Source organism: Lolium rigidum, chromosome 7 (genome assembly GCF_022539505.1).
Source record: "Lolium rigidum isolate FL_2022 chromosome 7, APGP_CSIRO_Lrig_0.1, whole genome shotgun sequence".
Lineage (NCBI taxonomy): Eukaryota > Viridiplantae > Streptophyta > Magnoliopsida > Poales > Poaceae > Lolium > Lolium rigidum.
Window position 1 is genome coordinate 147,185,093 of NC_061514.1, and position 72,089 is coordinate 147,257,181.

The 72,089-nt window shown below is 44.3% G+C and overlaps 2 protein-coding genes and 1 long non-coding RNA gene across 4 annotated transcripts; 1 reads left to right on the forward strand and 2 right to left on the reverse strand.

Annotated features, from left to right (window-relative positions):
- Nucleotides 1-22,440: 22,440 nt before the first annotated feature.
- On the reverse strand, nt 22,441-23,415 carry LOC124677873. Its single transcript, XR_006994261.1, has 4 exons — nt 23,223-23,415; nt 22,985-23,120; nt 22,814-22,881; nt 22,441-22,474 (listed from the first exon to the last, which is right to left on the reverse strand). It is a non-coding gene; the product is annotated as an uncharacterized LOC124677873 (long non-coding RNA).
- A 2,790-nt stretch (nt 23,416-26,205) lies between these two features.
- On the forward strand, nt 26,206-28,072 carry LOC124674829. Its single transcript, XM_047210886.1, has 2 exons — nt 26,206-26,643; nt 27,164-28,072. Exons 1-2 carry the CDS (start codon nt 26,206-26,208, stop codon nt 28,055-28,057), a joined length of 1,332 nt encoding a protein of 443 aa, XP_047066842.1. The 3' UTR covers nt 28,058-28,072.
- Nucleotides 28,073-28,420: 348 nt separating this feature from the next.
- LOC124676232 (trihelix transcription factor ASR3-like) lies at nt 28,421-31,221 on the reverse strand. 2 transcript variants are annotated; one of them, XM_047212308.1, is made up of 3 exons: nt 30,226-31,221; nt 29,921-29,962; nt 28,421-28,968 (listed from the first exon to the last, which is right to left on the reverse strand). In XM_047212308.1, exons 1-3 carry the CDS (start codon nt 30,905-30,907, stop codon nt 28,676-28,678), a joined length of 1,017 nt encoding a protein of 338 aa, XP_047068264.1. In that variant the 5' UTR covers nt 30,908-31,221; the 3' UTR covers nt 28,421-28,675. The 2 variants fall into 2 exon arrangements, with proteins under 2 accessions (XP_047068264.1, XP_047068263.1); XM_047212307.1 differs by having other exon boundaries at nt 28,421-28,971.
- Between the last annotated feature and the right edge of the window lie 40,868 nt (nt 31,222-72,089).

Below are 72,089 nucleotides of genomic sequence, written 5' to 3' on the forward strand. Positions count from 1 at the left end.
ACTAATTTTTTTGTGTTTTGATATAATGCAGCAAACAAAGTAGTAAATAAAATAAAGCAAGACAAAAACAAAGTAAGGAGGTTGGGAAGTGGAGACTCCCCTTGCAGCGTGTCTTGATCTCCCCGGCAACGGCGCCGAAATTTGCTTGATGCGTGTAATTGACACGTCCGTTGGGAACCCCAAGAGGAAGGTGTGATGCGCACAGCGGCAAGTTTCCCTCGGTTAGAAACCAAGGTTTAATCGAACCAGTAGGAGTCAAGAAGCACGTTGAAGGTTGATGGCGGCGGGATGTAGTGCGGCGCAACACCGGAGATTCCGGCGCCAACGTGGAACCTGCACAACACAACCAAAGTACTTTGCCCCAACGAAACAGTGAGGTTGTCAATCTCACCGGCTTGCTGTAACAAAGGATTAGCCGTATTGTGTGGAAGATGATTGTTTGCAAGAAAACAGTAAAACAAGTATTGCAGCAGATTTGTATTTCAGTATAAAAGAATGGACCGGGGTCCACAGTTCACTAGAGGTGTCTCTCCCATAAGATAAAAGCATGTTGGGTGAACAAATTACAGTCGGGCAATTGACAAATAGAGAGGGCATAACAATGCACATACATGTCATGATAAGTATAGTGAGATTTAATTGGGCATTACGACAAAGTACATAGACCGCCATCCAACCGCATCTATGCCTAAAAAGTCCACCTTCGGGTTATCATCCGAACCCCTTCCAGTATTAAGTTGCAAAGCAACGGACAATTGCATTAAGTATGGTGCGTAATGTAATCGACAACTACATCCTTAGACATAGCATCAATGTTTTATCCCTAGTGGCAACAGACACAGCACAATCTTAGAACTTTACGTCATCGTCCCGGTATCAATGCGGGCATGAATCCACTATCGAGCATAAATACTCCCTCTTGGAGTTAAGAGCAAAAACTTGGCCAGAGCCTCTACTAATAACGGAGAGCATGCAAGATCATAAACAACACATAGGTAATATCTTGATAATTAACATAACATGGTATTCTCTATCCATCGGATCCCGACAAACACAACATATAGCATTACAGATAGATGATCTTGATCATGTTAGGCAGCTCACAAGATCCAACAATGAAGCACAATGAGGAGAAGACAACCATCTAGCTACTGCTATGGACCCATAGTCCAGGGGTGAACTACTCACTCATCACTCCGGAGGCGACCATGGCGGTGTAGAGTCCTCCGGGAGATGAATCCCCTCTCCGGCAGGGTGCCGGAGGAGATCTCCAGAATCCCCGAGATGGGATTGGCGGCGGCGGCGTCTGCGGAAGGTTTTCCGTATCGTGGTTTTTCGCCTCGGGGGTTTCGCGACGGAGGATTTAAGTAGGCGGAAGGGCAACGTGGGGGCCACACGAGGGCCCCACACCACAGGTCGGCGCGGCCAAGGCCCGGGCCGCGCCGCCCTATGGTGGCGGCCCCTCGTGGCCCCACTTCGACTCCTCTTCGGTCTTCGGAAGCTTCGTGGCAAAATAGGACCCTGGGTTTTGATTTCGTCCAATTCCGAGAATATTTCGTTACTAGGATTTCGAAACCAAAAACAGCAGAAAACGAAGCAAGCGGCTCTTCGGCATCTTGTTAATAGGTTAGTTCCAGAAAATGCACGAATATGACATAAAGTGTGCATAAAACATGTAGATATCATCAATAATGTGGCATGGAACATAAGAAATTATCGATACGTCGGAGACGTATCATCCACCTTCAGGTTATCATCCGAACCCCTTCCAGTATTAAGTTGCAAACAACAGACAATTGCATTAAGTATGGTGCGTAATGTAATCAATAACTACATCCTCGGACATAGCATCAATGTTTTATCCCTAGTGGCAACGAGCACATCCACAACCTTAGAACTTTTTGTCATCGTCCCGCATTTAATGGAGGCATGAACCCACTATCGAGCATAAATACTCCCTCTTGGAGTTAAGATTAAAAACTTGGCCGAGAGCCTCTACTAATAACGGAGAGCATGCAAGATCATAAACAACACATAGGTAATAGATTGATAATCAACATAACATAGTATTCTCTATCCATCGGATCCCGACAAACACAACATATAGCATTACGGATAGATGATCTTGATCATGTTAGGCAGCTCACAAGATCCGACAATGAAGCACATAAGGAGAAGACAACCATCTAGCTACTGCTATGGACCCATAGTCCAGGGGTGAACTACTCACTCATCACTCCGGAGGCGACCATGGCGGTGAAGAGTCCTCCGGGAGATGATTCCCCTCTCCGGCGGGGTGCCGGAGGCGATCTCTCGAATCCCCCGAGATGGGATTGGCGGCGGCGGCGTCTCTGGAAGGTTTTCCGTATCGTGGCTCTCGGTACTGGGGGTTTCGCGACGGAGGCTTTAAGTAGGCGGAAGGGCAAGTCAGGGGACCACACGAGGGCCCCACACGCCAGGGCCGTGCGGCCAAGGCCCAGGCCGCGCCGCCCTATTGTGGCGGCGCCTCGTGGCCCCACTTCGTCTATCCCTCGGTCTTCTGGAAGCTTCGTGCAAAAATAGGACCCTGGGCGTTGATTTCGTCCAATTCCGAGAATATTTCCTTACTAGAATTTCGAAACCAAAAACAGCGTAAAACGACAACTGGCTCTTCGGCGTCTCGTTAATAGGTTAGTGCCGGAAAATGCATAAATACGACATATAATGTGTATAAAACATGTAGATATCATCAATAATGTGGCATGGAACATAAGAAATTATCGATACATCGGAGACGTATCATTTATCCATATTAATTCTTAGTGGCAATCAAAGAGTAACATTGAGCACCTACTAAGAACTATTCTTTTAAAGCAAGTCTATCAAAAGCATCCCGGTAGTGAGAGCAACCATAAAACATTCGTATATACTGATGTGGTCACATCAAACACTAAAAAATCCAACCACAACAAAGGGTAATAATGCATCATCACTCAATTGAGTTCAGATTATTGATGGGGTTCCCAACAGGAGTGGGCATCCATCCATCATCAATATAAATCAAATGAATCATCATTGCATAAGCAGTTCATCCATTTACAAGTGCAGGAAATCTTCTAGGGTAACCAGATAAGCATCATCTGAGCAGCACCAATCATACAATGATACCACAAGGGTATATGAGGAACCACAATTCAGATATATCATGCTTTTACAAGCATGAGCAGCACACCAGTACATGGTGTGCAGCTACATAGATAGAAATAGCTATGAGAAGTAGCATAGGACAATTAATTGAGTGCATAAGAAACAAGCCAACAAACAAGGCAGTAGCAATTGATGCCCAGTTAGATCACTGGTAGCATGTGCATCACACACTAGCAGTACACAACAACAACAACTAGTCTACCCAACATAGCAAACAACCACCAGTAGCAGTTACAGTAAGCAATAACCCACAGGTAGGTTGTATCCAGCAAGCTCACAAGCACCAAATAATATTCACACTAGCACAAGATAATTAAAATGGATCACTAGAATGTGCTGAGAGGATGACATGCTAGCCACAACAGCACCAACAACCACCAACACTTGCACTAGCAAGCTAATGCTAGCAGTGGTGTCCAGATGAACACTTATTGAGGGGTTGGGGGGATAATCGAGCTAGCTATAGCAAGTAAGTAGGCCAACAGAGCATTAGGAGCAGCAGTAAGCCAAGACCATAGGAACAGCGCAGCAGGGCTAGTGGCCAGTAGAGGAACCAGGCCAGTAGCCTGAGCCACTAGAGGAAGAAGGAGAGAGGAGAGCAGAGAGGAGGAGCAGAAGAATACCTCGAAGGGACACCTGGAGACATCCATGGCGGCACGGTGGCACGGGCCAGCCACGGCGGCGCTGAACCGCGACCAGGCCGGTGCCATACCAAGCGCCACCGCCACGAGCGAGTCGTCTGGTCGGTGCGAGTAGAGGAAGCCCAGTCTTCTAGATCGACGCAGACAGAAGGTCGCGGCGTCGTGCAGCGCTTCGAACGTGACCCACGGTGAGGTCTAGGACCGCCGGAGTCAGGTGGAGCAGGCCAGCGACGGTGGAGGCGATTGGGCAATCGCAGGAGTGGGCACGTGATTAGGGTTAGGGTTACTCGGGGAGAGAGAGAGGAATGGGGCCGATGGGCTGAGCCAGGCTGACCTGGTCCGGTCTAACCCGCGGATTGGACTAACCAGTCGTCCTGGAAGGGTATTTTGGTCTTTTGACCAAGGAGCTTTTGAAGGAATTTAGAAATAATTTAAAAGCCATAAAAAACTGTAAAAAAATAAATAAAAATAAGAATAACACTTAAAAAATTATTCTCTATTCAAAACAAATGCTTCAATGAAATTTTAAACAAAATTTAAAAATAATAATTTAGGAAAAACATAAAGGAATTTGTATAAGGAAAAATCAACTCTTTAAAACCAGAAAAAGGATTATTAAACCATACCTTATTTTCTTAACAATTAATCATAGAAAAATAAATGTTTTCTTTGAACATAACTCTTGATAAAAAAAACATCATAAGATATTTTTATAACTCTTAAGGAGGATCAATAAAATTTAAACTTACATCCTTCTAACTTTGAAATTCAAAAGCAAAACCATAAACATCAACATGGGGAGATAATCGCAACTAAAACCCTAAAGCATGCATCATTTGGATCTCTAACCATTGCCCTTATCGGACAATGATGCTAATTTTGAGAAACCGAGGAAGTGGAAATGCCACTCGTATGTTAAAAGAAAACTCGCAGGTGGATAATACCAAGTTTCAGCCGAGCTGATCCACACATGGATCAAGTTCCAACTGAAGCACACACACATCTCACAAGGCTGAGGTGCATGCCCTCCAACACACAACCAACGGGTGAATCACAAGCCTTGTTGTTGACCATAGGCAACTCAGGCCAGTGGTATAAATAGCAACCTCCTAGCAAACCAGAGATTCATCCATCGACACACAACTTAGCAGTAGCGCAAAAATCATCAAGAACATCAAGAACAACAGAGCTGATCAAGCTTTTCTTCACCAAGAACAAAAGCTGTAGAACAAAGATGCGGGAATAGAGGAAGGACCAGCTATCCAGGAGGAGAAGGGCAGGAGCAACACCAACAACAAAAACTGAAGCAAATCCTCTACACCAACAAATCATAACCTAGGAGCTGGAATGAGGTATACCCATAACAGAAGATGATCATATGAATCATTTCATCATAGCATATCTCCACAGGGATCAGAGCATTAACATGGGTGTATCATCATCTTGTTAATCCCCTAATGCAACTGGCAAGGTAGCAGTAGTGGTAGATAAACACAAGTCAACAAATAGTCACTTGCACATCGAGCAACAATAAGCATGGCCAAATAGTTGCTAGACTAGCACCACCTTACAAGGCTACTGACTAGATCACCTAGTCACACTAGGTGATTAAAAACCATCAGACTAAAGAGTTTATCCATATTAATTATAAGTGGCAATCAAAGAGTAACATTGACCACCTACTGAGAACTATTCTTTTAAAGCAAGTCTATCAAAAGCATCCTGGCAGTGAGAGCAACCATAAAACAGCCATATATACTGATGTGGTCACATCAACCACTAACAAATCCAACCACAACAAAAGGGTATAATGAATCATCACTCAATTGAGTTCATAATATTGATGGGGTTCCCAATAGGAGTGGGCGTCCATCCACCATCAATATAAATCAAATGAATCATCATTGCATAAGCAGTTCATCCATTTACAAGTGCAGGACACCTTCTAGGGTAACCATATAAGCATCATCTGAGCAGCACCAGTCATACAATGATACCACAAGGGTATATGAGGAACTACAATTCACATCTATCATGCTTTTACAAGCATGAGCAGTACACCACCAGTACATGGTGTGCAGCTACAGAGATAGAAATAGCTATGAAAAGTGGCATAGGACAATTAATTAAGTGCATAAGAAACAAGCCAACAAGCAAGCCAGTAGCAATTGTTGCCCAGTTAGATCACTGGTAGCATGTGCATCACACACTAGCAGTACACAACAATAGCTAGTCTACTCAGCATAGCAAACAACCACCAGTAGCAGTTCTAAGTAAGCTAGAACCCATAGGTACGTTGTATCCAGCAAGCTCACAAGCACCAGATAATATTCATACTAGCATAAGATAATTAAAATGGATCACTAGAATGTGCTGAGAGCATGACATGCTACCCACAACAGCACCAGCAACCACCAACACTTGCACTAGCAAGCTAATGCTAGCACTAGTGTCCAGATGAACACTTATTGAGGGGTAAGGGGGATAATCGAGCTAGCTATAGCAAGTAAGTAGGCCAGTAGAGCATTAGGAGCAGCACTAAGCCAAGACCATAGGAACATCGCAACAGGGCCAGTGGCCAGTAGAGGAACCAGGACAGTAGCCTAAGCCACTAGAGGAAGAAGGAGAGAGGCGAGCAGAGAGGAGGGGTAGAAGAATACCTCGAATGAGCACCTAGAGACATCCATGGCGGCACGGTGGCACGGGCCAGCCACGGTGGCGCCGAACCGCGACCAGGCCGGTGCCATACCAAGCGCCACCGCCACGAGCGATCCGTCGAGCGGCACCAGTGCGTCCAGAGACTCCAGCTCTAAGAGAATCGCCATGACCATCGCAAACCCTAAGCGTAATAGGGGTCGGGTGCGAGTAGAGGAAGCCCAGTCTTCCAGATGAATGCGGGCAGAAGGCTGCATCGTCTTGCAGCGCTTCGAACGCGACCCACGATGAGGTATAGGACCGCCGGAGTCGGACGGAGTAGGCCGGCGATAGTCGAGGCGATTGGGGAATCGCAGGAGCAAGGACGGGATTAGGGTTATGGTTACCCGGGGGAGATAGAGAGGAATGGGGCCGATGGGCCGAGCAAGGCCGACCTGGTCTGGTCTAACCCGCGAATTAGACTGGCCAGTGGGCCTGGAAGGGTATTTTGGTCTTTTGACCAAGGAATTTTTGAAGGAATTTAGAAATAATTTGAAAGACATAGAAAAACTCTAATAAATAAATAAATATAGGAATAACACTTAAAAAATTATTCTCTATTCAAAACAAATGCTTCTATGAAATTTTAATCAAAATTTAAAAATAATTGTTAAGGAAAACATAAAGTTATTTGTATAAGGAAAAAATCAACTCTTTAAAACCAGAAAAAGGATTATTAAACCATACCTTATTTTCTTAACAATTAATCAAAGAAAAATATTTTCTTTCTTTGAACATAACTCTTTCTAAAAAAACATCATAAGATATCATTATAACTCTTAAGGAGGATCAATAAAATTTAAACTTATATCCTTCTAACTTTGAAATTCAAAAGCAAAACCCTAAACATTAACATGGGGGGGGGGGATAATCGCAACTAAAACCCTAAAGCATGCATCATTTGGATCTTTAACCATTGCCCCTATCGGACAATGATGCTAATTTCCAGAAACCGAGGACCTAGGTCAGTCCACACCATCCAACTACAATACCTTGCAGTCTTCAAGCAAGTTCATCGCTTGCTCATGTCACCTTGAGTATTTTTATCAAATTACTTGCAAATTATTATACTTACCACTCCCGCGTTTAAAAGCAAAGTATCACTTTTACAATTATGAATATGACTACGTGGTGGGCAATGGAACCATGGTATGAGTTTGGTGGAGGTTCCATTGCATTGGGTTACTCATCTAGGACTTAACAATAAATGTCGTCCAGTGATTCTTGAGCCCTAATACTCGTGTTTACCATAAGATCTGGAGTGGGACGGAGTAGTCAGTTGTTCTTTTCCCTCTCGCATATCAACGGGTACACCTACCGTAGTCCGACTGTGACTGGCAGGGGAGCCCGTATTGTTCCCACGATTTTGGTGCATCTATGAGGGGTTGTAGGGTGTGTCTGAGAGTCATGCGCCGAGGGGTAAGCGACCAAGGTGAAGTCGGTACCTAAACTCAGCATGGCTACAACATTTGGGTGGGTATGCGAGGTCGCGGGAAGGCATAGTGATTGGCTAGGACCTTATACCTGGCCTCACAACAAGGAAGTGTGGACGGAATCTCGGGCTCGGCTGGAACAAAGATAAGATCCCTTATGGGTAAAGTAACACACCTGTGTAGAGTGTATCAAACTGTGGCTTTTCACTCCTTGTTCCGGGTTTGGAACTGCGAACGCAGCCGGAAAGGAACTCCATGAAGTTTTAGACACCCGGTGAAGGCTGACGGACATAGTTCTTCAGAATAAAAGCAATATTTTGAAGAAATGTTTACAATAACATGCATCGCCTATGACTTTCTGATCCATGGTTGTAGTTAGTGCATTAAACACCTCTTTCCTATAATGAACTTGTTGAGTATGGTTGTACTCATCCCTCTTTGAATCCCATTCTTAGATTACCAGAACAACATAGAGGAGACCAACAAAGGAGCTGAGACCATGGAGGACGTCTACTACAAAGAGCTAAATCTGTCGGGAGGCGTCGAAGGGGTGGAATACCCGATCGAGTACGGAACATAGGAGGCCAGCGAGGAGGCATAAAGAGTAGAGTCATCATCTTAGTAGTAATCGAGCAACACCGAACCTTATAGAATAAAGCTGCTCGAGTAGTCATGGTACTTAGTCTACTTCTACCACTAGCTTATAGATTTAGTAGAGTTCAACTAGAACTACCGAGTTACCCTCTATGGATCCAGGAGGATCTCCGCTGTGATGTATATTTATGGCTTGTAATATTAAGTGAGTAATAAAGGACCAGTTATGTTTTTGTTGTACCACTCTGAGGGATGTAATATTTGCGAATTGGTACTTCGCAGCTGTTATATCAATGACTAGCATACTACAACATGCATTAATTAGTATGCAGGGTCACCACATCTCAGTACTTAATTCCTATTGCCCCATCATATATTTGAGTTTGGTATTTATCTACAAAGTGTATTACCTATTATTATGTTGAACATGCTAACCCTAAAGTGACGGTTAGGAAAAACATGGGGGTATGTGGTAGTTTTGAGGATATTATGTGCTCATGGAGTTTTATTGCATTGCTCCAGTCTATTTGAAAATTAGACCTTAGTTACCTGCAGTTCCAAGTTGGCCCCGGCGAAATGGACATGTATGAATAGATGTTGTGCAAATTATCGTAGTTAGTATGTGCAACTATATATATTTGGGACACATACCTACACACAACAGAGTTAGAGATGAACCCAAGTTAGTAGTATAACATTATATGATCAATATTATGCATTCAACACCGCTCTGTCACCTCATGCGTACGCTTTAGTCTATGAATTCACAAGTTACTACTTCCGATGAAAATTGGAAATCTGTAGGTGTTACTTTTACTATTTTGTTTTACTGATTTAATTCACCTGTTGCAATCACCATTTGCTCCTTGAGAATATTGATATACATGTGTGATGTCTACGCACGCTTTTATCCCTGTAGACAGTGTTGGGCCTCCAAGAGCAGAGGTTTGTAGAACAGCAGCAAGTTTCCCTTAAGTGAATCACCCAAGGTTTATCGAACTCAGGGAGGTAGAGGTCAAAGATATCCCTCTCAAACAACCCTGCAATTACGATACAAGAAGTCTCTTGTGTCCCCAACACACCTAATACACTTGTCAGATGTATAGGTGCACTAGTTCAGCGAAGAGATAGTAAGATGCAAGTGATATGGATGAATATGAGTGGTAATAACAATCTGAAATAAATATGGCAGCAAGTAAACATGTAACAGAACTTGTTGGAAACGGAGTTTCAATGCTTAGAAACAAGGCCTAGGGATCATACTTTCACTAGTGGACACTCTCAACATTGATCACATAAATAAATAAGTTCTCTTCTCTTATGCTACTTCAACACTCTCTTGTTGGATAACAAACTCCATTCATTGTGTAGGGCTACAAGAGCTCCCTCAAGCCGAAGTAAACAAGCTCCACAACATTCGGAATTCATATTTAAGGAACCTCTAGAGTGCATAATAGACCGTTGCAATTTAGACCGAGTACTAACATAGCATACACACTTGTCACCTTTAAGCTATGAAAGGGGGAATAGATCACATCAATACTATCATAGTAATAGTTAACTCCATAATCTACAAGAGATTACAATCATAACCTACGCCAAGTACTACATGATGCACACACTCGTCAACATTACATCATGGAGGAGGAATAGACTACTTTAATAACATCACTAGAGTAGCACATAGATTAATAGTGATACAAAGCTCATGATCACATAAAGATCACATGGGAGAGAGAGATGAACCACATAGCTACCAGTACAGCCCTTAGCCTCGGGGGAGAACTACTCCCTCCTCATCATAGGAGACAGCAGCGTCGATGAAGATGGCGGTGGTGCCGATAGAGATGCTTTTCGGGGGCAATTCCCCGTCCCGGCGGCGTGCCGGAACAGAGACTTCTGTCCCCCGAATCTTTGCTTCGCGATAGCGGCGGCTCTGGAACTTTTCTCGTATCGTGGCTTATCTTTTTAGGGTTTTCAAGTCGGAGAGAATATATAGGCGGAAGGGTAGCCTCGGAGGGGTCCTGGGGGAGCCACACCATAGGGGGGCGCGCCTCCCCCCTTGGCCGCGCCACCATGTGGGGTGGGGCCCCCTTGGCTCCCCTCTGGCCCCTCTTCGGTGCTCTGGAACCTTCCGTGGAAAATAGGACCCTGGGCGTCCAATTCCGAGAATATTTCCTTTGTAGGATTTCTGAAACGAAAAACAGCACAAAACAGGAACTGGCACTTCGGCATCTCGTTAATAGGTTAGTTCCGGAAAATGCATCAAAACGATATAAAGTGTGAACAAAACATGTAGGTATTGTCATAAAACTAGCATGGAACATCAGAAATTATAGATGCGTTGGAGACGTATCAAGCATCCCCAAGCTTAGTTCCTACTCGCCCTCGAGTTGGTAAACGATAACAACAATAATTTCTGAAGTGACATGCTACTTACATAATCTTGATCATACTATTGTAAAGCAAATGAGATGAATGAAGTAATTCAAAGCAATGGTAAAGATAATGACTAAACAACTGAATCATATAGCAAAGACTTTGAATAGTACTTTCAAGACAAGCATCAATAAGTCTTGCATAAGAGTTAACTCATAAAGCAATAGATTCTTAGTAGAAGGTTTTGAAGCAACACAAAGGATGATTAAGTTTCAGCAATTGCTTTCAACTTGTAACATGTATATCTCATGGATAGTTGTCATCATAAAGAAATATAACAAGTGCAATAGGTAAACATGTAAGAATCAATGCACACAGTTGACACAAGTGTTTGCTTCTAAGATAGAAAGAAGCGAGTAAACCGACTCAACATAAAGTAGAAGAAAGGCCCTTCGCAGAGGGAAGCATGGATTACTATTTTTGTGCTATAGCTTTTATTTTGAAAACATAGAAACAATTTTGTCAACGGTAGTAATAATTCATATGTGTTATGCATAAGACATCCTATAAGTTGCAAGCCTCATGCATAGATTACCAATAGTGCTCGCACCTTGTTCTAATTAGCTTGGATTTACATGGATTATCATTGCATAGCATATGTTTCAACCAAGTGTCACAAAGGGGTACCTCTATGCCGCTCTGTACAAAGGTCTAAGGAGAAAGTTCGCATTGGATTTCTCGCTTTTGATTATTCTCAACTTAGACATCCATACCGGGACAACATAGAAAACGGATAATGGACTCCTCTTTAATGCATAAGCATTCAACAACGAGATAATATTCTCATAAGAGATTGAGGATTTATGTCCAAACTGAAACTTCCACCATGGTTCATGGCTTTAGTTAGCGGCCCAATGTTCTTCTCTAACAATATGCATACTCAAACCGTTTGATCATGATAAATCACCCTTACTTCAGACAAGACGAACATGCATAGCAACTCACATGATATTCAACAAGGTGTAATAGTTGATGGCGTCCCCAGAAACATGGTTACCGCTCAACAAGCAACTTATAAGAAATAAGATACATAAGTTACATATTCTTTACCACAATAGTTTTTAAGGCTATTTTCCCATGAGCTATATATTGCAAAGACAAAGAATGAAATTTTAAAGGTAGCACTCAAGTAATTTACTTTGGAATGGCAGAGAAATACCATGTAGTAGGTAGGTATGGTGGACACAAATGGCATAGTTTTTGGCTCAAGGATTTGGATGCACAAGAAGTAATCCCTCTCAATACAAGGCTTTGGCTAGCAAGGTTGTTTGAAGCAGACACAAGTATGAACCGGTACAGCAAAACTTACATAAGAACATATTGCAAGCATTATAAGACTCTACACTGTCTTCATTGTTGTTCAAACACTTTTACCAGAAAATATCTAGACTTTAGAGAGACCAATCATGCAAACCAAATTTCGACAAGCTCTATGGTACTTCTTCATTAATAGGTACAATGTACATGATGCAAGAGCTTAAACATGATCTATTTGAGCACAACAATTGCCAAGTATCAAATTATTCAAGACATTATACCAATTACCACATGAAGCATTTTCTGTTTCCAACCAAATAGCAATGAACGAAGCGGTTTTCAACCTTCGCCATGAACATTAAAAGTAAAGCTAAGAACACCAGTGTTCATATGAACAAGCGGAGCGTGTCTCTCTCCCACATAAGCATGAATTTATTCAGAGAATGAAAATAACAAAACGAAAATAAAAGCACGCAGACGCTCCAAGTAAAGTACATAAGATGTGACGAAATAAAAATATAGTTTCACTAGAGGTGACCTGATAAGTTGTCGATGAAGAAGGGGATGCCTTGGGCATCCCCAAGCTTAGATGCTTGAGTCTTCTTGAAATATGCAGGGATGAACCACGGGGCATCCCCAAGCTTAGACTTTTCACTCTTCTTGATCATATTGTATCATCCTCCTCTCTTGATCCTTGAAAACTTCCTCCACACCAAACTCAAAACAAACTCATTAGAGGGTTAGTGCATAATCAAAAATTCACATATTCAGAGGTGACATAATCATTCTTAACACTTATGGACATTGCACAAAGCTACTGAAAGATAATGGAACAAAGAAATCCATTCAACATAGCAAAAGAGGCAATGCGAAATAAAAGGCAGAATCTGTCAAAATAGAACAGTCCGTAAAGACGAATTTTTCAGGGGCACTTAACTTGCTCAGATGAAAAAGCTCAAATTGAATGAAAGTTGCGTACATATCTGAGGATCACGCACGTATATTGGTAGATTTTTATGAGTTACCTACAGATGGGGCTACTCAATTTCGTGACAGCAAGAAATCTGTTTCTGCGCGTAATCCAATTCTAGTATCAACCTTACTATCAAAGACTTCACTTGGCACAACAATGCAATAAAATAAAGATAAGGAGAGGTTTCTACAGTAGTAACAACTTCCAAGACACAACAAAACAGTAGTAAAATAAAAATATGGGTTATCTCCCAAGAAGTGCTTTCTTTATAGCCATTAAGATGGGCTCAGTAATTTTAATGATGCAATCGCAAGAAATAAGAGTTGAAGCAAAAGAGAGCATCAAAAAGCAAGTATGAAACAAATTTAGTCCTAACCCACTTCCTATGAAAAGGCCGGAATCTTGTAAATAAACAAGTCATGTAAGCATAATGCAACAGGCATAGAAAGGCAACACAAGCGCAACTTCAAGATTCTCAACATAAAGAGGGGATAATTAATATTATTAAGATGCATATAACCATGTTTCCCTCTCTCATAATAACTTTCAGTAGCATCATGAACAAACTCAACAATATAACTATCACATAAAGCATTCTTATCATGAGTCTCATGCATAAAATAATTACTACTCCCAACATAAGCATAGTCATTCTTATTAATTGTAGTGGGAGCAAATTCAATAAAGTAGCTATCATTATTATTCTCATCACCATAATCATCAAATATAGGAGGCATAGTATAATCATAATAAACTTTATCCTCCATAGTAGGTGGCACGAAAATACCACTATCATTATAATCATCATAAATGGGAGGCAAAGTATCATCAAAGTAAATTTTCTCCTCAAAACTTGGGGGACTAAAAATATCATGCTCATCAAAACCAGCTTCCCCAAGCTTAGAATTTTCCATAGCATTAGCAATAATGGTGTTCAAAGCATTCATACTAATAACATTGCCATTAGCATGCATATAAAGTTCCATAGGTTTTTTAATTTTCTCTTCAAACACATCATGTCCTAATTCAATATAAAGTTCATAAATATCTCTAATTTTGTTGTTGTTTTCCATTAAGCCTAACTAGTGAAAATAAAAACAAGAAACAAAAAGATGCAATTGCAGGAACTAAAGGGAATAGCTTCGAGCACTCACACACCGGCAACAGTGCTAGGAAATAGCTTAGTTCGGAGGATGTGAATACCTTTTACCTTACCTCCCCGGCAACGGCGCCAGAAAATAGTTTGATGTCTACGCACGCTTCTATCCCTGTAGACAGTGTTGGGCCTCCAAGAACAGAGGTTTGTAGAACAGCAGCAAGTTTCCCTTAAGTGAATCACCCAAGGTTTATCGGACTCAGGGAGGTAGAGGTCAAAGATATCCATCTCAAGCAACCCTGCAATTACGATACAAGAAGTCTCCTATGTCCCCAACACACCTAATACACTTGTCAGATGTATAGGTGCACTAGTTCGGCGAAGAGATAGTAAGATGCAAGTGATATGGATGAATATGAGTGGTAATAACAATCTGAAATAAATATGGAAGCAAGTAAACATGTAACAGAACTTGTTGGAAATGGAGTTTCAATGCTTAGAAACAAGGCCTAGGGATCATACTTTCACTAGTGGACACTCTCAACATTGATCACATAAATAAATAAGTTCTCTTCTCTTATGCTACTTCAACACTCTCTTGTTGGATAACAAACTCCATTCATTGTGTAGGGCTACAAGAGCTCCCTCAAGCCGAAGTAAACAAGCTCCACAACATTCGGAATTCATATTTAAGGAACCTCTAGAGTGCATAATAGACCGTTGCAATTTAGACCGAGTACTAACATAGCATACACACTCGTCACCTTTAAGCTATGAAAGGGGGAATAGATCACATCAATACTATCATAGTAATAGTTAACTCCATAATCTACAAGAGATTACAATCATAACCTACGCCAAGTACTACATGATGCACACACTCGTCAACATTACATCATGGAGGAGGAATAGACTACTTTAATAACATCACTAGAGTAGCACATAGATTAATAGTGATACAAAGCTCATGATCACATAAAGATCACATGGGAGAGAGAGATGAACCACATAGCTACCAGTACAGCCCTTAGCCTCGGGGGAGAACTACTCCCTCCTCATCATAGGAGACAGCAGCGTCGATGAAGATGGCGGTGGTGTCGATGGAGATGCTTTTCGGGGGCAATTCCCCGTCCCGGCGGCGTGCCGGAACAGAGACTTCTGTCCCCCGAATCTTGGCTTCGCGATAGCGGCGGCTCTGGAACTTTTCTCGTATCGTGGCTTATCTTTTTAGGGTTTTCAAGTCGGAGAGAATATATAGGCGGAAGGGTAGCCTCGGAGGGGTCGGGGGAGCCACACCATAGGGGGGCGCGCCTCCCCCCTTGGCCGCGCCACCATGTGGGGTGGGGCCCCCTTGGCTCCCCTCTGGCCCCTCTTCGGTGCTCTGGAACCTTCCGTGGAAAATAGGACCCTGGGCGTTGATTTTGTCCAATTCCGAGAATATTTCCTTTGTAGGATTTCTGAAACGAAAAACAGCACAAAACAGGAACTGGCACTTCAGCATCTCGTTAATAGGTTAGTTCCGGAAAATGCATCAAAACGATATAAAGTGTGAACAAAACATGTAGGTATTGTCATAAAACTAGCATGGAACATCAGAAATTATAGATGCGTTGGAGACGTATCAAGCATCCCCAAGCTTAGTTCCTACTCGCCCTCGAGTTGGTAAACGATAACAACAATAATTTCTGAAGTGACATGCTACTTACATAATCTTGATCATACTATTGTAAAGCAAATGAGATGAATGAAGTAATTCAAAGCAATGGTAAAGATAATGACTAAACAACTGAATCATATAGCAAAGACTTTGAATAGTACTTTCAAGACAAGCATCAATAAGTCTTGCATAAGAGTTAACTCATAAAGCAATAGATTCTTAGTAGAAGGTTTTGAAGCAACACAAAGGATGATTAAGTTTCAGCAATTGCTTTCAACTTGTAACATGTATATCTCATGGATAGTTGTCATCATAAAGCAATATAACAAGTGCAATAGGTAAACATGTAAGAATCAATGCACACAGTTGACACAAGTGTTTGCTTCTAAGATAGAAAGAAGCAGGTAAACTGACTCAACATAAAGTAGAAGAAAGGCCCTTCGCAGAGGGAAGCATGGATTACTATTTTTGTGCTAGAGCTTTTATTTTGAAAACATAGAAACAATTTTGTCAACGGTAGTAATAATTCATATGTGTTATGCATAAGACATCCTATAAGTTGCAAGCCTCATGCATAGATTACCAATAGTGCTCGCACCTTGTTCTAATTAGCTTGGATTTACATGGATTATCATTGCATAGCATATGTTTCAACCAAGTGTCACAAAGGGGTACCTCTATGCCGCCTGTACAAAGGTCTAAGGAGAAAGTTCGCATTGGATTTCTCGCTTTTGATGTGAATAGGAAATAGCTTAGTTCGGAGGATGTGAATACCTTTTACCTTACCTCCCCGGCAACGGCGCCAGAAAATAGTTTGATGTCTACGCACGCTTCTATCCCTGTAGACAGTGTTGGGCCTCCAAGAACAGAGGTTTGTAGAACAGCAGCAAGTTTCCCTTAAGTGAATCACCCAAGGTTTATCGGACTCAGGGAGGTAGAGGTCAAAGATATTCATCTCAAGCAACCCTGCAATTACGATACAAGAAGTCTCCTGTGTCCCCAACACACCTAATACACTTGTCAGATGTATAGGTGCACTAGTTCGGCGAAGAGATAGTAAGATGCAAGTGATATGGATGAATATGAGTGGTAATAACAATCTGAAATAAATATGGCAGCAAGTAAACATGTAACAGAACTTGTTGGAAACGGAGTTTCAATGCTTAGAAACAAGGCCTAGGGATCATACTTTCACTAGTGGACACTCTCAACATTGATCACATAAATAAATAAGTTCTCTTCTCTTATGCTACTTCAACACTCTCTTGTTGGATAACAAACTCCATTCATTGTGTAGGGCTACAAGAGCTCCCTCAAGCCGGAGTAAACAAGCTCCACAACATTCGATTTTTCATATTTAAGGAACCTCTAGAGTGCATAATAGACCGTTGCAATTTAGACCGAGTACTAACATAGCATACACACTGTCACCTTTAAGCTATGAAAGGGGGAATAGATCACATCAATACTATCATAGTAATAGTTAACTCCATAATCTACAAGAGATTACAATCATAACCTATACTACATGATGCACACACTGTCAACATTACATCATGGAGGAGGAATAGACTACTTTAATAACATCACTAGAGTAGCACATAGATTAATAGTGATACAAAGCTCATGATCACATAAAGATCACATGGGAGAGAGAGATGAACCACATAGCTACCGGTACAGCCCTTAGCCTCGGGGGAGAACTACTCCCTCCTCATCATAGGAGACAACAGCGTCGATGAAGATGGCGGTGGTGTCGATGGAGATGCCTTCCGGGGGCAATTCCCCGTCCCGACGGCGTGCCGGAACAGAGATTTATGTCCCCCGAATCTTGGCTTTGCGATGGCGGTGGCTCTGGAACTTTTCTCGTATCGTGGCTTATCTTTTTAGGGTTTTCGAGTCGGAGAGAATATATAGGCGGAAGGGCAGCCTCGGAGGGGTCCTGGGGGAGCCACACCATAGGGGGGCGCCCCCCCCCTTGGCCGCGCCGCCATGTGGGGTGGGGCCCCCTTGGCTCCCCTCTGGCCCCTCTTCGGTGCTCTGGAACCTTCCGTGGAAAATAGGACCCTGGCGTCGATTTCGTCCAATTCCGAGAATATTTCCTTTGTAGGATTTCTGAAACCAAAAACAGCACAAAACAGGAACTGGCACTTCGGCATCTTGTTAATAGGTTAGTTCCGGAAAATGCATCAAAACGATATAAAGTGTGAACAAAACATGTAGGTATTGTCATAAAACTAGCATGGAACATCAGAAATTATAGATACGTTGGAGACGTATCAATGTGTGGTTGAGAGTGACGCCTCAATTGCTAAAGTCTTACTGGTATTCTTGTGTTCCCCTTGAGTCGAACAATAAATTTGGGTAATACTTCCCATCGAAGATTTCAGTGATCCCATATACTTGTGGGCATCAAGATATTTTCTAGCGCCGTTGCTGGGGAGTCTAGCTTTATTGGTAAGACTACTTGCTACTCCCTTCGTTCCTGAATATAAGCCATATAGTTTTTGAGAAAAATTCCAGGATATATGATTTAGTGTGACACACCACTTGTATGGAATTTTTTTAGGGATTTGATTATATTTTTTATCTTTTGAAAATTCCTCTATTTTCTCATGTCAAATGTTTAGCGGTAATCCCGCCCAAACCTGGTGTAATTTTCCCTCAATATGTGTTATTTAATTTCCGTGCCAAAAACTACATGGCTTATATTTAGGAATGGAGGGAGTATCATTTACTTGCTGCACTCATTTGTTTATCATCATGGAAAATTATAAGGATATTTCTAAGAAGATCGTTATGCCTTCCACTATTCGGAGAGGTACGGAGTTGCCTTCTAGGCCACACTTTTCACCCAATGCTGCTATTACTACTCCGGATACCAGAAAGAATAACAATGCTGCTATTACTACTCCGAATACCAGAAAGAATAATACTGCTCTATTAATGCTGAAACCGAGTTGTTAGATGATGGCAGAGATAGAGAGGGGGCGCCAAATTTATCTAGGTCTTTGTCCAACAATGGTATAGAATCTGAATATGATAAAGATGAATTATATGACTTGAATGATCCTTCATTCAGCTCTAAAATTACCGAGGAGGACATTGCTTTCTTCAAAGATTTCATGAGTATGGATTTAAATGACTTGAATAAATTTGAAGCTAGCATGAACACTACACTTGGAGAACTATTCCTTGTTGCTAGTGAATCTTTTGAAACTGCAATTTACATTAAAGATAAAGAGTATGAATTTAATGTAGACACTGGGATAATTGAAAATGTTGAGGCTCGTAAATTTTATTGGAAAGATGAAGAGCTCCCTTATGAACACTTTGAAAAAAGGGGATATGTAGCGTTTTACACGTTTCCGGGAGTAGGACCGGAACTTGGGCAATACTACCGGCCAACTTCCGCCCTTCGCCTTTCTGAGCGCTGTGTTGATGCTGCTGTGGGCAGAATCCTGCCGGAAGTACCGGTGCCACCGGCCGGAACTTCCGCTCATTGAAAAAAAAACATTTCTTCTTCTTGATTGATATGTCCAACACCACTATATGTAACATCTTTCTACAGACCTTTGTACATCAACACACATAAACTGGTACTTGTGTTGACATCAAACACACAAAACCCATTAGGGCGGGAAATGTTCTTTCAATCTCGCCCTTTTTGATGTTTGATGAAAACACAAGTATTTGCAAGGAATAGACAATTGAGCAACCGACATATGTAAGATATAGACAAGATCCCCCTAGATGTGTGCATATATGGAGTTTTCCCTTGAATGCAAAAGCACACACACTAGAATCAACACTCCCCCTTTATCTTGCAAACCATCATACATAAGTAATAGCAACAATATGTATCACAAGCCTAGATAGAACATGTATCATAAATGAAATAAGGACTAGGCTTGAGATAGAGATCATACCACACACTGACACACATAGATAATCCATGATAATTGACGTCACACATAAGGTGTTTACCACATACATAAATAATGTCCACAAACCAAATAGCATCTAAGAACGGAGTTCAACAACACATAGCAAATAACATAAGTTCACAAGCCAGAAGAATCAAAGAAATCACGAGCCTGTAACTCCCCCATGCAAATACCCAACGGTGATCACCCTAATAGATCTCATTAGGGACAAATCATTAGAGGTGTGTTTGCTGATGCTTGTGGTTGCACATGTTTTAGGCTCCACTAGACCATAAAGCGCGCGTTGCTGCGCCCGTCCATTTTAATAAATAATGATGAAAATATGTAAGAATACCAACGCTGCTTAGATTTCAACAAAGTTCACAAAAAAGGATAGCAACATAAGGAAATTTCTGACACTGCCTAGATGGGTGATACTGATCCAGCAAACAATTACTACTTTGATATTTTACAACCACCAGTTCAAACGGACGACACTACTGCTACATCGACCTTGTACATGTCCAACTGGAACTTCAGCTCGTCTCGGAAGGTTTTTCTTGTTCGATGAAAGAGCAGCACGCCTGGAATGCTCTACACGCAGATTTGAGATCCTTCCACTGCTCATATGTACACTCTATCCCTTGACCTGACAGGAGCTCCATAGCCTTCTCAATTTTTTGATTGAGTCAGTTGCTTACACCGCTCAGCTGACCTACACAATAATTTTGATGTGGAAAAGGAGAGTAGTTCCCAGAACATGGCAGTATTTACTTCCAATGGCGTAACCACAACTAAATAAATAGATAGTTTGAAGAGATATATAAATGATAAATAGCAGATGTTTTCACAAGAAAGTATCAACTCTAGCAACAGTATAAATACACGTGGAAGTATCTATTATATTTCTCTACCGGCAAGCCACCACTTTGGTCAAAGAAAGAGTACATGACCATGATACCAATTTTCCAACCACGGTTTACAAAACAGCACACACATACACACACACAGTCTAGTAGCAATAGTATCCATACTGTATATTATTGCATAGGTAAAATATGAGTTTTTTTTATGCAGGCTAGGTTTCAGAACAAATAAAGACAATTGAAAAGTAACATTCATAATTGGATATGCTTTAACAGACAACTCTTTGTTGATTCCTTGACATCTTGTATTTTCTCTCGCGCCACAGTAGAAGTTTCCAGGAAAACAAGCCAGGTATCCTTATGCATACAAAACTAATTTTTAAACATTTGTCAGGACACAAATCGTATTCCCACTTGAATGAAAGGATTTTCCTCATGTGAAAGGTCGAAACGTTTTTTTCTTAGTTAATGGCTCAGATCATTTTCCAATGGAAGAGAACAGATTTATACATATAGAGGGGAGAGAGTGTGAGACGCACACTGAGAGAAAGGAGTTGGGGATAGAGAGACTGCGACGATCGATTTGCAGCTCCTCAAACTGCTATACTGCAATGATTGTTGGAATCCATGAAAGTAATGTATTTTAGATTTTGATAGAGATTCTAATGTTTATGGTTGACTGACAAAAGGAAAATTGGTAATTTATGGGATGCTGAAAATAATTATCTCGCAAGAAGAAGAGCTAATGATAAACGAACAACTTCATACACAGCTCAGTAAATAGATATAAACAATATTAAAATTGGGATCATGAGAGATATTGGCTTGCCTGTAATATTAGTGTGCTACCATATAACACTATGGAAGGATACTTCGCTTCCACAACTTCAGCAATTTCTCCATCACTCTTAACCGCAGATTAGATCCTCTTTGCCAACTCCATCGTAGTAAATTCTCCTCCTATAAACAGTTGGTTTAACAGAAGTATTTTTGTTTCTAAGATGCTCAAGATATAAATAGTTGAAAGGAATCAGCTGATGCATATAAGGCTCATGTCATAGGTGCTGATGCATCTAGAAGGCTCTCTTGGAGGCTCGTGTCATCAGAACTCTCATACAGTTTCATCAGATGAAATTAAAAGCACTCCTGTATCACAATGTTTCCCCATACTAAAATTATGATACGATACATGGTATGGAGTATATAGAGCAAGACAGAGAGCTTCAGATTGCCTCCAAAGGCTGAGATAAAATAATTCGTAGAGAGATGACTTACAGCAGCCCAGTCATCTTGTTGTCATGAACTCACAATGCTTAACATCAAATTGGGAATCCTCTTGCGTCATTCCTTCCATGGTTATTAAATAAAAACATGAGTCCGCCAACAAGAAAATAAGCTTTTATTTAAGAATACATAAAGCTATACAAGGCTACAGAAAATGAGAGTGGAAGAATATTGGCTTGGATAATCCCGCTGACAAAGGTTATGCCTCAATTGATGCAACCCTTCAGCCTTGATAACACCCACCTTTAGTATCTCCTTGAATTGGACAAAAGTCATAATAAACTACCAAAAAAAGAAAAATCACTTATCAATATGATTATTTACTCTTTTAACGCACATGGATTGTTTGCTAGTGAGACAATATGCAATGGGTCGGAAATGAAGTTTCCCTTGCCCTAGATCATGCCTTGATAGCTTCTCTACAGTACCTGATATGGAGGGAAGCAAAAAAATTTAGAGAAATTTGATGTATTAAAAAGAGTAACAGAAGGTCAGTCTCAGTCATATAACAATCAATAATCAACATAGTGTTTGAGTAGATGCCAAATTTGAACTCATGCTCATAATATCAGGCTGCAAGCATTAGAAAAAATTATAACTCTTGCGGAAGAAAGATGGAGCCTTGGGAGTTGGGACACACATGTTCTCATAAGATCTACTGCACGAATTCAGATTATGAACAATTCCCATAGCAACCTTGAGCAAATGTTTATATTCTGAATATAATAATGTACCCTTGGGTGTTATGGAGCGATAAATGGACTTACCCTTACAATGGGTGGCTTTGAGCTTGCCGTATCTGCTTCAAAGTATTGTGATGATTCCGACCAAATACCTACAGACAATAGGACAAGGAAAATAGATAGTTGTGAGAAATTTCAAATTATGATTCCAAAAGTTTTGGCAGCAGGATTCAGTAAAGTGAGCAGGCAGCATACAATTTCTGTCAGCAGATGGACTATTTTGCTTGACCATTTGATATAAATGAACATAATCAACTCTAGAACCGAAAAAAATCTTAGCCTCAGGTTCCGCCAGCTCTTCCAACCTCAAATCTGGCTGTCCAAGTTCGATCTAGAAGATGAAATTTTGGATCAAAAAATAGAATTGGTAATAATTAAACTAAATAAAATTCACTTGTATATCAGTATCAACTAACCTATTTATGTTACCAACCTGAGATGAAGTATGGTGCGGACAGGGAGAAGCACAACTCTGTTTGATCTAAGGCATCCACCTACGATCTGGCGGTCGCCCCCATCACCTCCACTTGCACTGGGTTGTTGCCGACTCACCTGACGCTGTTTCCTGTCTTTGGCCACGGTTAGCTCCATCCTATCTCCTTCATCGTCGGCACTGCGCCGCCGCCGCCGCCATTGAGATCGTGAGTGGTGCTGTGACGGATGGGGATCAGAGGTAGAAATCGTCCACGGTTGCCGCCAGGCCGCCATCGTGATATGCTACGGGAGATGAAACACTTTTTTTTTGAGATTGGGAGATGAAACACATAGGCCCGTTTAAGTGTTTCAGGCCCAAGAAACGTGGTGCGGTCTAAGTCCATGCCGGGAGTAGAAGCCCAGCAACGAAAAAGGCCTTTTTAACGCGGTGTGTACTGGTAACGCTCTGTAATGTAAGTTCGGGAATGGTAACTAAGTTTAGGCCGTTAGATCATTCGATCGGACGGCTGAGGACGTTAAATCGCTGTGAGATGGCCCTGTTGGTTCCACTTTACTGTTACTTAATGAGAATAAAACCTGACAAATATTTACCATGCCCCACTAGAAATATGTATGCCATGAAGTCTATGCCGTCCTCGGGAATGCTTGTTTCATATAAGAATACAACCAAGATTGTCCTTTTTCCGATGAGAGAGGATTGATCTTTCTCTAAAAATATCATTCACGTTACTTGCAATTTACTTCACTAGCATTTTCCTTTACTTATCATTTACTTTCCCGCATATTATAACCAGCAAATACAAATCCTTTCATCTTTTACTGTTTACTTTTTTTGATTTTTCTAAACAATACCTTCAGTTGAATTGGATTGTGTTCGACAACCTTTTCTATTCAAAATGTACTACAACTGGCTCCTTGTGGGTTATCACCTGCCACACCTTCCATGAGACATTTTTGTGCTGATCTGTGATCTACCACTGTACAAATATATGTGCCTACTTTGTTTGGCGACATGACAACTGATCCACTAGGAAAAAAGAGCTTTTAAAGACACTTTTGGGTTGCTTGTCTTACATATCCATTGTGATATGCCATACGATGTTGCAGTGTTGGACTAAATAAAAAGCTTTCATTAGAATACCATGCCAACTAGACAGTAGGAAACAAAAAAATCTCGAATAAATATACAATAAAAGGTTATATGGTTTCAAGTCATAAAGACCAAGGAGGTTTCATGGGAAATATTCTTTAAATTGTTGGATACTGCATACGATTAAAGCAAATATGCACTTAAGAACCCGTAGGAGTTTTTTCCTTTTCTTGTGTGGGTTGTTCGATATGTAGGATTGAATCAAATATTTAGGGTTGATTCTCTCAACCTTATTTTTGTAAATATGGTGATGCAAGACTTTGTTGGACTTTCACGACGACACAATCAAATAAATTTGATGCAAACTCAATCATGTAAAATGCCAGTGGGATGACATTATAATACAACTTGTTTTTGTTTTCATGTGTTTTTTTTGAATTTCGCAAAGAATAAGTCCACTAAGAACTATAAATACGATCTTACAACCTAGACATGAAATTTCTCGACGACAAATTCTTTCAAAATTATATGTTTTGATCAAGTGATTACTTAATTACTCCATGGCTCTAGGTAAACAAGGATGAAAGGACACATGTATCACCTAGATGAGTGAATAAGCGATTTAAAACTTTTAAAAAATAAAGTTAATAAATGTAGAATAAAATTAGCATTTAGTTTTTCGAGCACAAAATCTTTATAAACTAGGGCTCATCTATGTGCACCAAAAGCTTATGTTTAGCAATACAATCAACTATATAATATGAAGATATGTAACTTTAAGCACGAAGACTATCACAAAGTAAATTGCAGAACTAATGGGCTTGGGTATATAAATAACTGAAGGGATGCATAAACGATGAGGTATCCTAAAGTTCACTTCCCAAAGAAAGTTAGTCTCAGTTGAAGCAATGCGGAAGCACAATGACATTCCAAAGGCCATGATGCCTCACCGTATTCTCCTCGCGCTCTTGTATATATTGATAAATGTTTATATCTATTTTTGCAACTTTAAATATGGCGTCGTTGAGAGAAGGTTAAGGGGTGGCATATACATTAAAGGAGGGTCTTGTGGATTCACGCTTTTCGGTTGCATTTTTATGTTTCTATTTACAAAATAAACAACCTTTTCACGTTATAACAATATATATATATATATCTTTTTCTTCTTTGATAATTTTGTTTACTTTCTCCGACGCATACAAAAATATTGGCGTTTTAATTTAAATTTAGAAAAATATGAGCTAAATCCCCGACAATTTTTATAGATTGGAAGGAGTAGTTTTTTTTTGAGGGGCGAGGCGTTTTTTTTCATTGTAGTGTTTATTTTTTTTTAAAAAATTAATTATAGAGTATCTGATTTTGTTGGCCGACCCACTAAAGCCTTGTTTGGTACTAGTGTTTCAGTGGGGATTAGTGGGGATAATACTCTAAAGTATTGGGTGAATCACTGCTGTCACTCAATCCCCACAAAACCCCATCCCCAATCCACTAGGTAGGGGTAGAGTATTGGGGATTGAAGAAATTACACTAAAATTTGGGGGAAAAGTGGGGAAAAGTGGGGATAAGTGGGGATTAAACTCTCTCATACTCTAGCACCAAACATGCATTGGGGATAAGTGGGATTTAAAATTTGGAGCGGATTATCCCCGCTAATTCCCACTAAAACTCTAGTACCAAACAAGGCCTAACTGTGCGCCTGATGGGCCAGCTTATCCCGTTACCGACTTGAAAGCCCAAGCCTAATCGGAAAAGGAGTACCGACCGCGATTGCCATCTTCAACTTCAAACCAAGCAAACCCCCATCTGAAACCCACCACGCACCAGCAGGCCCGCGACGAACCTTCGAGAAGTTTCCGGAGAGCTGGTTGGTTCACTGCGTCGCGTCCGATCCATGGCGGCTGAGGGGGGCGGAGGGGGAGGCGGCGGTGGCGCGGCCGGGGAGGGCTTCGAGGAGCGGGTGAAGCGGCTCTTCGGGTCGCGTCTCTTCGGCGACGTCCCGAGCTCCTCCTTCCCGTCCGCTTCCTGGTCCGTCGCCGCCGGCGAGGTCGAGCGCCAGCGCTGGGCGCGCCCTTCAGAGGCCCGAGACGAGGAGGAGGAGGGCGCCGCGGCCGACCGCGCCGACACGCCGTGCGCCTCCGCGTTCTACGACGCCAACGGGTGCCTCCGCGGCCGGAGGCGGCGGTCCAAGCAGGACTTCGAGGACGACCCCGAAGACGATGAAGATGATAAAGAGGAGGAAGGGAGTGGTCAGGACGGTACCAAGGTGGAGCTGGACGAGGAGGAGGAGGTTAGGGTTTCCATCGGCCTCGACCCGACTCTGGATCGGGAGGTGAGAAAATATTAACTTCCTCATTTTATTCGATTTGACCATTTACATAGTCGATTATGTGTTGTTCCTACAAATTAGGGCTTGAATTACATAGTAATGTCCGATCCGGCTTCATTTATTAGCCATACCCGACTGTAGAGAGGATTTGGGGTATTGTTATCATCATTTTCTACTAGTTTCTGTTGAACCATTGACTGTACAGAGGATTTGGGGTATTCTTGTCATCATTTTCTGCTAGTTTCTGTTGAACCAATGACTGTAGAGAGGATTTGGGGTATTGAAGGACGAGCTGGACGAAGAGGAGTAGTTTTAAGCCCTTTTACTATTATACTTTGGCTACTTACTAAAACTGGTATAAACCATAAAGCAAACTTTTGAATGATGTAGCCTTAAGATGACATTGACCTGATGAAACACTACATTATTTAACTCTGATTCTCCATGAAGTATTTTTCGCTATTTGGCTTACCTTCTATGTGCACTTTGTTAATGTGTTCCGATTGGGTGTGCTATCTTTCAGGAAGAGGAGGACAGATATGATAGAGCGGCATTTGGTAGAGAGGATGCTGCAGACCGTGTATACATGAGTGAAATCATGGATGACGGCATCAACATGAGCATCAATACTGTAGTGCCTGAGCTCCTTGATGATGCCATTGACGAGATCTGTGGTCTATCCAAGGATCCACGTGTAGATCTTGGTGCAGCATCTGCGAGGCTCAGAGAAGACAATGGTTCAGTTAAAGGTATCCCTCATTTGACAACTCAAGCAAAGGAGTGCCCGACTGTCGGGATGCAAGCAGTGCAAACTCAGGATGCTGGGGTGAAGCCTATACTGAAGAGGAAGGAGGAGCAAGGCGATTCAAAACCAAGGAAACGTGTCAGGTTTAATGCTGATGTGAAAGATCAAACGGTGGAGCTTTCTGAACATGACGAAGATTCTCCCATGGTTCCACAGTCCATGGATGTGGTAACTTCAAAGGGCAACTCCTCCACTTCATCTCAGTCTCCTGGGATTCCTGACTATGTTAGGAACCCTGCAAAGTACACACGTTACACTCTGGACACACCGGAGACTACTGATGAATCTAACCGTAGAGCGCTTGCAGATTTGCACAATCTGTTAGGCAGATCAGATCCCAGCAAGCTGCAGCCTGAGACACCTGTTGAGATTCCTAGCTCCGTAACATTCATCCCTCGGAAGAAGCCAGTTGATGCCATGGTGGTGGATGAAGGCCCCAAATCCAGTGATGCAAATTCATCTCTCATTACTCCAGCAGCAGTAGCCTCTGATGGAACCGATCAGTGTGAGATGGATGAAGATGATCCTAAGGCATCACCACCACCACTGATACAGACCAACGCCAAGATGAACTCCCGCCGTTACAGGTCAAGTAGGGCAGATGATGAGTAAAGCTGATGTTTCTGGAGCCCCTGTCGATGTATGTTTAAGAAATTTACAAGTTTTTAAGGTTCCTGATGATGCTACCTGTGTTTAGGGGATACTTTATTGTACCTATTCTTGGTTTTGTGATCGGAGCTGACTGGATGTTAATCACGGTGTAATTTATAATCAATTTATGTTTGAATTTCTTAATAGTGGGAGCTGTGGTTTATGCTGCATCTAATTTTTTTCAAAATGTTCTATTAATAAGCTGAGTATGCTAATTGCTGAACCAGCTTTTGCTTCTCTTATGTATTCTGGGGACGAATAACAGTGTTTTTATAGGCTCATTGTGCACTCAGGGACCAACTTGAAGAGGAACAGAGCCTTCCCACAGTCCAACAGATAAGCACCAATATTTCTGTCCAGAACCTAGAGTCACCAGAATACACAATATTTGGGTCTTGCATCTCCCTCGAGGAAAATAGTACATCTCGTCCAGGTTCCTGACTAACTTTCAGAACCAGTCTACAAGAAAATTGAATGCCAAGACACTCTATATCAATCTGTACATTCTTATAATTTTATGCTATTTTCCTTCTTATTTGCAGTAATTATTTACTTTCCTCAAGACATTTACAGCGGTGACTACATCTTATCAGCGATTCTGTAGAGCGCATCAGCCACCTTACCAAGAACACCGAGCAAGCCGCTCACTTGGTCCTTCCTCTGCTCCCTATCCAGTTGGCAGTTGATGTTCTGCGCCTCCAGCTGCGCCGCCACCATCCGGCTGCTCCGGTCTAGAATCTCAATAAGCTGGCCCTGCAGGTCAGTGGCTTCTCCTGGTCCCAAGGAGTCATCGCTGCGCTGCCTCTTCTGCCCACTCTGCATTGGTGGTGGGTCATCAGTAATTTGTTCTTGTTGCTTGCCTTTGGATGTTCCTGCTGTTCGAAATTTAGACCGTTAGTTGTTTTCCTCGGGCTGGTTGTTGTATGTCTGTGATTTTGGACAAATAACAGAGTCCAATCGAAGGAAACTCCAACGTCTTACTCAAATAAACTAGCATAACCCTTGTTTTCTGATAAAGTCAATCTCAGGTTTATGAGAAGAAACAAGAGTTATAACCTTTTCTAGATGAATAAACTAACGAGGAACTGGTTAGTTGAGTATTTTTATCGCCAAATGAATAGAGTAAGGTAATGACAGTGATGTGAATAGGCTGATACCGAGTAGCATGACTTGAATAGAAAAAGAGAGTGGTCAATTTTCAAAATCCATAGTCCAGGTGGACCGACCAGAATATGGTTTAATGACTGGAATTCTGTGCAGCCTGAAACTGGCATTAGTTGCCAATGAGTCTGAATTTGTGCTTTCTAAGACTGACATACTTCCGTGAACACCTCAAACTTGGTAGATCTTGATTCTATTTAGGCCTGAATACTTTCATGAAAAACTGGTTATCTTTTTTTTAACCAATTCAGTTTAAAGCTATCATTTCTTAGTCTTAGGTGAGTCTACTATTGAGTCTGTGCTTGTAGTTGTCAACTGAAGATAGACCAAGATTTCAAGATCCTTGTTAAACGAATCGGTTCACATATTGGAAATCAAGTGTATCATCTAGCAGTGGCTGCATTTTTTATGACGAGTTCAATACGATTTCTGATTTTGGGAAGTCTGAGTGAGACACGTTTTAAAAAACATGTTCAATAATTGCTGGCCGATCAAAACTCAATGAAACAGTAAAAAGGATCATGCATATGAGGAAACAAATCCAGAACGAAGCCGGTTGGATAGTTGACAACAAAAGTGTGGAAACCATTGTACTCCTAACACAATCAAGTTTTCTTATATAGGTAAATGTAAAAAACCCAGTTAATGACGAATTCTCTCTACCTTGCTCTGAGGTCTCTTGCCTAGGTGCCTCGGTCTTCTTCTCTGCAACCATCACCACAGGAAGCAAAAAACTATTTCAGCCAAACAATCGAACAAACATTCTTGTGAAAATGCATCTTATCATGAACCCAATTCACCCATGAATAAAAGGTCCTAGTTCCATGACCAAATTGCAGGACTAGTACTAGTACCGATCAAGCCCATGCTTTTACCGCCAAGAATCAGCAACAAACCAATAGCTCAACTGCACCATCAAAAAGTACACATGCTTCGCATGCAAGAAGGGCGGGGAACAGCACGCTCACCTGTTACCGGCACGGCCACCACCGCGGGCGCGGGCGCCGGCGATGGAGACGGAGGAGGCGGAGCCATCGGTGGCGCAGGCGCCGGTACCGGTACCGACATGGACGCGGACACTTCCTCGTCGTCCTCCTCAGACGACGATGACGACGAAAACAGCCCGTGGTCCAAGGCGGCCGCCGCGCGGCCACCGTCGAACACCACCTTCTCCTCGCCACCCTCCTCCGCGTGCACCACGCCCGCATTAACGCCACCGTCACGGACACCCCCGCCGCCGGCGCCGCGGCCCTCGATGATGTCGTACACCTCGCGGTCGAAGAAGCCCGGGAGCCTCCGCTCCCGGCGCGCGTCGTTGCGCATGGCCCAGAAGGAGACCTGGTCCTTGGACGACGGCAGCGAGCGCTCCCACTCCCTGATCTTCTTGTAGTCGCCGGCGAGGTTGCTCCACCGCTTCCGGCACTGCACGGGGCCCCGCTCCACGCCGTGCTGCCGGCAGTACTCCGCCACCGCCGCCCACTTGGTCGGCTCCGCTGCGGCCGCTCCTCCTCCTCCTCCTCTGCCCCTGCCGCGCCCGCGCACCTCCACCACCCGCTTCCCCTCGATCAGCACCAGTATCTCCTGCCGCGTCCACCGCGGCAGCCGCGCCGCGCGCCCAGGCCCTGTACCGGCCTCGCCGGCGGTAGACATCGGCGCGTACGGCGACTTGAGTCCTTGCCGGTGCAGCGGCGGGGTGACAAGCCTGACAGCTGTAGGGAGAAGGCAGGTGTGGCAAGCAAGCAAAGCAGCGGAGGGAGGAGAGGAGAGGAGGAGAAAAGTGCGTTGGCCTTAATTGTTAGTGAACTAATTAATGGGGATTAAGTGGAGGATTAGGGGGTGTATCCTCCAGAGAGGAAGGAAAAAGGAAGAGTGGTTGGAATGATGAGAGCAAGATTAATGGAGGCTTAGTTTGTGGCTTAGATTAATAGAGTGGGGAATAGGGTAGGGCTAACCTGTTGCTTCTGGTTTTCAGCAATAGAGGATATATAGAGTACCTAAGGGGCCTCATCACTTATCTTTGCACAATCTAAAAAAATAGCCTTCAGCCATTTGTAGTCTCTATCATTATTTTCATAAATGTTTTGATTTTTCAGTTCAATTTTAGTACACTGGGCTGTCCCTTCCCTTGGCCTTGGGTAAGATGTGTCCCCTTCTTCCTTTCAGAGATAGATAAATGAGATCAGATGTGGATGCACCTTGAGGTTTCCACACCATGATTTGATTTATAAGGAACTTCTTTCAAAGAACTTGATGCAAAATAAAAATAAGAAAATGGCAAAAATGATCACTTTTGTCATCTCCCTGTTCACCACGCCGTCTCCCTGTTCTCCAATCTTCCCCAATCTTCCCATATCTCGAGCGAGAGCTAGCGGCGACCATCACAATGGCGAACGACGGCGCGGCGAACAATGGATTCGGCCGCCGCTCTCTCCACCAATGGGAGGGGCGGCTCCTGCATGCGACGGGCTACCCTGCGCCGCCGGATTTCCGCGCGCCTGGAGGATGGCGACTCAGCGCGGGCGGCGTCCCGATCCCGCCGCCGCCGATGGGTCGCGCCGCCCTGGAGGCGGAGGTCGACGCGGTGCTCGTCACTCACTCTCAGTGACGAGCACCGCGCGGAGGAGCGCTTCTGGCCGGACAACCACGAGGCGTGGACGCAGTTCTTTCGATAGAGGTACGAACGTGAACTCGCCCAATACGACGGGCCTCCTCCCCCTCCCACTAGGAACAACGCCGTCGGCCGCCGCCGCTGGTGGAGCGCGCCTGGCTGCACCCTCGAGAATGTGCTCCCCCATCCTGGGGATGCCGCCGCCAGTGGCGGCTACCGTGTCGCGCCGACAGGGTAGCTCCTGGACGCCGAGGAGGATGGCGCCGTCCTCCTCCTCGTCCGGGTCGAGGTCCGCGTACAGGTCCGATGGATCGACGCCTCCATCGTCGACACCGGTCTTCGTCAAGAAGGAGCGGGCGTCTCCACCGCCAACCAGAGGGCGCAGCAGCGTCGCCCTCGTCATCCGTGAGCAACCTTCCTCTCCCTCAGCGCGAGCGCAAGAGGAAGTGGTCGAAGAACGAGGCCACCGCCGCCGTGAACCAGCTCGCCGAGGAGGAGGCCAAGCGCGCCGAGGACGCCGCGGTGGCGGAGGCGATCGCCAGGTCGCTCAACGACCTGGTCCCCGCTGACAACGCGCTCCCCATCGACGCCGCGCTGGACTGGTCCAGGCGGGACTGGGAGCGGCAGGAGGCGGAGCAGCAGCGTCGCCTGCTGGACTTGGCTGCCGCGCGTCAACGCGCCGTCCGCGGCGCCACACCGGCTGCCGCAACGAACGTCGCGCCCAAGCCTGTCAAGCTGATCAAGCTTGAGGATAGCAGCGACGAGGACCTCTACCGGCTGATGCCGCCACGCGTCGGTGACCCTGGCTAGGGTTCTAGCCGCTGGTACGAGGCGCCGCCGCCCAAGGACGCCGACAACTCGAGCGACGACGATGATGGCGGCGACTACACGGCCTTCTACCCCCATTTCGGCATGTAGAAGGCCGTTATTACTTTTAGTTTATGTTTCCATCTAGCCGAATTCAAATATATGTACGATTTTTTTTCCTATATATGTATGAACTCGCCTATATAAGATATCTTTAAATTTCTTCGCCTTGTTTTGTCTGAATTCGCCGTTTTTTGTCAAAAGTTTTCATCCATCTTAGACTCGTCGCTGGAAAAATGGGCCTTCCCAGGTAAAAAATTTCATCTATCCGGCGCTAAATAGCGCCGGATTTCGGTCTGGGGAGCCCCAACGGCTGGAGATGCTCTAACCTATTGCTTGTGGTTTTCAGCAATATATAGAGGATATATGGAGTGCTGTTGTGATATTCATTCTATCCTTTTTTCCGTGTGATGAAATAATTGGCTCATATTCGATAGCTTTGGCTCATTACTTATGTTACCTAAGGGGCCTCATCACTTATCTGTGCACAATTTGGAAAAAAATATAGCCTTCAGCCATTTGTAGTCTCTATCATTATTTTCATAAATGTTTTAATTTTTCAGTTCAATTTTAGTACACTGGGTTGTCCCTTCCCTTGGCCTTGGGTAAGATGTGTCCCCTTCTTCCTTTCAGAGATAGATAAGTGGGGTCAGCTGTGGATGCACCTTGAGGTTTCCACACCATGATTTGATTTATAAGGAACTTCTTTCAAAGAAGCTGATGCAAATAAACATAAGAAAATGGCAAAATGATCACTTTTGACATCTTTGTTTTTGTTTCCATGCCAAAAGTTTAGGTGTATGTATGTACAAAGTGTGGCGTCTACTACCCTCTGCATTATTCATGTTGCGGTACTGCTTTTGAGTCGAAAGCTCATTTCTAGAAATACTTTTTGTTCTAGGTATACCTTTCTTGCACAACTGAAATTGTACCAAAACTAGCTATAGCTCGTCTGGGTCATCTCCTTGTGGATATGTTAAAATCCTTTGCTCACCTTTCTTTCCTAGCCAAAGAAAAAAAGGTAGCAGCATGGGCAAGGTCATGGAGAAGGCTAGGTGCCTAGGTGTTTCTTCGGGGCAGATTACAGATCATTAATTGTATGATGAAGAGACATTAATATGTAATTTTGCTTTGGTACTACTACATCCGTTTCAAAGAATAAGGCGCTTTCGTTTTACGTGCTTTTTGTTTGACCAAAAATTACTTCAAATAGATAAATATTGTTTGTATGAAATTAATATTATTAAAAAGTTCTTTTCAATATAAATCCAACGATACTAATTACATATGATATAATCAAGATTTTGTTGCTCAATTTTATGGTCAAAGTTCGTTTTAGAATACACGTGTGCCTTATTCTTTGAAAACGGAGGTAGTACTTAGAATAGCCATATCTTTTTAGAACCCGGCGATTCTTCCGTAAGCAGAAGGCCATGGGCACTGTTTCATTCGGTTTCATTGCATTTCAATCTGTGGGACCAAACTGAAAACTGGACAAAACTTGGCGACACGGTGTGGCATGAATCTTAAAGCAGCAAATCGACGGCACAAACCTGCACCGGACCTCCCATGTACGGGAGAAAGCATTTTCTCTATCTCTTTTATAATTGTTGCCAGTAGATTTTTTTTCTTCTGAAAATGAGGATAACTTCGGGTCTCTGCATGGATTGATGCATGCAACCATAATTATTAGGAGTAGGCCTGCTAGTTCTATTGATAGAAGATTTGAACAAGACCTATAATGGAGGGGTTTTAGTTCTGAGGTTATGAAGTATGTAGTTCAGCTAATTTAATCGTGGCGAAGAATGGTGCTTACAGCTAGGTCCCTGCTGCTCCACAGATCTCTAATACTATAAAATCACGCTTTTTCCGTCTTCTTGAATATATGTTCCTTTCAGACGATTGGCGCTTGTAGACCTGTTGCTTCCATCTCGTCCAATCAAGTCGCCGGCCAGCAAGGTCCCGTTTTTTCTTGTAGGTAGGATTGTGTGAAGGACGCTCCCTCACTCAATCCAGGATTTAATAGGGGGCTGGTGGGGCGAGGCAAAAGGATGTCCATCTCCAACTTTAGAAGGGGTTGAGAAAGAAATGCTTCCCCACTCCTCCAACAAAACATATCCTGCCCTTGACTTGTCTTCGTCGAGGTTGAATTTCCATTCAAAATTTTGTAGCAGGGCATATATTTTTATGTTTTAGTGCTGTTAAAGCTTCTTGATTTTGTATGACCATTTGTATTATTTTTCCAAGTGCTGAGAGGAGGTTGACAGCTTGTAGCACTAATATATGGAGTATTCAGCACTACTCATCAAGGATACATGTCAAGTTGTGCTACAGTGCAATAAGATACTGGCTATCTTCAAAACAAATCTCAACCACTCAAACACCTACGGTCCTCTTCAGATGAATTTAATTAATTATGTCACAGAGTTTAGTAGAAAAGATATATAAAGAGGACAACCATGGGGTTGATACACCATATCATCTATAGAAAGACACTTGAAATGTAGGCCTAGTCCATATATACAAGGTGTCACTATATGGGAGGTGTCCCCTTGGCGTTCCTCCCATTTCTTATTTCTTTGTAGCTGTCAAATGACAACATATTTTTGGCTCCTAAATTTCAATGAAGTCGGTATTTATTGAAACACAGTACGTAGAAATTAACTATAAGCTTGCAAATTCTGCTGAAATATTATTCTTCTTGATAATGTTCTCCGTACAACTCACAAAGGGTCTTTTTATATTCATTTCTTCTATATCCTTGTGAACTTTCATGCAAAAATATCATCGATGCACCTTGGACGAAAATAACCAATGATCCAAAAGGTATGTTTAATGCTTTCTCGATAAAAGTTATTTTAAGCATTAAATTTGTTTTCTGACAGGAGATGCAATAAAGTACTCAAACATACGCATGTCCAATGTACAATTGTTTTCAGAACTGTCTGCCATTTGGAAAACTAGTTTTTTTTTTTCCTTTTCACCTGAAAAACGCCTCCTCTTGGGTGTACCTTTGAATATACCCACCCTCCACACCTCTCTTTGTGTGAGCAGAGGGGCCGCTGCCCTTTCAGCCACCAGAAGAGATTGATTACAACCCCGTATGGCCACCATGACCGCAGCTGGATGGATGGATACATGTTGAGAGAGGCTACCAGGCTAGCTCCCTGCCCCCCTTGGAGGATCGATGCTGATGGGACCTCATTTTTTTCAGAAGATTTCATGGGTTGTCCACAGGTGATACGATGGCGATACCAGCTTTCTTTCTGGATTTCCTTCAATAGCGTCGACAAATAATTCGATGCTTCCTTTCTGGGTCTACCCTGAAGTCCCCGTGGGATTGAGAACTGTTTCTGTGAAATTTCAGCCTTCCTGTTTCCTGGTCTCTCTGTTGCACTATATTTTTTTGGATGCTGATAATATATGCATTTCTAGGCCTTTTTTTTAGATGATGAGCTTGTTGAACTGGTATGCAGCAAACAGCCCCTATGTATGTTAAAATTTGTTTCATGCGTGTGTTTCCTACGCACAATCATGGGTGGGTTCTTATGATTGCAGTAAGCAAATGCTTGCCCACAATTGTAAAGTACATTATCCTCCATCGATGTGGGACGCAAATTCGCGAATTAAAAGGCACTCGGAAGGATTTTATTCCTTGCTCTCCGTAATCAGGACACACATTATGCAAATGCTTTAGGGGTTATCGCTCACTCTCACCCACACACAGTGGGTGGATTTGCAGTCATCTATAACATCAGAGGAGGATCTAGTGTATCAGCAGTAGGGTCAAGTCAACTGACCTGAAATTTTATCCGGGAAGTGCAAGAACTAAACAAATCAGCTATGGTCCTATTGGGTATTATACAATTGCAATTCTACAATAAACAAATGATAGATATAAACTGCCACATAGCACAAAAATTGAGAAGAAAAGGTCGTTTAATGGAAGTGACAGAAGCTCTATGTTTGTATGTCTCCACTAAAACTGAACTATGGAACATCTAATAGCTCTAACTTTCCTCTCACGGGGAACATTTTTCTAAGATAATGGAAGAGAGACCTCTGCATTGTCCACCATGAGAGATGCAAATGGCGGCAATACGGACAACGCCTATAACGTACGCCAATTAAACAACACGATTATTCCTTGGTGTTTTCTCGCTTTCATCTATATATCGTTGCCCTCCCTTTCGGTGCTGGAAGCATGACCCTATCCATTTGCACTCATGTGCTTAAAATAAAAGGGCACTATATGTTGTGGTGGTCTCACGAGCTACCCCTATCATCTCTGACCGTGACATAACACTGCCCTTAGGCTTGTGTAAGGATGATGACTTGCTGATGGCAATTTGTGTACTGGCTAATTAATGGCAAGAACTGTCGCCGCCACACACACAAAAAATCATGACTAAATGCTCTTTCAGTCTGCTTTTCTGTAACCACGCAAACATTTTCGTTTATGATGGCAAAATGATTCTTTTTTCACGACTATATTTATCAAATTTTAGCTGGGTCTCACAAGAAAAAGAAATAGGTGCAGCAATGTATTACTCACCAAGGGCGGAGCAGTTCGACCCAAACCATCAGTCTGTGGGTGACGATGATAGGTACCCCTGAGGCCTACAGTTAAAGACATAAAGGGAGGAGAATGCATAATAGTGGCGTCCTTTGTTTTCTTGCATTATGCTCTGAATCGGTTCCTCGTTGCCTGATCACTTCGGATCAACTAAGATCTACAAAAATGATACCATATTGTTAAAATATGGCATTTATTCCCTACCCAAAAATGGAAATTCCTGTGTGAACAGTTTTGGGCTTTGACTTGTATTGTACTGTTCCTTCTTTAGAGCAATTTTAGTTGAACCTAGGTTACACCTCAAACTAGGTATTTTGGATAATTACTGTTTTTCAACATGTATTAGCAGGTTTGACTTTAATGGTTAGTTTCTTATCAGTGTGGGACTGTGGGGGAAAGAGACAATGCACCGAAATGGCAAATAGTAGAGCATAGATAGCTTAGAGCCAACGGCCACGCTCGAGGTGGGCTTTGTTTTGTGGTTCTGTCGAGCAACTTCAGCTAGTATGACTTTTTTTTTGCGAATTACCTAATCTGCATCGCTTCGAGAGCAGCGCATGGAATCGTACAGCGGCGGCGCTCACTGAAATGGCACGGCATGATGTGGTGCTAAATTGCACATGACATGGCGAGGATGGAGAGGATTCGTTCACATGTTGTGTAAACTGTTCTGTTTTCTAGATTTAGGCGCACAAATATGAACACAAATATAACCAAAGAAACAGCTCTAAACCTTGTTTCAGAGTGAAAAACAACTTCCAATACTTGGTTTAACTTTAGAATTCTAAACCTAGCTACCAACGTGAAACAGTTGTATTTTTATGTATATATACTTCAATAATGACCGGAAACAAACCTAGAAATGGCCAACGGATATAATTTATGATTAACTAGCTAGTTGCCAAAACTGAACACTTACTCTGCCCCCCCCGCCGTGTCGCTCTCCTTAGGGCGACACCGGAGGCCCCCAACCCTAGCCCGCCACCGGCCCTCTTCACCCACCCACCCTGCCCACCTCACCGCCACTAGAGAAAGCCGCCCGAAAAGCCAGTCGGCTCATCGAGGACGGTGGCGGCGAGGATTTCGCCGCACCCCACGCGAAGGGCTTTGGCAAGCGAGGCTGTGGCCTTGGCTGGTGTGGCGACACTGACTTGGCGGCGAGCGGTGCTCGCCGCTAGGGGATGGCTTCGTGGCCGTGCGGGCGGCACGGAGCTGGCAGGTGCTGGTCTTGGTCCGGTGGTCCTCGTGGCAGCCGGGTTCGGATCTGAAGTGCCAACCACTCCCACTCCCAGATGTGTGCCACTCCAACAGATCTATGTCCGGTTGAAAGAGCAAAGTCTAAACCCTGTGTTTTGTGTGTTTGATGACAACACTTGAATAATCTCACCTTGTGCAAAGAGTGTCTTTGATAGATTTGCAAGTGCACGGTGACCTCGCTGGACACGTCAAGATCGGAGGACTGAAGCGTAGCTTATAGGTTTTCTGGTTTTGTGTCGCGAGGTGACATGGTTGGAGAGGAAAAGAGGAGAAAGCAGTTTTTGTCGGGTCGGTACTACCGGTACCAGTAGCGGTAGTACCGCTACCCCTACTGGTACCGCCCAACGGTACTGCTCTGGAGTTTCGCACTGAGAATGTCCCACAGAACAAGTTACGGTACCTTTGCGGTACCTTGAGCAGTAGTACCGCTTACGAGCGGTAGTACCACCTCGGTACCGCTTAAGTACCGTAACAAGTGTTACGGCTGTACCGCTCTGGTACCGCTTCGGTACCGCTTGGGATCCAGTAAGCTCTGGAGGCCATTGCGGTACCTCGAGCGGTACCGCGAGCGGTAGTACCACTATGTGTCCACGTGGATAAATTCTGTGGGATTTCGAATTCAGAGCGGTAGTACCGCTTACCAAAGCGGCAGTACCGCTTAGGCAAAAACTGCAGGTAACGGTTGGATTTTGGGGGGCCTATTTAAAGGGCCCTTCTTCCCCAACACGATTTTATCTCTCCTCTCTCTCTCTCTCCTCCATTGTTGCTGAGCTTAAACCTTGAGACTCTCCCCAACCATCCAACCAATCTTGCCCAAATTTTGAGGAGTGGTGGAGGAGGCCCCGATCTATAGTTCTACCAAGAGAGATTTCACCAATTCGTGCTAGTCCTTAGTGGATCTTGGAGTTAGGGTTCCATGGTGGGATCTTGGAGGAAGTGCACCTATGGAGACTAGCTTGGTGTTGTGCTAGCTCCATAGGTTGTTGGGAGCCTCCTAGTGTTGTGGATCTCGCCCCAACCTTGTGAAGGAACCACCGCCTCGACCGGTGCCATAGTGGAGAAGGGGAGCCCCTTTGTGGAGCTCTCTCGAGGAAGAAGGTGAGGCTTTCCTTCGTGGTGTGGCCGCCTAGCCTCTTGTGTGAGGCTAGCACCTCCTCAACGCAGACGTACTCTCTTTTGTGAGGGGAACTGCGGGAAACAAACCTCGCCTCGTCTCCGCGCCATCCGGTTGTCCCGCTCCTTACTCTTACTATCATGCTTGTTTCCTTTACTTGTTGCACTTGCCTAGGATCATACTAGGAACATCTCCACCACTAAAGCAATCACCTTGACCTTCCGCACCGCTAAAACTGAAAAAGACTTAAAATTTGTGTAGCGTCCATTCACCCCCCTCTTGTCCGCTAAAGTTGCCTATTATGATGGGTTTTTGCATGGGGACTTTCGTTGTTGTAGCCTTTTGGTCCTAGTTTCTTTATCTCTTATTGTGGCTACACCCCTATGGAGGCATTTGTTGTGAGTTTGGGTATTCTCAAGGCAAAGGTATGATAACTTCACCCAAAACTCTTTGCATGATCTTGTGTTGCCTCCATATTGTGCATATGCTATATGAACATGTCAAGTATCCTTGTTGCATATGTGCTTGGTTTGCAAAAGCTCGACGGAGCTCCCCCTAGACATGTGCATATTTTGAATATGTATTTGAATACAAATGCACACATCCTAGAGGCATAACTCCCCCTAGATTTTACAAAGCAAGGACATATGCAACAAGGATACTTGACATGTTCATATAGCATATGCACAATATGGAGGCAACACAAGATCATGCAAAGAGTTTTGGGTGAAGTTATCATACCTTTGCCTTGAGAATACCCAAACTCACAACAAATGCCTCCATAGGGTTGGTGTAGCCACAAGAAGAGATAAAGCAACTAGGACCAAAAGGTTACAACAACGAAAGTCCCCATGCAAAAACCCATCCTAATAGGCAACTTCTCCCCCTTTGGCATCGGAACACCAAAAAGGAGGATAAGCAAACTACAAGGATGGTAAGGAAATACACAACCAAGCTTGCAAAAACCAACAAGGGAAAACAAAGCTTGGATGAGACTCCCCAAAATCATGGAGAAAAAGAAAGAAAGGACAACAAAAGAAGAAGGACAAAAGAAAGTCACAAAGAGACAAGAAGAACCAAAAACTCCTCAAGGAGGAGGTTGGTGGCCGAAGTCACCGTGTAAGAGTATAGTAGTGTGAGGTCGCGTAGATGTATCCAAGACTCACGGCTACAACTCAACATGAAGATCATTAGTCACTTATTTGACAAATAGCATATGTTTTGGATTTCTTTATGCATTATGGGGGGAGGGATAGCTCAATAAGTTTAAACCGCACTCCCCCTATGTTCATGCGTGCCTTTCATCTAGACATATAGTTAAAGAGTGGTATGTGCGCCCGACGGTCAAGCGACTTATGCCATTGCAAACTCTTGTGTTGTCATCAAATACCAAAAAGGGGGAGATTGAAAGAGCAAAGTCTACACCCCGTGTTTTGTGTGTTTGATGACAACACTTGAATAATCTCACCGTGTGCAAAGAGTGTCTTTGATAGATTTGCAAGTGCACGGTGACCTCGCTGGACGCGTCAAGATCGGAGGACTGAAGCGTAGCTTATAGGTTTTGTTGTTTTGTGTGTGTATCGCGAGGTGGCATGGTTGGAGAGGAAAAGAGGAGAAAGAAGTTTTTGTCAGGCCGGTACTACCGGTACCAGTAGTGGTAGTACCGCTACCCCTACTGGTACCGCCCAACGGTACAGCTCTGGAGTTTTGCACTGAGAATGTCCCACAGAATAAGTTACGGTACCTTTGCGGTACCTTGAGCGGTAGTACCGCTTACGAGCGGTAGTACCGCCTCGGTACCGCTTAAGTACCGTAACAAGAGTTACGGCTGTACCGCTCTGATACCGCTTCGGTACCGCTTGGGATCCAGTAAGCTCTGGAGGCCATTGCGGTACCTCGAGCGGTACTGCGAGCGGTAGTACCGCTATGTGTCCACGTGGATAAGTTCTGTGGGATTTCGAATTCAGAGCGGTAGTACCGCTTACCAAAGCGGCAGTACCGCTTAGGCAAAAACTGCGAGGTAACGGTTGGATTTCGGGGGCCTATTTAAAGGGCCCTTCTTCCCCAACACGATTTTATCTCTCCTCTCTCTCTCCTCCATTGTTGCTGAGCTTAAACCTTGAGGATCTCCCCAACCATCCAACCAATCTTGCCCAAATTTTGAGGAGTGGTGGAGGAGGCCCCGATCTATAGTTCTACCATGAGAGATTTCACCAATTCGTGCTAGTCCTTAGTGGATCTTGAAGTTAGGGTTCCATGGTGGGATCTTGGAGGAAGTGCACCTATGGAGGCTAGCTTGGTGTTGTGCTTGCTCCATAGGTTGTTGGGAGCCTCCTAGTGTTGCGGAGCTCGCCCCAACCTTGTGAAGGAACCACCGCCTCGACCGGTGCCATAGTGGAGAAGGGGGGCCCCTTTGTGGAGCTCTCTCGAGGAAGAAGGTGAGGCCTTCCTTCGTGGTGTGGCCGCCTAGCCTCTTGTGTGAGGCTAGCACCTCCTCAACCCAGACGTACTCTCTTTTGTGAGGGGAACTGCGGGAAACAAACCTCGCGTCGTCTCCGCGCCATCCGGTTGTCCTGCTCCTTACTCTTACTATCATGATTGTTTCCTTTACTTGTTGCACTTGCCTAGGATCATAGTAGGAACAACTCCACCACTAAAGCAATCACCTTTACCTTCCGCACCGCTAAAACTGAAAAAGACTTTAAATTTGTGTAGCGTCCATTCACCCCCCCTCTTGTCCGCTACGATCCATTCACCGGTGCTTCCGGTTCTCGATCTGGCCAGGGTGTTGGGGATGGGATCGGCGACCGGGAGAAATCGCAGGCCGGCTGGCCGATCTCGATGACGGCGATGCCTCTTCGCGCTGTCTACCTTGGGGGCGCCATCGTGGTTTGTCTTTCCCTTCTCCCTTCTGTCTACCTCCTCGGGTGAAAGCCCAGATACTTGATTGGGTCACGACAACGTCGGTGGTACCGATGTCCTTTCTGAAGGCGACCTTGGGCGAGAACTCACTGATGGGGGGGGGGGGTCTGTGGATGTTTGTGGTGGTGTGCAGGTGTCCGGTGGGCGGTGCTGCGAGCGACTGGCAGCACCCACTTCTTATCCGGCTTCTCGTGCAGTCTATTCTCTTAGGTGAGTGATCCCTGGACATGGTGCGGCTCCCTTCAAGGTATGTGCTAGCAGTGTCTAGTCGTGGATGGTGGTCTGATGTCTACGCACACTCCTTTTCCTGTAGACAGTGTTGGGCCTCCAAGAGCAGAGGTTTGTAGAACAGCAGCAAGTTTTCCCTTAAGTGGATCACCCAAGGTTTATCGAACTCAGGGAGGAAGAGGTCAAAGATATCCCTCTCAAGCAACCCTGCAATCACGATACAAGAGGTCTCTTGTGTCCCCAACACACCTAATACACTTGTCAGATGTATAGGTGCACTAGTTCGGCGAAGAGATAGTGAAATACAAGTAGTATGGATGTATATGAGTGGTAATAGCAATCTGAATAAAATATGGCAGCGAGTAAACATGCAACAGAACAGTAAGTAAATGGAGTTTCGATGCTTAGAAACAAGGCCTAGGGATCATACTTTCACTAGTGGACACTCTCAACATTGATCACATAATAAAACCACTCTACACTCTCTTGTTGGATGATGAACACCACTAATTGCGTAGGGCTACAAGAGCACCTCAATGCCGGAGTTAACAAGCTCCACAACATTCAATGTTCATATTTAAATAACCTTAGAGTGCATGATAGATCATTGCAATTACACCAAGTACTAACATAGCATGCACACTGTCACCATCACACTATGAAGGAGGAATAGATCACATCAATACTATCATAGCAATAATTAACTTCATAATCTACAAGAGATTACAATCATAACCTACGCCAAGTACTACATGATGCACACACTCGTCACCTTTACACCATGGAGGAGGAATAGAGTACTTTAATAACATCACTAGAGTAACACATAGATGAATAGTGATACAAAACTCATATGAATCTCAATCATGTAAGGGAGCTCATGAGATCATTGTATTGAAGTACATAGGAGAGAGATTAACCACATAGCTACCGGTACAGCCCTTAGCCTCGATGGAGAACTACTCCCTCCTCATGGGAGACGAGCAGCGTTGATGAAGATGGCGGTGGTGTCGATGGAGATGCCTTCGGGGGCACTTCTCCGTCCCGGCGGCGTGCCGGAACGGAGACTCCTGTCCCCCGGATCTTGGCTTCGCGATGGCGGCGGCTCTGGAAGGTTTCTCGTACCGTGGCTTTTCCGTCTCGAGGTTTTAGGTCGAGGAGGCTTAAATAGGCGAAGAGGCGGAGTCGGAGGGCTGACGAGGCGACGACACAGTAGGGGGGCGCGGCCCACCCCCTGGCCGCGCCAGCCTATCATCTGGGGCCCACAGGGCCCTCCTCTGGTGGCTCTCGGGTGTTCCGGAAGCTTCGTGTGATTCTAAGATGTCGGGCGTTGATTTCGTCCAATTCCGAGAATATTTCCTTACTAGGATTTCGAAACCAAAAACAGCGAGAATACGAGCAATCGGCCCTTCGGCATCTCGTCAATAGGTTAGTTCCGGAAAACGCATAAATATGACATATAATGTGTATAAAACATGTGAGTATCATCATAAAAGTAGCATGGAACATAATAAATTATAGATACGTTTGAGACGTATCAAGCATCCCCAAGCTTAGTTCCTACTCGCCCTCGAGTAGGTAAACGATAACAAGGATAATTTCTGAAGTGACATGCTATCATAATCTTGATCAATACTATTGTAAAGCGCATATGAGATGAATGAAGTGATTCAAAGCAATGGTAAAGGCAATGAGTAAACAACTGAATCATATAACAAAGACTTTTCATGAATAGTACTTTCAAGACAAGCATCAATAAGACTTGCATAAGATCATAAAGCAATAGATTCAAAGAAAAGGCATTGAAGCAACACAAAGGATGGTTAAGTTTCAGCAATTGCTTTCAACTTGTAACATGTATATCTCATGGATAGTTGTCAACATAAAGCAATATAAAAAGTGCAATAGGTAAACATGTAAGAATCAATGCACACAGTTGATACAAGTGTTTGCTTCTAAGATAGAAAGAATGGGTAAACTGACTCAACATAAAGTAAAAGAAAAGGCCCTTCGCAGAGGGAAGCATGGATTAAATCATGTGCTAGAGCTTTTCAAGTTTTGAAATCATATAGAGAGCATAAAAGTAAAGTTTTGAGAGGTGTTTGTTGTTGTCAACGAATGGTAGTGGGCACTCTAACCCCCTTGCCAAACGAGACTTTCAAAGAGCGGCTCCCATGAAGGACGTTATCTCTACCCAGCAAGGTAGATCATCCCTCTTCTCTTTTGTTTACACATGTACTTTAGTTTTATTTATGGTTGACACTCCTCCCAACCTTTTGCTTACACAAGCCATGGCTAACCGAATCTTCGGGTGCCTTCCAACATTCACATACCATGAAGGAGTGTCTATTTGCAAAATTAAGTTGCTTACTGATGAATCAGAGCAAAACATGTGAAGAGAATTATTAATGAAGGTTGATTAATTGGGGGTTGGGAACCCCGCGCCAGCTCTTTTTGCAAAATTATTGGATAAGCGGATGAAGCCACTAGTCCATTGGTGAAAGCTGCCCAACAAGATTGAAAGATAAAAACACCACATACTTCCTCATGAGCTATAAAACATTGACACAAATAAGAGATAATAGCTTTTGAATTGTTTAAAGGTAGCACATGAAGTATTTGCTTGGAATGGCAGAGAAATACCGCATAGTAGGTAGGTATGGTGGACACAAATGGCATAGTGTTTTGGCTCAAGGATTTGGATGCACGAGAAGTATTCCCTCCAGTACAAGGCTTAGGCTAGCAAGGTTGTTTGAAGCAAACTCAAGTATAAAACGGTGCAGCAAGACTTGCATATGAACATATTCTAAGCATTATAAGACTTTACATCGTCTTCCTTGTTGTTCAAACACCTTAACCAGAAAATATCTAGACTCTAGAGAACAGTCATGCAAACCAGATTTTAACAAGCTCTATGTAGTTCTTCATTAATGGGTACAAAGTACATGATGCAAGAGCTTAAACATGATCTATATGAGCACAACAATTGCCAAGTATCAAATTATTCAAGACATTATACCAATTACCACATGCAGCATTTTCCGTTTCCAACCAAATAACAATTAACGAAGCAGTTTCAACCTTCGCCATGAACATTAAAGATAAAGCGAAGAACACAAGTGTTCATATGAACCAGCGGAGCGTGTCTCTCTCCCACACAAGCATTTATTCAGAGAATGAAAATAACAAAATGAAAATAAAAGCACACAGACGCTCCAAGTAAAGCACATAAGATGTGACCGAATAAAAATATAGTTTCAAGAGAAGAAACCTGATAAGTTGTCGATGAAGAAGGGGATGCCTTGGGCATCCCCAAGCTTAGATGCTTGAGTCTTCTTGAAATATGCAGGGATGAACCACGGGGCATCCCCAAGCTTAGACTCTTCACTCTTCTTGATCATAGTATATCATCCTCCTCTCTTGACCCTTGAAAACTTCCTCCACACCAAACTCGAAACAAACTCATTAGAGGGTTAGTGCATAATCAAAAATTCACATGTTCAGAGGTGACACAATCATTCTTAACACTTCTGGAAATTGCACAAAGCTACTGGAAGTTAATGGAACAAAGAAATCCATCCAACACAGCAAAAGAGGCAATGCGAAATAAAAGGCAGAATCTGTCAAAACAGAACAGTCCGTAAAGACGAATTATAAAGAGGCACCATACTTGCTCAGATGAAAATGCCCAAATTGAATGAAAGTTGCGTACATATCTGAGGATCATGCACGTAAATTGGCAGATTTTTCTGAGTTACCTACAGAGAGTCATACCCAAATTCGTGACAGCAAGAAATCTGTTTCTGCGCAGTAATCCAAATCTAGTATTGACTTTACTATCAAAGACTTTACTTGGCACAACAATGCAATAAAATAAGATAAGGAGAGGTTGCTACAGTAGTAACAACTTACAAGACTCAAATATAAAACAAAATTGCTGTAGTAAAATAAACACATGGGTTATCTCCCAAGAAGTGCTTTCTTTATAGCCATTAAGATGGGCTCAGCAGTTTTAATGATGCACTCCCAAGAAATAGTAGTTGAAGCAAAAGAGAGCATCAAGAACCAAATTCAAAACAAATTTAAGCCTAACATGCTTCCTATGCATAGGAATCTTGTAAATAAACAAATTCATGAAGCATAATGCAACAAGCATAGAAAGATAAAACAAGTGCAACTTCAAGATTTTCAGCAAAAAGAGAGGTGTTTTAGTAACATGAAAATTTCTACAACCATATTTTCCTCTCTCATAATAACTTTCGAGTAGCATCATGAGCAAACTCAACAATATAACTATCACATAAAGCATTCTTATCATGAGTCTCATGCATAAAATTATTACTACTCCCAACATAAGCATAGTCATTCTTATTAATTGTAGTGGGAGCAAATTCAACAAAGTAGCTATCATTATTATTCTCATCATCAAATATATGAGGCATAGTATAATCATAATTAAATTTACTCTCCATAGTAGGCGGCACCAAAAGACCACTATCATTATAATCATCATAAATGGGAGGCAAAGTATCATCAAATAAAATTTTCTCCTCAATGCTTGGGGGACTAAAAAGATCATGAAAACCAGCTTCCCCAAGCTTAGAATTTTCCATATCATTATCAACAATGGTGTTCAAAGCGTTCATACTAATATTACTACCAGCATGCAAATAAGATTCCATAGGTTTTTTAATTTTCGCATCAAACAATCCATGTCTTAACTCAGGAAATAGAATAAGAAGCTCATTGTTGTCCATTATGCCTTACTAGTGTAAACAAGAAACAAAAAGATGCAATTGCATGATCTAAAGGAAATAGCTTCGAGCACACACACAACGGCAACAGAAAAGTACTTAGTTACCTGGGACCGGAGTATGAGTGCCTTTTACCTTTCCTCCCCGGCAACGGCGCCAGAAAAGTGCTTGATGTCTACGGGTGCTTCTATTCTTGTAGACAGTGTTGGGCCTCCAAGAGCAGAGGTTTGTAGAACAGCAGCAAGTTTTCCCTTAAGTGGATCACCCAAGGTTTATCGAACTCAGGGAGGAAGAGGTCAAAGATATCCCTCTCAAGCAACCCCGCAATCACGATACAAGAGGTCTCTTGTGTCCCCAACACACCTAATACACTTGTCGGATGTATAGGTGCACTAGTTCGGCGAAGAGATAGTGAAATACAAGTAGTATGGATGTATATGAGTGGTAATAGCAATCTGAATAAAATATGGCAGCGAGTAAACATGCAACAGAACGGTAAGTAAATGGAGTTTCGATGCTTAGAAACAAGGCCTAGGGATCATACTTTCACTAGTGGACACTCTCAACATTGATCACATAATAAAACCACTCTACACTCTCTTGTTGGATGATGAACACCACTAATTGCGTAGGGCTACAAGAGCACCTCAATGCCGGAGTTAACAAGCTCCACAACATTCAATGTTCATATTTAAATAACCTTAGAGTGCATGATAGATCATTGCAATTACACCAAGTACTAACATAGCATGCACACTATCACCATCACACTATGAAGGAGAAATAGATCATATCAATACTATCATAGCAATAATTAACTTCATAATCTACACGAGATTACAATCATAACCTACGCCAAGTACTACATGATGCACACACTCGTCACCTTTACACCATGGAGGAGGAATAGAGTACTTTAATAACATCACTAGAGTAACACATAGATGAATAGTGATACAAAACTCATATGAATCTCAATCATGTAAGGCAGCTCATGAGATCATTGTATTGAAGTACATAGGAGAGAGATTAACCACATAGCTACCGGTACAGCCCTTAGCCTCGATGGAGAACTACTCCCTCCTCATGGGAGACGAGCAGCGTTGATGAAGATGGCGGTGGTGTCGATGGAGATGCCTTCCGGGGGCACTTCCCCATCCCGGCGGCGTGCCGGAACAGAGACTCCTGTCCCCCAGATCTTGGCTTCGCGATGGCGGCGGCTGTGGAAGGTTTCTCGTACCGTGGCTTTTCCGTCTCGAGGTTTTAGGTCGAGGAGGCTTAAATAGGCGAAGAGGCGGATTCGAAGGGCTGACGAGGCGACGACACAGTAGGGGGCGCGGCCCACCCCCTGGCCGCGCCAGCCTATCATCTGGGGCCCACAGGGCCCTCCTCTGGTGGCTCTCGGGTGTTCTGGAAGCTTCGTGTGATTCTAAGATGCTGGGCGTTGATTTCGGTCCAATTCCGAGAATATTTCCTTACTAGGATTTCTGAAACCAAAAACAGCAGAAAACATCAACTGGCCCTTCGGCATCTCGTCAATAGGTTAGTTCCGGAAAACGCATAAATATGACATATAATGTGTATAAAACATGTGAGTATCATCATAAAAGTAGCATGGAACATAAGAAATTATATATACGTTTGAGACGTATCATGGTCCTCCTTTGGTCTCGAATTCAATTCTCGTCCAAGCTCAGGGTGAGCACTGCCATTGGCTGATGGTACGGTGTCCTACGCGCCACGACGAGGAGGCGGGGGCCTTCATCCGCTTGGACAAGATGAGGTTGTGGTTTTCGTTGCCGAGGTGCAATCCATGATGACAGTATTGATGGATCCTTCTTCAGTTAGCTTCTTCACACTCTGTTGTGATGTTCACGGATGAGGGCCTCGGCTACCTCAAGTTGTAGTGTTGTATCCGTTGATGTGCCTGTTTGCTCGATGCTTCGTAAGTTTTTCTTCAACACCTATGTATTAGCTGTAAAAGGCTTTATTAATTTAAAGTTGGCACTCTGCCTTCTATTTTAAAATGGATACAATTTAAATAATTTCATGAAATCAATATTCACTTGCATCTTTTAATGGAAATATTGACTCACTTCTAGTTCTTCGTCCTTTGGAGAATTAATAAGTAATAATCAAAAAATAAATCGGAAAGGTCACAATATCTACAAAAATAGTCCTTTCAAAGAAATAACAAAATCATAATTTTTATTTCATTGGAACATGTTTTCCTCTTGAGCTCGTGAAGTGACCAGCGAAAAAGGAGGCAACCAGTTCCCCACACCTCTTCGCCAGTTGCGCGCCCGATTATTCTTCTTTCATCTACTTGTTGCTTCACTGGCATGAAATTGGGGGAACCTCGACACTTGTTTGTTGTGTAGATAGATAGGGTGGTTGCATAGCTCAGATGGCTGCAACGATGGAGCTCGAAAAAATGAGCTTTCCTGACCTGTGGATCCATCTCGACCTCATCGAGTGAGTGTGGTGATGTAGATCTTTGTTGTGAAAGGATTGTATGCCGCACCTAGAAGAGGGGGTGATTAGGTGCTACCCAATTTTTAGTTCTTTTTCAATTTATGCTTGACACAAAGGTAAACTCTCTAGATATGCAACTATGTGAATTTCCCTAGATGACAAGGTATACAACTAAGCAAGATATAGTTAGACAAGATATAATAGTGCAATCAAGGATAGATGTAACCGAGAGTGGAGCACGCGGAGACACAAGGATGATTCCCGTAGTTCCTTCCTTTTGAGGGGAAGTACATCTACGTTTGGAGGGGTGTGGTCACCACAAAGGCCTAACCAACACCACGAAGGCCTCACCCAGTTCTCCGGTGAGAAACGCCACAAAGGCCTATCTCACTTGTCCACTAAGGGATTTCCTCAAGGCGGAAACCAGGCCTTTACAAGGTTCTTGGGGCACACATCCACAAACTAACTGGAGGCTCCCAATAGCTGTAACAACACAACAACAATAATAACAAATCAACCACAAGCAACTAGGATTTCCAAATGGAACACTAGCAAAGGGGCCCTCAAACAAATGAGGGGAAAATGTAAATCACTTCGGTGAAGATGTAGATCGGGGTCTTCTCCTTCGATTCTCCAAAGAACAAGAGCTTTCGATTGTTGGATGAGGAGATCAAGTGAATCTTGTGTTTTCTTGTTGCTCAACAATGGTGGATGAACTTGTGAGAGAGTGAGCAATCTGAGCTTGAGTAAGAAGGGGGGTATTTATACTCCCCACCAAATCTTGCCGTTGTAGAATCTTGGGCTGGAATTTCCGGTGTGAGTTGGGGCCAGAATTTCCGGCCGCTTGACAGAAATGTCCGGCCAAATTTTCGGGGGGGTGTACTGAGAGCCCGGACCTCAGGTGCTTAGCTGAATTTTGGGGAGAACTTCTGGCCCGGAATTTCTGGCCTAGAAATTCCCGATTCCTTTATTTCTTCTTCCTTTTCATCAAATGATTCTTCCATTTTAATTCTTCTCAGTTCAAACACACATTGGATCATATCTACACACTAAGCCACGGTTAGATCATCACACATGTTGTCATCAAACACACAAAACCATAATTATGGAGAGATGTTCTTTCAATCTCCCCCTTTTTGATGTTCCATGACAACACATGGATTTGCAATAAATTTACTAGCAATAATCAAACATGTTGCCAAGAAGATAGAAACACCCCCTAGATGTGTGCATATAAGTAGTTTGCATTTGAATACAAATGCACCACACATAGGTTCGAGTGACCTTGAAAGATAAGTTAGGCAACATGGCATAATAATATGAGCAAGAGACATAATCACATATAGTTGAGACTTTGAGACAGAGATCATACCAATATGGTGATATAGAATACCGAATACCATAAGTTACACACCATATAATAATGCATAGTCTCAACATATAGAATACTGAAATCCATGTCTCACATAATAAACAATACTACAAGCCCAAATAACATAGTTCAACACAAATGAAAGCCAAATGTTGAACAAATAAAAGGAACACAAGCTCTCAAAGAGTGGTAAAGAAACGCCAAAAAGGGAAAAGAGCGATGCTACACGCCCAAGGGAATTAGTCCGAGCCCGACTCATACTCGTCCTCACTGTCCTCTGCGGCTGGTGGAGAAGCGCGAGAGATGCCGCTCCTCATAAGACTCTGCTCAATCTCAGACCAGTGAACCTAAGAGGAGTTCCAGTTGCTGTAGGTAGGGTGGACATGAGACCGAGGAGGAGAACCTTGCTCACCACTGAGCTTGTGTAGAATGACCACCTAAGTATGCTGGATATCGGCGCGCTCACGACTGGCCTTGAAGTTCTCCTTGTGTATCTCAATGTTCATGCACAGAACATGCCTCTGGAACCAGTTCAGCTTCTTCACCTCCTTCTGAATGACATGCGAAGTCGTTGCGCGACCTAGTGCGGTGCCACTAGCACGAGCATCTCCCATAAAAGAATCAGTAGGAGGGGCAACGAGTCTTCCTCTTCACATAGTTCTTCTTGACCTTATGGTCCACTCGAGGGTACTCACTCAAATCCTCAGTCACAACTGTGTTATCAATGAGAAGCTAAATATATGGAGCATATGGCATAGTAGTCCGACTCGCCATCGCATCATGTATCTCATGGAAGATATAATCAATAACATCAACAATGTAATCCTTGTTCTCCTCATATGCAGCACGCTCACCAGCAAGAGCAAGGAGGCTCACCAGTGCACCACGAATAGCATCACAGTTCCCTCCACATGGGGTAATGTTGTCCCGGAAGAAACGAAGAAGATGATCATACAGTGGAAGGAGACCGGCAATAGCACCAACTTCACCATTCTCAGTATAGAGATCATAGAGAAAATCCCTGTCAAGGCGGTTTGGACCATGGAGACGATGGCCAGCACGGAAGGGATATCCAAGGAGTTCAGCAAACCTGTGGAAGTTGGCTTCACGGGTAGAGTCATTCATCCACATCATAGTGTGTTCTTCATCATTCTTGAAGGCAAGAGCGGAGTAAAACTGCCGAATGAGTGGAATGATGTAATCATGCTTGAGCCGCATAAGCTTGTGCAGCCCCATCTGTTTAGAACACACACAACATCCTAGAAGTGATCCTTCTCAGAAAGAGTATCCAAATCAAGGGGATGCATAGGTCTCACTTTGCCCATCTTCTGATAAATATCTTTGTAGATGAACACTTGCTCCGTACACCAGAAACGAGTGTCCTCAATCTCCAAGTCCCTCTCCTCATCCTCATACCAGTTCTTCTGCCTGAGTGCTGCATAATCAACAGAGTTCATATCCTTGTAATTGATCCTCATATCTTTCCCTTTCCGCCTCATGGTGGCGGACTTTCTCGGAGCGGACTGACTAATCTCTTCGCTAGAGCGGTCTTTGTAGCACGGCGTCTCGGGCGCGAGGTACCTGTGATAAGAGATAGATGGATAGCATGGGATGAGTGAGCACACAAGTCAAAACAAAGAAAAAATGCAGTATATAGTAATACAAATATAGGTTCGAAACTATTGTGGAGATAGATGTTCAAAAAGTGTGATGCAGGAAAAATCCCAGGCCGGAATTTCCGGTGTGGCGAGGGGCAGAAATTCCGCGCTGGCCGGAAATTCCGGTCCGCGTCAGGGCCGGAAATTCCGCCCCGGCGACAACACAAGATTTGAGCAATTTCTAGGTCTAAACAGTAGATCGGCACACTAGATTGATTCTACTATGTATTGCAAGAGTTTTTAACCATAGGGATGCAGATCCTCCAAGCACATTGACAAAATAAATTGCAAACCCAAAAAGATTGATAGCAAGATTTACCGGAGTCAATGGGCAAAAATGCTTGGAGGGAAATGACCCTAGGGATGAGGGGAGTAAACCTCGGCCAAGAACCGCGAAGGGGAACGACCGGAGTTGCTCCGGCGAGGTCGGAAGGCCGTCGGCGGGCTGTGGGGAGAGGAGAGGGCGCGGGGGTGGGGAGCGGGTTGCTTCGGGCAACTGCCCACCCGAGCGTGCCCAAACTTAACCCACACGAACGCCCAGGCCAGAAATTCCGGCCCAAGTTGGGGCCGGGGCGGAAATTCCGTCCTCCAACAGGGCCGGATATTCCGGTTTTCTGAAAAACTTAGAAATTCGAAATATCTGGTCCATCAAGCTTAGTTATTTGCACTCAGCAATATATGAGATAATACGATGAACATCATGTCATGTATAGGTGACAAATTGACTAGCTAGATGAGAGGCCAACAATTTCCGACCAACGTCTTCCCAACCAAGTTTTAGCAAAAATGACTTGTGTGCAAGATGGAAATGGCTATAGATGAGAATAGGCTCGGGTTTAGAGGGCTCAAATTGTAGATGGTACATGGTTACATAGGCATACCCAATGGGCCTGCCGAAGAAGGTACCCGGGGTTTACTGAAGGCCCATCACCCGAAGAATAAGAAGATTCGGAAGCCCAAGATATTATTAAGGAAAGCTAGAGTTGTAATAGGAGTCACCGTTTGTAATCTTGCGGGATGGGTTGGAAACCCTCCCGAACTCTGTAAACGTGTGTATTACGAATCCCTCGGCTCCGCCTCCTATATAAGGGGGAGTCGAGGGACAAAGAGAGGATCGAATTTACTGTCAACACAACCCTAGTTTTATATTCGTCGAGTACTTTTCGGCTGAAACCTTCGAGATCTACTTGCCCTCTACATCTAACTAAACCCTAGTATACAATCCGTAGGCATTGACAAGTTAATTCCTTGTCAATTGGCGCCATCTGTGGGATCTAGAGGCGACAAGGAGCTGATCTCGATGGCACTTTCAAGATCGTCGACTTCATCAGTAGCAAGCAACATCATGGACAGAGGTAAACAGATCAAAACTGGTCTCGTTGATTTTGTTCCTCACCCGCCCTCCCGTTTGGATGCATATGCCTATCTGGAGGAGCCTATGGAGATGACGTTTGGAAGATTCCACTTTCGCGTCGGGAAAGAGGGAGCGTATCGTCTCGAAATTCCGATTTCATCGGGATTGTCGGCAGTCGACTCCGATTTTTCGAACTCAACATCGTCAATCGAGTCAGGCGAAGAAGAGACTTCATCGCCACGCTTCATCGGCACCGAGGGCAAGCGAAAAGCTCGCCAAGATCTTCAGCGACATGTCCTTCGAGTCATCCGCGGACTCCTATATAAGCGATGACTCGAGCCGGTGTCGACGGCTTCGATTTCATCGACAAATCCACTACGGTGGGCAAGGTCTTCGCCAATCTTTATGATGGTGTCACCAAACATAGCACAGATCTGAATACAAAATACCATCAGATTTATGCCATCGGAGAGCCAAGTCGTGATCAGGAGGAAACATCTGAGGGTTTTGACGATCTGGGAAATCCATACGTCGATCCCTCTAATCTACGACAAGGTCTAGGCAGTAAATACGTTGGACCTGAGCCTCGTGATAGAGTTCAACTCCCGCAGGCAGCATGGGATAGAGCCGCAAGAGCTATGGATGGCTCAGAACCAATGGCTACAACAGCCACGCCAGCAGAGTTGCAAGCATATCAATATAGGCTCGCACGAGCTGCAAGGGAATTGGAAAAACAGACAGCTGCTTCAAGCAGGCAAAGAGCGGTGTTAAGTCGACAATCTGGAACTTCGGGAGATAGCCACAGAGAAGCTCGGAACAGAGCAAGATCAAGGCTGCAAAACATACCTGAAGGAGAAAGAGAGTACTTGGTTCAAAACCTCGACATGTCTTTTATGTCGATAGACACGAGAGGAAACATCATCCCCAAGACACCGGAAGCTGGGTATATGGCGACACGAGGCCTTTATCCTCGCATCAAGGCCACCTCCGGGAGATCCAAGGGAAGCACTCGTACAATATGGCAATGGCAGGAGTTGGAGCCATGGGGACGGCGTTTGCACCAACACCTCCCGGAAGGAACGGCAAGGCAAAATAGTCCACGACCTGCGGCGGCAGCAGCAGCGGCTCACGAAGGAACAAGTGGAGCAAGAGACACGGCGGCACAAGCAAGGGTGGACAGAGCACGGCAAAATAGAAGAGAACATCGGCATTCCCCAGAAATAAACGACGAGGACATGTGCGGTTTACCATGCTTTACAAGGAGAGTCCGAAAAACTCGAGTCCCTTCGGGATTCAAGTTGCCCGATAGTTTCAAGAAATTCGACGGCCTGCAAGATCCAGAGGATTGGCTAGTCGATTACCTAGAAACGGTGAAGCTCACGGGGGGACCAGAGCAACAGCTATGCAAAGTATTCATATACACCTGAGTGGAGCCGCGCGATCCTGGATAAAGAAACTTCCTCCAGGATCTATCGACAGCTGGGACAGTTTTGAGGACGTTTTCGTCAAAAACTTTCGCTCCACCTGCAAAAAACCTGCATCGCTAGAGGAATTGAGGTCGTGTCGACAAAAGCCAGACGAACCAAAGAGAAAATATATACAAAGATGGAACATTATTAAAAACTCGGCAGAGAATATATCTGACGAGAGGGCAATAGACGCGTTTGTCGCAGGAATCCGGCGAGGAGATTTTGTCGAGGACTTGGGCAGGACCAATCCAAAGACAATATCCGCATTAATGGAGATAGCAAACAGATGGGCAGATGGAGAAGATGCCGTTCACAACAAACGGCATAGGTCACCAGAGGAGGACCGCGGCCGAAATTATCAAAGTAGGCGACGATTTCCTCGGCAGTACTCGAGTTATGATGCTCCTGGGCAAATTTCGGCTGGCTTTCGAGCAAACACTGGAGGAAACAACAGAGATGATTACCAGAGGAGCAACGAACAGCGAGGCGACAATAGAGATGAATCCCGAAACAATAGGCAAAATACCGGGCCAAGGTTCCAGAGGCCTTTTGTGTCCCCCGAAGAGATGATGAACGGGCCGTGTCAGATGCATTTCTTTCTCGACAGCAATGGAAAAAGACAGTCAGGACACTTGCAAAAGGATTGCCGAAATTTCCAGGCAACGTTAAGATGGGCAGGACATGCAAATGCTCGGGCGGCGCACAGAAATCCTCAAGGACCTATGAGTGAGATTCACTTGCCACCTCCTCCCGCGATTACGGATGAAAATCGACATCGGCTCGGAATAGCGGCAGCACCTGCTCCACCGCCCTATGTTGATCCTAACTCTAACGGAGCGGTCTCGATGATTCGAAAGGCGAGGCCATCCAATAGAGCTCGAGAAAGTAATATCGCGACGGTGTTTATGGCGGAGAAGATGCCACCACCAACGGTCGAGTACCTTAGCCGAGTCGGGGCAAGATATTGGCTTCACAATAGCTGATCATCCACGGCAAGTTCCTCGACCAGGGCGATCGGCACGATCTTACCGGCGATAATTGCGGGATTCGATGTATCTCGAGTATTCATAGATGGCGGCAGCGAGTTTAAACCTTATGTATGCGAGATACACTAAGGAAGATGAATATATCCCTAGCAAACCCGAAACCGACCGACACACGATTCCACGGTATCACACCGGAGAAGCCAAGTTATCCGGCGGGGAAGATCAATCTCGACGTTCGGTTCGGGACCCGAGAAAACTACGGGATCGAGAAGGCTGGAATTTGAAGTCGTGGATTTCCCGTCACAATATCACGCCCTGTTGGGACGGCCAGCATATGCCAGGTTTATGGCAGTACCACATTACACATACTTGTTGTGGAGGTTACCTGGACCTAAGGGACCAATTACAGTCAAAGGAAGTTTCGCACTAGCCGACAAATGTGACAAGGATTTTCATCGACTGTCAGAAACTTTCGGGATGCAAGCAGAATACATGGAGTCAAGGCTCACAACTGATTATGATGTGCTACCAGATGTAGGGAGACCTAATAAAGAGGCAACCTTTAATACTGCAAAGGACTCCAAGGAGGTACAGATTCACCCGACAGATCCAAAGAAAACGACGTCCATTGCGGCAAACATGGACCTCGCATAGGAAAGCGCGCTCGTCAAGTTCCTCCGTGAGCACTGGAAAATCTTCGCATGGTGTCCAGTCGACATGCCGGGAGTACCCGGGGAACTTGCCGAGCACCACCTAAACTTGGATCCAATAGCGAGACCAATCAAACAACCTTTACGGCGTTTTTCAGAACCAAACCGCAAAGCTATGCTGTCAGAGATTGACCGATTGAGAGAAGTTGGTTTCATCAAGGAGCTACATACAGAGGCCACGTGGGTCGCAAACCCAGTGTTGGTCCCGAAGAAAAACACTAAAGTCCTTCGCATGTGTGTCGACTTTACGTGTCTCAACAAACATTGTCCGAAGGATCACTTTCCCCTCCCGAGGATCGATCAAATTATCGACTCCACGGCAGGATGTGAACGTCTTTCCTTCCTGGATGCTTACTCTGGTTACAACCAGATCAGATTGAAAGAAGAGGATGAGGTCAAAACAGCGTTCATTACACCTTATGGCGTGTTTTGCTATCGAACAATGCCTTTTGGTCTGAAAAACGCGGGAGCAACATACCAGAGGATGATGCAGAAGTGCTTAGCAACACAGATTGGGAAAAATGTACAAGTATACATCGACGACGTCGTCATCACATCAAAAAAGGGGGAAATGTTAATTGAGGACTTGAAGGAAACCTTCGACAACCTCGACAAATTTTGTCTCAAACTTAATCCGACGAAGTGTTCTTTCGGCGTCCCTGCAGGAGAACTTCTCGGGTTCCTAGTATCAGCAAGAGGGATCGAAGCTAATCCCGAAAAAATCCAAGCTATCGTAACAATGAGGAAGCCAACAAAGTTGAAAGAAATACAACGACTAACGGGGCGAGTCGCGAGCTTTAAGCGGATTCGTCGCCGGCTGGGAGAAAAGGCGTTACCATTCTACGCCCTCATTAAACAAGGAGACAAGTTCCAGTGGAACGAAGAAGCAGATAGAGCTTTCGAGGATCTTAAACGGGCAATCTCGACACCACCGATCTTGGTGGCGCCAAAAGAAAAGGAACCTCTCCTGCTATACATAGCGGCTACACCTCAGGTGGTCAGCACGACGCTAGTTGTCGAACGAGAAGAAGAAGGAAAACTCCATGGAGTGCAGAGGCCAGTATATTTCATTAGTGAAGTATTATCACCTTCAAAACAGAGGTACCCACAGTACCAAAAGCTAGCATATGGAGTATTCACAACCGCAAGAAAATTGCGGCACTATTTTCGGCGCATCCGATAATAGTGGTCAATGAGGCGCCTTTATCCAACATACTCAACAATCCAGAAGCTACGGGCCGTGTCTCCCTTTGGGGAATAGAACTTTCTCCTCGGGACATCACGTATGAAAAGAGAAAGGCAATAAAGTCGCAAATTTTACCGGACTTCATCGCGAGAATGGATGGAGTTGCAAAACACGAGGACCTCCGGATTTATCGAGAACCTGGACTATGAACTTCGACGGGTCCAAAAGGTTAGAAGGAGCTGGAGCAGGGGTGATACTCATATCACCTGAAGGCGACAAATTGAAATACGTCCTGCGGATGACGTTCCCAAACGCATCTAATAATGAGGCAGAATGTGAAGCCCTTATACATGGGATGAAGATGGCGAAATCCTGCGGCGCGACTCGACTAAAAATCTTTGGCGACTCACAATTGGTAGCACAGCAGGTTATGAACCAATGTGACGCAGTCAATGACAGCATGGTGGCATACAAGGAGGTGTACAACGAGCTTGAGAAGCTGTTCGATGGATGCGAAGTAAATCACATTAGTAGGCTGAGCAATGATGAAGCCGACGTTCTCGCAAATATCGGGTCACAGTGCCTCCCAATCCCGCCAGGGGTGTTTTGGGAAGAAATAGCTGAAAGATCTACAAAGACAAAGGCGCAGAAGAAGACGAAGGAGGAGAAAACTTCGGCGCCTCACAAAGAAATTCGAGATGAAGAAGAGGATCAGGAGCTGGTGATGATGGTAGAAATCCCATGGATGCAAGCATACATATCGTATATCCTACGGAAAGAAATACCCGACGACCCAATTGAAGCAAGACGAGTTATTCGACGATCCAAAGCCTTCACAGTGGTCAAAGGGGAGTTATACAAGCGCAGTATTTCAGGAGTGCTGCAAAGGTGTGTTACACCCAAAGAAGGAAGAATAATCTTAAAGGATGTACACGAGGGAATATGTGGTCACCACGCGAGCAGTCGAGCTATTGCAGCAAAGGCTTTTCGGGCTGGATTTTACTGGTTGACAGCAATCGAGGATGCAAAAGAGATAGTACGAACTTGCGACGCGTGCCAAAGATTCGCCGCAAAACCACACTCCCCGGCGGCAGAGCTGATGCCAATACCATTGTCTTGGCCCTTTGCCCAATGGGGACTTGATATGGTAGGCAAATTACACAAAGCTTCGCCGGGAGGATACGAGTACATGTTGGTTGCTCGTCGATAAATTTACCAAGTGGATAGAAGCAAAGCCGATAAATTCGCCGGACGCGGCGTCGGCCATAAAATTCGTGAAGAGCATCGTTTTTCGGTTTGGAGTACCTCACAGCATCGTCACAGACAACGGCAGTAACTTCACGTCCAAGGAGTTCAAGGCATACTGCGCAGAAGTAGGCATCAAACTGCACTTCGCGTCAGTTGGGCACCCGCAAACCAATGGCCAAGTCGAGAAAGTCAATGGCATCATCTGCAACGGCATTAAAAAGCGCCTGCTAGGACCGCTTGAAAAGGCTCGACACACCTGGCCAGAAGAACTGCCAAGTGTTTTGTGGAGTATTCGAACAACACCAAATACGGCAACACAAGAAACTCCGTTCTTTTAGTCCACGGAGCTGAGGCAGTACTACCGATCGAAATAGAGCATGACTCCCCAAGAGTCACAGAGTATGACGAAGAAACTTCAAGAAGAGCTTTGGGGGATGATATGGATGCACTCGATGAAGCTCGGGATGAAGTACTCTCACGAGTCACCAAATACCAGCAGGACTTGAAGAACTACCACAGTCGACGGTTGCGGCCAAGGTCTTTCCAAGTCGGGGATTTAGTCTTACGGCTCAATCAACAAAGTACTGAAAAGCTCGAATCACCGTGGCTGGGCCCTTACGTCGTTACGGAAGTAATCGAAGGAGGAGCATACAGGATCAAGGACAAGAAGACAGGGGTTCCCGAGAAAAACCCCTGGAACGTGGCGCAGCTCAGGCGTTTCTACGCCTAGGGCTGAAATATAGTCTTCCTTTGTAAAGATACAATGTACTGAAACGCCCGCGAGTTTTCAGACGCACTCTTTTTCTTTTTCGGGGCACCGAGTGGGGCCGGGAAAGGTTTTTAATGAGGCGGGCTCGCGGTGCTACAACATAATAAATATAGTGGAGATGCACATCTTTTCTTCGATACGCTCGGGGGCTTACACCTCGAAGTTACAATATAGAAGAATTTAACAGACACAGATATCTCGCCTTGGTACCAAATACCTCGCCAGTACAAACAAAGTTACAAGATAGCAATCAAAGACAAAATACTCGGGGGCTATTACCCGCAAATATAGTATAAAAACTTGGATGCTTTGGTTTAATACCTCGCATACACACAAGGACCTATCACCGAGACACTCGGGGGCTTGAAGGAAGAAAAATATACAACTTACAATATAAATACAGCAAAGATATAGTGCCTATCGATAAAATACAAACTCAGTTGTGACCCAACAAGTCGTCAATATTTACCCTGGTTTCTTCGGGAGCAGCACCCAAAAAATCAGCATAATGGCCGTCTAAAAAAAAAGTCGGCATCCATCCGAAGAAGGTCATCAGTTATTTCCTCATCTACTGGAGTGATCCGCGCATGGATTTTATCAACACCTCTTCGCCGTTGCCTCAGTTTTGTATGAACAGTCTCCACCACCTTTGACATATCAAGTTTGGGATGGTAGATTTGAAGCATAATAAGGGTTACCTTGGCGCCAGCTATCAGTTGAGCTTTTACAAAGCCATGGATTTTCTGCACATCCTTAAATTTCTCCATAAGTTCGAGGAGAGATTTTGGCTGAACATTCCGAGGAAACATGGCATTGAAAATCTTGGACAAAGTGCTTGGAACAAAACTCAAGAAATCCTCGAACTTGGCTCGAGCGGTCTTGGAATCTTACAATCTGTCGGGTACGTTCGGGCGTAGCCCGAGAAGAGGACACCATGATCAAGACCCAAGTTAATAAGAAAATTTGATCTTGTATCTACTCTTTGATCCTCGGCCTCGGCATCTAAAAAGGGACCTGCTTGGTGATAATACATCGGTTAAAGATAGATAACGATGCACGAGTAGAAAAAGGGAGAGAAGGATTAAGTCCAAGAAATATACCCACCATTGCGAGCTTGCCTCAATCATTAATTCAAGCGGGGAGTTTTCTCGAGAAGCGGCTTTCGCGGCTTCATCTAAGGCGGCTTCCTTAGCGGTTATGGCATCGCGAGCTTTGTTGAAGTGCCATTGTTTCTCTCTCGGATGATTTTCGAGATTGCTCCATTATCATAAGTGATTGTTTCTTCAGAGACTGGAGCTGTTTGCGAAGTTCTTCCAGATCTTCTGTTGAATGTTTATTCGACGAGGCTTCAAATTGCTCGACAACAACATGTTTCTTCAAACAGGACACATGAAAAGGATCGGAAGGAGGGGTCGCAGTATAGTTGTCAAAAATCAAGCGAAAAATAAAGAATCTCGACATCAATCATCAAGCAAAGATAGATTTCGATTAATTCTTCAAATATATACAAGGCTGTTACAAAAGAAGGACCCCTAGTGAACTACTGAAGTAGTTGTCGTCAAATCTAGAAAGGCAACAGCGCCAACAGAGAATTAAAACTAGAAGAAAAGGAAAGGTGGTCTACTTGACCTCCGGCTTCGACGAGCTAGGCGCAGAAGTTGGATCATATCCTAGATAGGCAAGGATCTTCTTCGAGTTAGGCTTGGCAGCCTTAATCAGCGCCTGCCACTTCTTCGTCTCCATCTCCTTTGTGCCGCCAACTTTTGCCCAGTCGACGTCTTGCTGACTGTCAGCAACCAAGGCAATTGTACCTTCAACTCCTACTTTTAACCCCTCTTGGCAAAGTTGGAGTCCAAGGTTATCTTGAGAACTGAAGCACTTGGCGAGAGCAACAAAAGTTCCAGGCACTTCTTTATTCTTGAAAAAATATGGAAAAAGCCGCGACAGCCCAATCTTTGCTTCAGTAAGGCCATGGCGAGCCTCATCACAGTGAATTTCTAGAAGAGAGAATGCATCAAGGAGTTGGTCACCTTCGGCACCCTCTAGCTCATATTCTTGACCGGTTCTCCACCGAGCAAAAGAAAAAAAAAGTTGGCCAAATGAAAAGAAAAAAAAAACACGACACAAGGAAACAGCAAGGATCTGAACACTTACTAATAAAACGTCGACATTGCGACTCTAGGCGAGAAAGGATCTCTTGTTTACGCGCAGATTGTTGAGTTATGTTTTCACTCAAAGAAGTTTCTGCGTCGTGAAGTCTTTTTCGGAGTTCTCCGACAATGGCGGCATCTTCCTTAGCCTTCTTGGCATCTTCTTCAGCTTTTTCGCGAGCCTTTTCGCTCTGCTCTAACCTAGCAGCAAGAGCGTCAGCGCGCTTGTTGGCCTCTGCAAGATCTCCTGGCAAGGTGAACGGCAATCAGATATCATGACAAGAAATAATGGTACACATGCCACAGAAGAGGAAAATAAAAGCAGTACCTTCCAGCTTTTTGGTATGGTCACGGTACCCGATGAATTGAGTACCAAGATGAATAAATTCCTTCATCAAAGGCTGAAGAGACGACCAAGGGAGAACGGAAGTCAATATAATCAGCATAAATTTGACAACACATAGCAAAAAATAAAGACGAGATGGAAGCATTAAAAGGCTTGGAACTTACATCATTCAATGAAGGTGTCGACGAACTACCAGGGAATTGGATAGTTTCCTTGGCTGGCTCGACCCTCGCTCTTTTTGGAGAAGAAGCTCGGGGGCTTTCAATTTGTGGTGGCTGCTCGATGTTTTGTTGAGGAGGCGAAGTTTCGTCCCCATCAGGTCGAGATTCAGAAACAATTAAAGTATGGGACTTTCTCGTTCGAGCAGTCGCATCAATAGGTGTATCTTCATCTTCCTCGCCACTACAAAAATAAAGCGCCAAGATAAGGAACATAGGAAAGCATTATCAAAAAATAAACAAGTACAGCGCATAAATACTTACGAGCTGATAAGAGCAGCCTCGAAAGGATCAAAGGTTTTCTTTCCAGCATCAAGCGCAGGGCCTTTGCCATGAGCAGCACCGGCTTCAGAGGTGCCGGAATCAACAACGTTCTCCCTTTTTCTCTTATTCTTCGGGGAAGCAGCTGGAAGAGAAGAGCGTGTCGATTCGGTGGCTTCAGTTTCAATCTCTTTTTCAGAGGATGCCGCAGATTTTCGAGAACCTGCGACATCACTCTCAAGGCGAGAAGTACCTTGGTTGTCGTCGGTGACAACGGCCCGTTCTTCGACATCTCCACCTTCAGGAAGGGGAGGAAGAGGTGATGAAGTGTCATGGTTCTGCACAACATAGAAGTGTTTCGACATGGATCCGTATCAGTAATAGCAGTTCAAAAACTAGCAGTACCAAAGAGGAAAAAGAAGGAGTCTGTAATTAAACATAGGACAAAGATATATCACCTGAGGAAGTGCGTTGGTGGCGCTGAATGGCGTCACACGGCAAGTCGAAGGAACGACGTCTTTCTTGTTCAACGACGAGATTTTTCGGACAAGTTTCTCTAAGTCCTTGACTGATAAATCTGTCGACAAGCGGTCTATATCCTCGGCGCCAGCATACATCCAAAGGGGATTTTTTCGGGCTTGCAGAGGCTGCACCCTGATCCTAAGGATGTACGCCGTGATTTGGACACCCGATAATTCTTGTCCTCTTGTGTTTTGGAGCTGATGGATGCGTGTCATCAAGGCCTCCGTCGCCGTTTTTTCTTCGTCGGTAACCTCTGCATCCCAGGAACGGCGGCGACAAATTTTCTCGGTACCATCAAAAGGAGGGATATTATCTTCGACAGAGCCATGATTCTCCTCATGAATGTACAACCATTTTTTGCGCCACCCTTGTACTGAGTCTGGGAACTTGACATCAAAGTACTCAACGTCGGGGCGGACGCAGATAACAACGCCACCGATGTTATAAGAAACATTGGCAGAGCCATTACGGCGACAGAAGAAAATGCGTTTCCAAAGAGTCCAGTTAGGCTGGACTCCCAGGAAAGCCTCGCAAAGTGTGACGAAGATGGAGATATGGAGGATGGAATTGGGAGTAAGGTGGTGAAGTTGCAGTCCATACATGAAAAGCAACCCCCGTAAGAAATTGTGGATGGGGGCAGAAAGACCGCGGATGAGATGGTCGACAAAACTAACCCGGTACTCCATTGGAGGGGTTGGATAACTTTCCTCACTGGGGAAGCGAAGCGCGTCCTGCTTCTTGCTAATCCCCAGTTTCTTCAGTAGATTGATGTCTTGTGAGGAGATTTTGGATCTCTCCCACTCTGTGTTCGCCAGATCTTCAGTCGCCATCTTCGATTCGGGCGTGCTGTGCCTGGTGAGTCTGCGCGGAGGCATCAACAATGGCGCCGGAGTAAGGTGCGAGTATGGTTGAGCTCAAGAGCTTTGCGGTGCAAGGGAGGATTTGTGACAGAGGAGAACAGAGGAGCGGCGCGAGCGAAAGGACTAAAGGAGAAAGACGACGCCCTTATATAGGGGTGCGATGAACCGTCATGCCGTTGGATTGACAAGTTACGCTACAGATGGTGTACACGTGGACAAGGGGTAAACGGTAAATTCATATAGATGAGAAAGTGCAGCAAGCTGCGATACGTGCGCCAGGAAAAGCGGAGGACGTGTGTCCCCCACTTGCACGACGTGTCAATATGATGCGAAGTTTGGGCCCGCAAGGCAGTGAGAGAGAACATCTCGCGATTTCCTAGAACAGTGGTCATGGTTATCGTCAGCAATGATGTCACTTCAGCAAGAAAAATTTCGACTCAGCATTTTCATAAAAAAGCGACAACACAAGATATTGAAGAGCTTTTGATCACATATAAGTTTTTGATCAAGGGATTTCTATTTTCGTGCCCTCAGGTCCTTAGTTGTACTCAGTTTTCCCCAGCTCCTTAGTTTTTCCTCAGTTTTCCCCAAGCCCTTGTTTGAAACCCGCAGAAGCAGCTCGGACGGCGGGATTCCCGTTTAGTTGACGTTCGTCACGTGTGGGGCCGCGTCTTGTGGGGCCGAGTCGTGTGGGCCCGCGTCGCGTGGGGCTGGTAGAAAGGGACCGCGTGGGACAGGACGAGAAGCGTTTGGTTGCACGTGAGCAGGAGCTGGGTTCTGTCTCTCTCGGCCCCAAATTGGCATTATTAAGTGCACCTTTTTCCCCTCTTTCTCTCTCGTCCTTTTCACCAAATTAGTATAAAATCTAGAGAAGCTTGCATTTCTGACTTTCTTCAATTATTTGTGCCTTTTGGCCCTCGTTGTTTGCCCAATATGGCAGCAAATCTAGTAGTCCCTCCGGTCCATATGTATGTAGTTAAATCTAGAAGCAAATCTCCGGGATAATGTACGATAAATTCACGAGTCATAGTAAATCAAGAAAACTAAGTACGGCCAACAAAATATAGTAGACTAGGGATAGATAATCCCTAGATAATATGGATAGATAATAGGCTGCATACACAACAGCCAACATAGTAACAGAGTTCTTCACGAGCACCATCATACTAACATAACAACAAGGGATCCCTAGCTAACAACAAAGGGATCCCAACAACAAACTAGGAGGCAGCGGCAGCAGCGAGCACACGTCCGGGACTCCGCCTACCCCATCCGGCTCTCCCTCCACTTGTTGCTCTTGCTCCCCTTGGGAGCCTTGGGCTTGAGCGGAGGCATGCGCCCGGCGGAGATCTCCACCCGCCGCAAGCTGCGGAGGTGCATGCCGAGCGCCCGTGCTTGGCGCGGAAGGAGTGGACGTTCACCGTCGTGCCGACCTTGGGGAAGGTGTTGCTGATGTTCTCGGCATGCGTGACGAGGCAGTTGAAGTCCGTGGCGCCGAGTCTCCTGGTGCGGAAGGGGCACCTGTACACCTCCTTGGCGAAGTAGGAGATGTACTGGCCGACCCGCAACCTCCGCAAGCACTCGGCGAGTCTTGACGTCCTCCTCCTCTTCGTCGCTGCCGACGTCGCTGCTAGACATCTGATCCATATCAAACAGAAACTAGTGAATGAGTTGCAACGATGACTAACGTACATGATAACAAAGTTAAGAAAAACAGAGTCAGCCTCAGTTAGAGTGGACATGATTATATATCTACGGGGAAGGTGTAAGCGAACTAAAGCTCATGCACAACAGATTTGTACACGGCAATGGTTCGCTGAACCCTCCCCGTAAAAATTTGTGCCCAACCATTCATCATAGGCAAAGAAACAGATTCTAGATCTGAACTAGATCTGAACTTGAACACATTCGAGATTATTTGCAAAATTAAACGGTTGATATCTTTTGATTAGTGCATAAAATAACTGATTGAGATCCCATGATTACTTGCATAAATTAACTGATTGAGATCCAATATTACTTGCATAAATTAACCGAACAGCCGAACCCCAAATCTTAAACGAAATCAAGAAGTGATCAAAACAAAATGGAATAAAATCGGCGCAAATATTAGCCCAATACTCATCCATCTACAGATCCATCTACACCAACAAAATAGGGTTCAAAAGGGAATGGGGAACAAAAAGGAAGCAAACCGTAGTTACCTCGTTCCATGGGTCCTCCGAGGGAGGTGTCGTAGGGGTTCGGGGGCGGGACGTACGGCACGGGGTCGTAGGGGTCCCATCCCGCCGGGAACTGACTGCCACCGGCGGCAGCAGCCTCCGATGCACCGGCGACGGCGGCGGCGGCGGCGTCGTCCGTCGAGGGGACGGGGCCGAAGATGGAGGCGTCGCGCTTCGAGCCAACCTCGGCGATGGGATTGGCATTCTCCTTGTCCATCTCTCCGGCGGAGGAAGAGGAAGAGGGAGAGGGAGAGGGTTTTTGCTTTGGAGAAGATGATGGGACGTGAGAGAGTTGGCGATGCGTGAGCGAGTGAGAGTGACAGAGACAGTGCGAGGAGGCGTCTATAAAGGCGAGGGGTGGTTAATGCAACCCGCGTCCTACGCGTGCACGAGTGCACGTCCGCACGTCTTGGACTTACGCAACGCGACACGCGTCCACGATTGCACGTCTCGACTTCTCCACCGCGACCCGCGTCTACGCGTCAACAATTGCACGTGTCCTCGAGTCTAACCCCGGAAATTTAGATATACTCAGGTATACCCTCGAGTCTTATACTAGCATTTTTTGTGTGCTCAATTTTCCCCTCGAGTGCTAATATCGGCTAGTGCAATATACTCAGTTTTACCCTCAAGTGGCTGGTCAACAGAGAGTCAACAAATGGGATTAACTAGTTAAATGAGTCATTTAATGTGCAAAAAATCCTAAAAAGAGTGGCACTTACTCATGGAGTCTTTACCACAAATTGACACTTCTCAAATCATAGATAAATCAAGTTTTACCACAAATTGCCACTTCTCAAATCACCTAGTAGCTATGAAGGTGCATGGTTTTCCACAATAAGCCCTTCCCAAAACAGCTTCCCCCAAATCATACTTTGTCTAAATGAGGCCACAATTCTCACATCGATGTATATTGGTATTGCAAATAGTTTGAGGTAGGCCAAGATGGGTTTCATTGTACAAAACACGCATTTTCCATTTTTTAAATCTCATATTTGAATCCCTTAGTCTATTTACTACTCGGGTGCCCTTGGTTTCTTGATAGTACTCGGTTTTGCCCTCTCTCTTCACAAATTCTCGCAGACGTGCATCATCGCTCCGATTGGTCTAGCCCATGTCACGCGGATCGTGCCCACCGACCGTTGATCGTATGATATAGGGAACGGGCGGGATAACCCCTCTCTCTCTGTTGGCGGTTAATTAGCTTCCACCCTCTAAGTATCTCTGAAGGGCGGTTTTCTGTATTATTTTTCACGCGCTAAAAATTATAAACTGTTTTAGGCGTTATTTTTCACGCAAAAAATGATAAACCATCACCGATTTGTTGTTACCATTACTTTTCACGCAAAAAAATGATAAACCATCACCGATTTGTTGTTGCCATTACTTTTCACGCAAAAATATGATAAACCATCACCGATTTGTTGTTGCCATTACTTTTCACGCAAAAAATGATAAACCATCAACAATTTGTTGTAGCCATTACTTTTCACGCAAAAAATGATAAACCATCAACAATTTGTTGTAGCCATTACTTTTCACGCAAAAAATGATAAACCATCAACAATTTGTTGTAGCCATTACTTTTCACGTGAAAAAACCTAATTTGTTACAAAAGCTGGTTTCGGTGAGACCTAACCAAGTTTGGCATACATGATGGCGATGGCGGAGCCACGTTGAGACCTGTGTGGTCATTTGACCACACAGCTTTGTGCCAAGTTCTTTGTATTTTCGTATTAATCTTGTAAAAAATATTTAAAATAATTAAAAAGTACATATATTTGACATCACAGATTCCAAATGACAACACATGCTTTAAGTTCTGTCTCCGCCAACTGCATGATGGCATACCTATAACAACAAGGAATATCTAAAAGGGAAAGTTTCAGAAAATTTAGGGTGAAAATGATGCCATACATGATGTTGTTTTTCGAGGTTTTGACCTGAAAATCAATTGGGTATTGTAAAGGGAAATAAAAAGTTCGAAAAATGTAAAAACGAAACAATCTATCTATCTATGTATAGAAGATCAGCTGTATGAAATTTGAGGTTATTTAGAGAAGGTAGAAAAAATCACCTTGTTAGAAAAGCTGGTTTCAGCGAGACGAAACGGCATGCGCTTAAGCAAAGTGATTTTTCGAACATCTCCAAATGACCCCAAATTTTCCATACATGATTCCATACGTGTAACAACAAGGAACCCTATCTGAAAAGTGTCAAAAAAGTTTGCCCAACCGTATAGCTCTATCAAAAAGAACCTCACCATGGCGCTAGTATAATTTTGGGATAGTTACAAACTTTCGTTACCTAACCTTCAACATGAAACTTGTTTCAAATTCATTTTGGCCTACAAGAAACAAATCCCAACTTGATTCGAGCACCACAGCCTCCAAACGATGCCGATGCCGATATCGGCATGGTCGAAATGGCTATGCTCGCCGCCATCTGCTAGGTCAACGTCGGGATGCACCCTCAATCCCGTCCCCTCATTCGATCACCGACACACCGGAGATACCGCCGAGGCCAATGCCGAACGTACATGCCGATGCCAATGCCGATCATGCATGCACGCCGGCTGTGGGCACGGCCACGCCGACCCGCTATGCTGGACGCCACGGACCGCCGCGAGGTCTTTCCCTTCGCCACCACACTCTCCTAGCACCCACCTATACACGCCGGAAAGGAGAGACACTAGTTTTCTCTACATTGCTCGCGTTCGTGTCCGACACGGTCGGTCAAAGTTTTGAGGTGGTCGTCGATGTCGTCGACCATTTCTTCTCTTCTTTGCATGGTTAAACGCGTCTAGTTCATATCTATCTAATGCGTCCGGTCTCGCCTCATGCAGTTCTTTGTGGACGTCGATCTCATCTCGGCACCCCGCATGCCACCTCCTCCGTGCCATCGCTGTAGAGCTCCGTTTAAAAATCTAATCCTACCCGTGTATTGCCCCTTGTATCGGCGTCATGGCCCCACTTGTCATTTGATATACCGAAGCCCCACTCGTTCGCGTTTTGGTCGGGGATACGGCGATGCTTACGGTCAAACAAAGATGGATGGTCCGACGTGTCTTTGCGGGCTCTACGTGGCCCCACTAGTCAGAAGATAACGGTCAACCGTCGGGCAACCGGCCGTTACATCACGTGTGATGGTTTAAGACAAACGCTTGGGTAAAACTGAGGAAAAACTAAGGAGCTGGGGAAAACTGATCACAGTTAAGGACCCGAGGGCACGAAAATAGAAATCCCTTTGATCAAATGTTCGGGGGCTGTTCTGGAAAAATGAAAAATTCGAGAAAGACAAAATAGAAATGGTAAGAGCCTATGATCAAATACAAATATTTGCTCATAGCCTCGGGGGCTACTCCCATCGGGAGCGCTGTTCGCGCACCCGAGAGATTTGGAAGTTTCGGGAGAGAAAAAATATAGCGGCATAAGGCGTGGAGCCTACACCCAAGCACAAGTCCTTGGCTGTAGCCTCGGGGGCTACTCCCATCGGGAACGCTGTTCGCGTGCCCGATGAAATTATAAAAAAAGAGAGAGAAAGATAGAAGAACAAGAGAGTATATTTCGAGTTATAAGTAACTCTACATATACTCCCATCGGGAGAGCAATATAAGTCATCTGTTGACTCAATAAAATGTGCCATTCCAACAGCCGATTAAGCACTCGATAATATATTCTCAGAACGCCAAAGTTGCGAACAATTTCTAAATGCCGCAAAACTTTGCGAAGGTAAGACCCCAGATCCGTTCTGAGTGGCGTGGCGCCGTCTCTGACGTCGGTTTGCTACTTTTATCCGTATCAACAGATACGAAGAAAAATCCTAACGGACGCGTTAGGTACCCGATAAATATAATTGGGACTCGACAGAATGGTAAGACCTTAAGCGGCACATGTCGAAGTTTACACCAGTATCCCGAGATCATGTCCGGGGACGTGATCTTCAAGTAGGTTTTTGTGGATTGCCACTAGAGCAGTTAACTAGTACCTGATCCGTCAGATGAAGTAGCCCCAATTACCATTAACCCTGTACAATATAGAAATTCATATGAAGAAATATAGAGAAGTTTAAAGCTGTCGAATAAATATAAAGGTGGAGATTTTCCCTGACTCTGCGATTCAAGCAAAATCTCGGGGGCTACTGACATAGGCATAAGAAGATACGGAAGCCCAAGATATTATTAAGGAAAGCTAGAGTTGTAATAGGAGTCACCGTTTGTAATCTTGCGGGATGGGTTGGAAACCCTCCCGGACTCTGTAAACGTGTGTATTACGAATCCCTCGGCTCCGCCTCCTATATAAGGGGGGTCGAGGGACAAAGAGAGGATCGAATTCTCTGTCAACACAACCCTAGTTTTATATTCGTCGAGTACTTTTCGGCTGAAACCTTCGAGATCTACTTGCCCTCTACATCTAACTAAACCCTAGTCTACAATCCGTAGGCATTGACAAGTTAATTCCTTGTCACATGGTCACTCAAGTTTGCAAGGTTGATCAAATAAAGGCCAAACTAGAGTGATTTCCCATAACAACATAAAGATGGCAAATAAAGCCCGATGAAATCCAAATAACACCAACTCTTCACAAAGAAGAGGTCGGTGGCCTAGGTCACCATGTATGAGTGTTATGGTAGGGCATCACGAAGATATATCTTGGGTCCAAAACCAATACTCGTCACTGAAGCTCACATATCAACACATG

Excerpts from the sequence above, each read along its gene's own strand:
- LOC124674829 (XM_047210886.1), top strand. The coding sequence starts at position 26,206 with ATGGCGGCTGAGGGGGGCGGAGGGGGAGGCGGCGGTGGCGCGGCCGGG. Across the intron at positions 26,644-27,163 it reads ACCCGACTCTGGATCGGGAG|GAAGAGGAGGACAGATATGA; the intron begins GTGAGAAAATAT and ends GCTATCTTTCAG.
- LOC124676232 (XM_047212307.1), bottom strand. The coding sequence starts at position 30,907 with ATGTCTACCGCCGGCGAGGCCGGTACAGGGCCTGGGCGCGCGGCGCGG. Across the intron at positions 29,963-30,225 it reads GGTGGCCGTGCCGGTAACAG|AGAAGAAGACCGAGGCACCT; the intron begins GTGAGCGTGCTG and ends TGATGGTTGCAG. Across the intron at positions 28,972-29,920 it reads GCAAGAGACCTCAGAGCAAG|CAGGAACATCCAAAGGCAAG; the intron begins GTAGAGAGAATT and ends AATTTCGAACAG.